Genomic DNA, 72,089 nt, shown 5'->3' with positions numbered 1-72,089 from the left:
TGCTCAGTTGTGCGAAGCTTTGCTAAAGACGATCGATATTCGACGCGTACGCCGGCAGAGGAGTATGCGCAGTTGTGCAAAGCTCGCTAAAGACGATCGATATTCGACGCGTACGCCGGCAATGGAGCATGCGCAGTTGAGCGAAGCTCGCTAAAGGTGATCGATATTCGACGCGTTCACGCCGGCAGAGGAGCATGCTCAGTTGTGCGAAGCTCGCTAAAGACGATCGATATTCAGCGCGTACGCCGGCAGAGGAGAATGCTCAGTTGTGCGAAGCTCGCTAAAGACGATCGATATTCGACGCGTACGCCGGCAGAGGAGCATGCTCAGTTGTGCGAAGCTCGCTAAAGACGATCGATATTCGACGCGTTCACGCCGGCAGAGGAGCATGCGCAATTGTGCGAAGCTCGCTAAAGACGATCGATATTCGACGCGTACGCCGGCAGAGGAGTATGCTCAGTTGTGAGAAGCTCGCTAAAGGCGATCGATACTCGACGCGTTCACGCCGGCTGAGGAGCATGCGCAATTGTGCGAAGCTCGCTAAAGACGATCGATATTCGACACGTACGCCGGCAGAGGAGTATGCTCAGTTGTGCGAAGCTCGCTAAAGACGATCGATATTCGACGCGTTCATTGCCCAGGATGTCGTTCTCGGTAAAGGTCACGCCGGCAGAGGAGCATGCGCAGTTGTGATTAGACAATGTTCCAGCACTGTAACATCCATGCCTTTTATCTGTAACCCTCTTTGGACAACTATCCCATACATATACTGTTCATTCATACTATTAAACAGGACGGTAGATTCTTCTGAGATCGCATGATAACCAAAGAAGTACGTAGGAATATAAGCGTTCACTGATACTACCAGCGTCGAACCGCCTATCCTACCAAGAAACTGGCACGTGATTGGTAGAAAAAGTAGAACATTGAGGAAACTGGCACGTGATTGGTAGAAAAAGTAGAACATTGAGGAAACTGACACGTGATTGGTAGAAAAAGTAGAACATTGAGGAAACTGACACGTGATTGGTAGGAAAAGTAGAACATTGAGGAAACTGGCACGTGATTGGTAGAAAAAGTAGAACATTGAGGAAACTGACACGTGATGGGTAGAAAAATTAGAACATTGAGGAAACTGGCACGTGATTGGTAGAAAAAGTAGAACATTGAGAAAAAAATTTTTTTAAACATACACAGTGGAACCTTTTTTTTGTAAACAGTGGGACCGCAAGCTCATATTTATAAAACAGGACGAGTTTACTTTAAAAATTGAATATATAGATAAAGACCGTCGGAGTAGCCTAAAGCGTATCCTTTGAAGCGTGTTTTAATGTGTGTGTTTGAAGTGGGGGAGGTGACCCAAGCGTACACAGATCCTGCTTTCCTGGCCTGGCGAAGTTTTGGGGAAGTCTCCCTTTCTCGCATCGTTCTGCTCACGCATGTGGTCCTAAAGTCAATGTTGATACTTTTGCAGTATTTATGATTGTCGCAGGCGGAAAAAACAACCTGGTATACCTATCCCTGGCCGCCTTTCCATCACGTGATCATTTAGGTATCCTCCATCTTTAGTCTTCATTCGTGACACTCTTTTTTGCGCATGCGCCATATATAAGACGCCAGGTGCTTAAGCAACAGTTCACGAGTAACCTTTAGGATAAAGAAATATTATGAAGTAATTATATGGAATTATTTCTGAATACCGTTCGACATACAAAGAAGGTCAAGGTCTAATCACTATCGAAGAATGTCGTTAAGCACTCACTGAAATAAACAAAACTCCAGGATGTGACGGTATTCATTCTAGTTAAATCCTATCTTTTATTCTGGGGTGATGTGAAACAGGACGCAGTTGATTGCATTTGTGAGAAATTGGGCAAATGGGCAATTGTCGGGACACTTTATAGATTGTGTATCAAAGGTAAACTATCAGATATTAGAGCTTTTTTAATATTTTGACATTGATTGTGGTTGTTTCTCCGACAAACCAACTTGCTGACGGCAGTGGCTGTTTTGCCGTGTCCGTTATATAGCTATTGGAGGTGGCTTATCTAGAATTAAGTTTATAAACCCAAACGCATAATCTATTTTTGACGTCTTTTTATTGAGTATAGATGGATATATAGATGGATAGATAGATAAATAGATAGATAGATAGATATATGGTGTATCTCAGCCCTTAGCAATCTTAAAGCTTGAATTGTAGGCTAGACACGTACAATGACACTAAGAAATACAAGACAAACTACAATTGTAATATATATTCGTAATAAACTACCGATAACGCTTAAACTTGACCGTTACAAAGTCAGAGAACCTATTCGTGCTAGTTGGCAACTTAGAAGTAGATGTACCGGGTCTTAATGACATCAACAATTCTTCACAACACGATTAAATCAAGGAAAAGATTGGGTGCCAAAAATCTTTTTATTCAATAAATTTGCTGCACTTGTTTTTGCGCCTTACTCCCAGTTAGGATAACCCTAAGTATTCTAATGCATCTTTGAAAGAAATATGCGACCACACTATCCCAAGTGCCCTTTTTGGACATTTAGTTGATGTACTTAGGCAGGCTAGCAAATGCTACAGATGCGTATTCTAGTCTGGATCTGATTAACGCCTAATTAACAGTGAATAATGCTATACGAAATCTTACAGCAATAAATGATATATGCATGTGATTCAAGTGCGTTAAGTCTTCCGCTGATACCAATTCGCATCAGGTATTTGTATCTAGGCCAATTTCTTTTTTCCGTTTGATTAATAGTTACCAATACAATATGTGTACTATACTACAAGTGTGTTTTAAAAGCGCTTTGCGCATGCTCTATCTGTGACGTATCTTGGAGGCTGACTTGCTGTGCTGGCTCACTCTACACACGGGTATCCCAATCGTTGGTTGAGATCCACGCCTGCTCTAGCTGTTGTCGTATTTCCGAGACTCTGAGCTTCCAATTGGTCGCATCCCAGTAGCACATGTCAATCACCTCTCGTATCTATGGAGATGACGCATTAGCACATCAAATGCCAATCGATGCATTGGCATATCAAACGTCAATCAATTATCAATTGTATATATAAAGACAATGTCAATCGCTTTTCGTATCTATGGCGCTAAATTATTAGCACATGTCAATCAATTTACAGGCATAAAATCAATCGTCCCTATTGGCAGATTTTACATTTTAACGAAATTTTACGCTTATTTGTCCGATCTCTTAGAATGATTTGGGAGGAGGATGCGGGGAGCGGATTAAGGAAGCGTCCGGTAACTGTCAAAAGAGGGAAACAACGAAGCGCAAAAACTATAGAAAACGCTATACCAGCGATACCGCAAAATATAAATCAAACGAATAAGCCTTAATGGTAGAAATGTACTGAAATTAAAATTTACTGCACCTGGTTTTCGTATGATGTAAAAATCGCAATTCTCACTTTACAAATCCTTGTACATGAATAATATGCTAGAACATGACCCCCCCCCCCCCCCCCTATCCCCGGAGTCCTTTTGTTCAGCTAACCTGTGCACTTATGACCTTGTCGTATTCACAGCTTCGCAAAGTTAGTTGTTGAAGCTTTCCAAGTTGACGGACGTCTTTCCGATAAGCTTCTGTACCTCTTCTGCAAATTATCCAAGCGGTTTCGTAACCTCCGATACATACTTTGATGGGAGAAGTCTGCAGGTCACAATAGGGACAATAGCTAGAAATGGCACAAATTGGTCACACCACCGTCACGTCACACCATGTCACACCGCCGTTACCTAATGTCACACTATTTCACGGTTATAAGTACCGCCACGCTATACCATTTCACGGTGAAAACTTTGTCATGTTACAACTTGAAACAATCACACCACCGCTGCCCTTACTCGTTCATAGAAGCCTCACACTCAAACCACTAACATGCAAAACAATATTTAACAAAACTGTCACGCAGGGCCGTCAATGGTGGGTGGGTATGCGGGGCGGTACCCCGCCCATTTAACTCGTAATTTGAATATGGACATACGGAGGAAAATCTTCTTTCTCCTTCAAACGTCAACCGACCAAAGTTCAAAGCTTCTAGCATGTTCACACTAACGGAAACGTTTATCCATGCTTTGCCGCAGTCACTTTACTGTCACTCTGTTATGGCAAGAGAAGCGCTAACCACATAATGTCACACCTAAAGGATCGTTTCAAATGCAGCTCCACTTCACGATCATAGACATTACCCTTCTCACCTGGCAGACAAGCACAGTGTCTTGATTTATGTTTCCATGGGCGACGCCATGCTTGTGAAGGTGTTCGACCCCCTGCATTACATCTATAAATATTGCTACAAGAGTCTCTAGGCTAACTGTGAAATCAGCCTTACGGAGAAAGGCCCTCAAGGTTGACATGGATGGGGAGTAATCGAAGCAGATTACCCTAACGAGAAAGAAATACGAGATGCAGTCAAAGTCCTTTGCAAAACACAAATTAGTATCGCGATACATGATCAAATAGCGCACGTATCACTCGGTTTCACATAAAACTGACTTTACTCCACGCAGCTTTACACTATATTTCACTTCTCCGATTCAGGTTAATGAAGTACTAGGATTCATAGCTCCCTTTTTAACACCTCTTAAAGTTTCCTTGATTTGAGTCTGGATTGAGCCCGGAAACTCCTTGAAAGAGAACTCGCGAAAGCACATACTTTTTGAATGGCCTGCTAACCATCACATACGAGAAAAGTTCCTTTTTATTTTACAAGCATACCTGTAGTTAGAGTTCAAGGTAATCCCTTCTGCATTGCCCATGTCAAAATCAAGAGATTCGCCTAAAAATGGATGATAATCATGTATACGGTGAAACGTCAGATTTTTTTTGCAAACCAACAGACAGACAAATTGACAGCATGCGTGACACACCTTCTTGGTGCCAGCGATAGTTGAGTAGATTATCGTGGTCTCGACCCGAGTTTATTTCCTTCAATACTGCTACCTCTCGTTTAAATTCTTTCGAATTTTGTCCTGGAAAAACCTTTAGCAGTTGCTCTGTCGTCGCGCCAGCCACCAAGCATTTGAGATAGCCCTTGAGAAAGATAAAGAATCGGAATATGAAGATAATAGAAAATCTATAGCAGGAAGGATTCAAATTTATCGTAAATTGAAAAACAGGGGGATAGTATTGCGTTAGGAGCATCAATCGAATTTTTTTCTATTTGTCTATATAGAAAGGCATCGAACAATCATGAAAAACTTTCCTGTTAGATTTCAAATGCTTCGTTTGACCTACGTCACGTAACCTTATATGGTTCATTGCCGCTCCTATACTTACCACCCCGTTGCCGGTTTCCGGTAAAATCTCTGCTCTTCCGGTGATCTTTAGCCTCGTTAAGGAGCCTATGGAGGACACCTTTTGTGCAATTACATGTTTTTTGTCGGCCATGCGACGACTGTGACCGGGGCTGGCTTGACCGGAGTCTGAGAGGGAAGATCACGATTGATGTAAGAAACAAAATACTACAATGCACCTTTTAAAGCCTCTATTTAGCTTTATTTTTTGTGTGTGTGGGACCCATTATGGAAAGGGTTTCGTCAGACCTCCCTGTAAATCTCTACCATAACTGACCCGTATTTGGGTTGGAAAGAGGATAATCTTAAAAAAATATTTTATATCTGACCTCCTCACTCTGGCCTGTAGATGATATTGTGCTCTGTACAAATTACCCTTATCTGACGCTCCCTTCCCATCTCACCTGTTGCTGACACCTTGTTCTGTAAAAATCCCCACATGCTTCGGCTGTACTGCATCACCAGTTTATTCATATGGCCAGAAAAAGTGTACAATATGGGGTTGATGCTCGAGTTGAATACACCGTCTTGAATCTGCTCAATTTTGTTATATTGAAGGTAGCTGCGAACACATTCACCGTCTTTTATCAACCTTTTCACGATGTTAGTAGTTACAAAATACACACAGGTTATGTGAATCACATAACTAAAATCTCAGCGTCTTACTCACAGATGCGTTAGATTAGTGCAGTTCTGAAACAAGCCCTCTAACGACGTAATGTTGTTCTCTCTCAGACTCCTGGTCAAGAAATGTAAAAAAAAAAAAAAATGGAAATTTACCGAAAAAAAAATCCAAGGACATTTGTCTAAGGCTACGTGCCTGAAATGCGATTTATAGGTATGCAGTATATGTTCCGTTTTTATATGTACGTATAAAAAACAGTATTTGACATGATAATGTTCAGTAATAATCATACGTATTTCCCTTGTTGCGTCCAGCAGCATACATTATTTTTCAAAACGCACGCTCGACTGGGGCCTTCGCATGGGAAGTGCATATTCCCGTGTTCTTTTGTTCTGGGACAACAATGAAATCTCATAACAGTGCACTGGTAATGAATTCTTACGTTCAAGCTCCACAAACGTATGCATTTAATTAATTCAAAAGTTGCTTCCTGAAAAATGGGTCCCCCCCCAAAAAAAAAAAAAAAAAACTCGAATATATATGACAGTGCACAGGTAACTGAGTATACTTACAAAACTCTCAGGTTGCTCATTAAACTGAAAGTTTCTGGTCCAATATCGTCAAGAATGTTACTAGATACATCCCTAACAATTATTAAAAAGAAACATCAATTTATCTAAGATGACGACAATGTTGACGACGATGGTTAAATGGAGGGCGACAACAATGGCTGTGCCGATGGCTATGGCGATAATTGCGGCAACAGTGATTGCAATGATGAGCTTATACTCACAATGTTTCTATGGATGAAAGGCCTTTGAATACTTGGTACCTCAGCTTTTGTATAAAGTTGGAGGACAGCTTACTAAATAGGAAATAAGCATTCGGGTTATTATGATACTCCTATTGGTCCCCAAAGGTCTGTTTTCAGTGAACTTTCAATAGTTGTTACCACTAACCAGCGGTTAGCATTCGGAAACAAAATGAATTAATCTGACTACTAATCCTTCAATTGTATCTTACATATCCTTGATGGAGGGAAGATTAGAAAATGCTCCATCCTGAAGGCGAAGGATAATGTTTCCGCTAAGATCACTAGAGAAAAAAAAGACATTGATAATTTGAAATCTGTGGCAAAGCAAATATTTAGATTGAGCGTGAATGGCGAGCTTTTCAAGGATGGGACGAGAAAAAGTCAAGTGTAACTTACATGTATTCTAATAATGGGAGCGAAGCAATGTCAGACTTCTTGACTTCGTTGATGCGATTGCCTTTCAGTAATCTGTAGAAAAAGAATTGATTATAAGGTCTTCGCATTGCTGTTTTTTTGTTGATGATGTTAGTGGTAGTGGTAATATTAGTGTTATTGTTGATGGTGATAGTTGTGATGTCAGTGTTGTTATTGATGATGCTACTGGTAATGTTAGTGTTGATGTTGTTATGGTCGTAGTAATATGTTGTTAGTATTGTTGTTGATGGTGGTAGTGATATGATGCTAGTATTGTTGTTGATGGTGGTAGTGATATGATGTTAGTATTGTTGTTGATGGTGGTAGTGACATGATGTTCGTATTGTTGTTGCTGGTGGTAGTGATATGATGTTAGTATTGTTGTTGCTGGTGGTAGTGATATGATGTTAGTATTGTTGTTGCTGGTGGTAGTGATATGATGTTAGTATTGTTGTTGCTGGTGGTAGTGATATGATGTTAGTATTGTTGTTGATGGTGGTAGTGATATGATGTTAGTATTGTTGTTGCTGGTGGTAGTGATATGATGTTAGTATTGTTGTTGAAGGTGGTAGTGTTGATTCTATTGTAGTTGTTGATGGTGGTAGTGGTGATGTTTGTGTTGTTAATAGTGGTAGTGGTGATGTTTGTGTTCTTAAAAGTGGTAGTGGTGATGTTTGTGTTGCTGTTGATGGTGGTAGTGGTGATGTTTGTGTAGTTAATAGTGGTAGTGGTGATGTTTGTGTTGTTAATAGTCGTAGTGGTGATGTTTGTGTTGTTAATAGTGGTAGTGGTGATGTTTGTGTTGTTAATAGTGGTAGTGGTGATGTTTGTGTTGTTAATAGTGGTAGTGGTGATGTTTGTGTTGTTAATAGTGGTAGTGGTGATGTTTGTGTTGTTAATAGTGGTAGTGGTGATGTTTGTGTTGTTAATAGTGGTAGTGGTGATGTTTGTGTAGTTAATAGTGGTAGTGGTGATGTTTGTGTTGTTAATAGTGGTAGTGGTGATGTTTGTGTTGTTAATAGTGGTAGTGGTGATGTTTGTGTTGTTAATAGTGGTAGTGGTGATGTTTGTGTTGCTCTTGATGGTGGTAGTGGTGGTGTTAGTGTTTTTTTTTGTTTGTGATAGTGGAGATTTAGGTGTTGTTGTTGATGGTGGTAGTGGTGGTGTTAGTGTCTTTTTTAATGGTGTTAGTGGTGATGTTAGTGTTGTTTTTAATGGTGTTAGTGGTGATGGTAGTGTTGTTGTTGATAGTAGTATTGTTGATGTTAGTGTTGTTATTTATGGTGGTACTTGTGATGTTAGTGTTGGTGTTAATGATGATGTTAGTGTTTGTGCTGCTGACATCGATGATTACTTTTTTTTTTTTGCTGTTGGCTTCGTTATTGTAATCAATACCCGAAATTATTTAAAATGATTTTTCGCTTCTCGCGAAAGATTACAAGCACGTGCAAATAAATGTATATTTACTTTATTGACTGGGAATATGCGCCAAGGAATGCGTATTTTGCCGTAATGGACAGCAAAGCAAATAAATGTACATCAACTTTGTCGACCGGATGCGCTAAGGAATGCGTATTTTGCCGTAATGGACAGCAAAGCAAATAAATGTATATCAACTTTATTGACCTGTGATATGCAATAAGGAATTTCCTCCTGCATTCTACATCTCTACTCATGTCTTTGAGACTAGCGCATGTATTTGATTCTTTTCTTTGCTATGGCATGCTGTAGATTATGAATTGGAAGCTATGTATCATCTACCAGACAAAAACCCACAAGAATTTGCAATGCCCCTCACAAACCAGAAGGAAAGACAGTGGTGTAGGCTATACTTCCTTCGCAAACATTATTAGAGAGTACAAAGATCTTGAAGTTCAGGTTATTTGCAGAGAGATACTCTTAGAAGATATTGAAGGGCGTACGTTAGAGCAACTTCTTCTGGAGCAAGAAGCTAGTTGGCATAAGTCATGTAGGGATCGTTATAATTCTACTAAGCTCAACCGTCCAAAGAAACGAAAAAAGGCAGAAATGGTAGATGTTGTAGATGAAGAGGAGGAAACAGCAGTGGATGGCCCGGCGCTCGTTATGTCGTTAGTTCGACCCGCGGAGTCAATGCTTCTTATGAGAGGAGACAGGTACATTAGAACTACATTGTGTTACCACTACAGAACTTAACAAGAAAGTAAAAGATGCCGCCAACTTGCTGAAAGATATTGAACTTCTTGCTAAACTGGCCACTGCCGGTGACTTGATGGCATTAGAGGCAAAGTACCACGCAAAATGCTTGACTGGCCTTTATAACCGAGAGCGGTCTTTTAAGTTGCGTGCTATCCGCCATTCAGATGAGCCATGTGATCCAAGTGACTTAGCATTTGCACAACTCATAGTCTACATAGAGGAGCAGCTAGAGGCAGAAGAGCCTGTTCTTCTAATTCTCTCCGACTTAGTCAAATTTTGTATGTGTAAGCTGAAGGAATTGGAGGGTGAAGAAGTTAAGACTGTAAATTCAACACGCCTCAAAGAGAGAATCCTTGATGTCTTCTCTGGTCTAGCAGCGCATACTAAAAACCGCAATAAAGTACACATTGTGTTAGAGGATGAAATTGGAGGTATGTTGTCCAGCCTCTAGAATAACATTGACTCTGATGCATGTTGTCTGGCGCGAGCTGCGCGCATTTTGAGGCGAGATATTTTGAATGTTAAGAACACCTTAAATGGGGAATTCCAGGCAGACGCGCAGAAGAACTCTGTACCTCCCTCGTTACTGGCGATGCTAGGAATGGTCATGAAAGGCCCTACTAGACAATTCGGCCATTCTGAAAATCAGGCTTGCTTATTCATACCACAACTTATTGTATACAACAGTGTGGGCAGAGCACGTCCAAAGCCTGATGCTACTGGCGCCACACATCATGTGCGGTCAAGAGAGTGTCCGCTCCCGATTTATATGGCATTAAAAGTCAATCGTGCAACACGGGACAAATCTCTAATGGATGCATTCTACAACCTTTGGCTCTCTATATGGTATGACAGGATAATGACCATATCGACACAAGTTAACCAACAGTGTTATCGAGCGTTACAAACGCAAGCAAGTGGTTTGTCCCTCAAAGTTACGTTCGGGGCTATTCACAACAGCAGGATGGATGGATGGATGGATGGATGGATGGATGGATGGATGGATGGATGGATGGATGGATGGATGGATGGATGGATGGATGGATGGATGGATGGATGGATAGATAGATAGGCTTTGTTGCTAACGATCTTGCCGAAGAGCGTATCGGTCAGAGACTGGCGACGGTCGGCTAGACTGACAAGTTCTGCCTCCGCTAAGGCCTCCTCGTACTGGCAGTATGGATATATAATGCGTAGCGCGCGGCGTTGAACTTGTTCTAGTGAATTAGATAGATAGCTTGGAAGACTATCATGATAGACTGCGCAAGCATATTCCGTGATAGGCCTGACACAAGTGCGGAAAAAACTGACTAGTTCGGACTTGCCAAGGCCTGAACGTTTAAGCTGACGCAGACCGAACATGCGCTTTTTGCACTTTGTAATGATATCATCAAGTGATCGTTCCATTTGAGGTCACAAGAAATATGGAGACCTAAAATTTTAGCACATGAAACCTTTTCAATTTCGACGTCGTTTACAACTATTGGATCGAAATAAGTGTCACTAGTGCTAAAACTAATCCTCATTTCCTTGCACTTGGACTCATTGAGTTGGAACTTGTTTGAAGCAGCGCTGCTGGCCAGGGAATCAACAGCCGCTTGAATGGTGCTGACTTTGGACTTCGGGACTGTTCCGGAAATTGTCGTGTCATCAACGTACTTCCACAACTCAGTGTCGGCGATATCGAGGTCATTGATCATCGCTATGAATAGCCAGGGGCCCAGTTTTGTCCCTTGTGGAACTCCGGCTGGGACCACGCCCCATTAAGAAAGGCAATCCTGTCCCAGTTTGAAGCGCTGTTTTCTGCATGATAGGAAATCAGTGATCCAGGCGATTATTGCGTCAGGGATGTTGAAGGTGCGCAGCTTTGTTAGTAGAATGTTATGATCGATAAGATCAAATGCTTTCCTGAAGTCAAACAGGACAACCCTTACAATAGCCCCGTTGCCATCAGTTGCCTGGTTCCATGAATGGACCATACTAATCAGGGCTTCAGTGGTGCTAGAACTGGGAACAGTACCGAACTGCCTTGGATCGACTTTAGCGAGAACTGCTGGCTTCACGTGATTCTCAACAACGAAGTCATCGGCCACCTTTAAGAGAATCGGCGTCAGGGAGATGGGACGAAGGTGTTTGTTAATATCATGCACTGGCTTTTGCTTCGGAACAGGAGCAACATCCGCGTGTTTCCAGGACTGAGGGAGCCTGCCCTCAGCAAAAGAAGTGTTGATAATGCTTGTGACAGCCGGCGCCAGAAGGTCAGCGTTTTCTTTGAGTAACCACCCGGGGACACCATCTGGACCAATAGCTTTAGTTGTATTAAGCGATGACAATTTTTTTAGTACACCAAGCTCCGTAACGGAAGGCGAATCGGTGGGTGGAATAGTTGGAGAGGCGTAAGCGCACCGCGGAGTGAAAGAAGCCATTGGCGCAAGGAACGCCTCGCTGATTATATTAGCGAGAGAAGCAGGATCATCATCCGATCCAGTGTCGATATGCTTCAGAACCGATCGTGTATCTGAGCGCACAGCAGATTTCATGCCGCTCAATGATTTCACTTCACTCCACAATTTGCGCGGTTCGCAGTTCATGAGGTGTTCGACCTTCGAGGTGTAGTATTTGTCCCGAAACGACTTGCGCAGGCGATCAACATGGTTGCGCAGACGTTTGAATTCAGCGTGGTCGCCCCGGGCAAAGGCTGACTGACGCTCACTAATTAGATATTTCAAGTGATCATTGATCCACGCTGGTTCGCTGCTAACTAACTTTTTCGACATAACAGGCATAATAAAGTCCATGCCAATCTTCATGATAGTTTCGAAGATTTGGCACTTCTCCTCGCATGAGACTTTGGATCCTACTAAGAGGTCAGTGTTTACTTCTTCCAGGTACTTCAGTTGATCTTAAATCACGTGACTTGAGCAAGACTTTTTTATCTGGAAAATTCTGTCTAGCCACGGGTTGGACTTCAACAGAGTCATGATCGGAGAGACCAAAAGGAGGACGCTTTATCGGAACTTCGTAAAATGCACTGAGGTAGGTAAACACTAGGTCTAATTTGTTGTTGCCACGGGTCGGGAATGGGACGATTTGTTTGACACCGTAGGCGTTCTTTATACGGGTCATGTCCAGCTTGTTATAATCGCCAAGTAAAATAACCCCACAATCAGTGTACTGAGCTTCCACTATTGACATCGATTCATACAAGTAAGCAAGAATCAATGGATCACTTGAACTCGGAGGATGGTAAACAGTTCCAATAATAATAGACTGTATGCCCCTTGGGAGTCGCGGCAGCCAGATCTGGACCCACAAAACGTCGAAATTATCGTCGATAATATCAGGATCTTTAAACGAATATGATCCCGAACGTACATACAAACTCCCCCATGTTCGATAGACTCTCTATCCAGTCGGATGATATTGTAGCCAGAGATTGAAACAAAGCCGTCTGGAATGTGAGGTTTTAGCCACGATTCTGTAATACAGACGAAGTCCAAATTTGCATTGCAAATGGAAGCCCGAACTTCGTCAATCTTTGGCGAGAGAGACATAACATTTGATAAAAGGAATGAAGGAACAAACATATGACTTGAGCCTGATTTCGGTGGAACAGCTGGGCGAATAAACGTGCAGTTTGAAGCGTTGTGTTTCCGTTCTGGAGCCAGGGCAACCGAATACTTGGTAGGACTTGGTCGGTGAACACAGTCAATCAAATGGCGCTTGTAAATTTCTCGATCTTTAACTTGCCGGCCTGCTCTTGTTCCGCGGTAAGAATACCATTTTTTCCCCTCTGAAAAGTTGTTGCGAGGAAACAATAAGGCTTGAGTCATTATAAGACGACACAAGCATGTAAATAGGATAACAAATTTAAAATTTGAGAGACCTTCGCAAAACTCTTGCGGCCATGAAAGGCGCAATAATCTCCCTCATGCCGATGTTTGCAGAAAACGCACACTCCTTTGCCATGATCCTGCATAGGATTAAGGTCATCACCTTAGCTGTGAAAATCATCGACCCAACCCAGACTCCTGTTGTGGCACTAGACCAGCCGTTGTTTGCAATAGCAAAGCAGATCAAGTGGGCTATTCCAGAGCTGAAAGAGAAGAGCTTCATCCCGATGTTTTGTGGAATCCACATCGAACTGGCATGTTACAAAATAGAAAGTGGTTGGCTGGCAGCGGATAGGTAGAAGTCTTGGTGAATGGTGGAATGGCAACGCAAGGTGTGGCTGAGTCATTTATTGTGGCAAGCTACATAACACGTACAAGACGTGCGCACCAAGTTACTTCTGCCAGTTTATCCATCCTGATGGAAAAGGCATACACGGCCTACAAAGAGAGAGATGACGATGCACCGATGATGTCCTTTGATGAATAGAAGAATGTAATGGATGTGAAGTTTCCCCAGTTTGCATATTGCTCTTCCGTACTTGATTTGGAAATCATGTGCCTAAGTCTTGTCAGAGCATTTAGATAAGCCAATTTCGATTTGTACGTAAAGACCCTGGATGAGATTCTACCGTGGATGTTCGCGATGGATCACATTAACTATGCTAGATGGCTGTCTGTCCACCACCGAGACATGTGCATCCTCTGAAGTCTTCAAACGCTTTATTTTACTGCTTTCCAGTCAATAAAAGCAACAGTTGCTTTTCTAGTATTGCACTTGATCAAGCAAACGAGCAATGTAATGCGCAAGTGAAAGGGGAAGGCGGAGCTGTCGGCCTGACAGGGAATCCTGGTGCTGTCAGGCGTTGGATGGTGGCGGGCCCAGAGGTATGCCGGATTGTGGACGAGTTTGAGAGCTGTAGATGTTCGCTAGAAGAAACTAGCCACCATGAGCAGAAGACAAGTGTACACACCGCGTTTCACAAGGAAGTCAGGAACACAGTGAAGTCGTTCGAAGAGTTTGAAAACCCATTCATAGAGAAAGGAGAGGAGCTAATGGCTATACACACGAAGGACGTAATAGATCCTGCATTGTTCTTGTTGTGTCTATAGTGAACGCCCTTCAACCAGTTGAGCTTTGGGTCACCTACGGCACTGGTAAAAACGTGAGTGACATTGCTGCCCACCACGTCACATCATCCCTGTGTCGCAGTAAGTCATCGGCTCTACCAGTATTCCAAACCATGACAGGGTGTGATACTGTTTCATTATTCGGAGAAAGAATAAAGAAAACAGCATGGGATGTATGGAATGTTTATCCTGAATGAACGTTTACCCTGACGCCAGGTCTGTAAAGTGATTGTTCTCTTTGACTCTTGTGACCTTCCGTTTAAACTAAATATGGTATGACCTTGGAGCAGCTCCATCTAGTATTAGCGAGGAAAAAACGGCAGTTTTCGAGAGGTTCGTTGTTCTGATGTATGACAGAACAAGCAGTGTTCTTGGTGTGAACCAAGCACGGCAAGAGCTTTTTCCGAAGAGGTCCAGCCTTGAGGGTACACAACCGACTAGGGCGGCACTTCTTCAGCATGTGAAGAGAGCATCCTTCCAGGGAGGGCACGTGTTAGGACAGACCCTACTCTCTCGGCCAGCTCTCCCAACCCCTTCCGATTGGGAATGGACCCTAACGAACAAGCAGAGGTCACCTTTGTGGACAACCCTTCCTCAAGCAAAGGACACGTGCTATGAATTAATCCGCTGTGGCTGCAAAAAGAGCTGCAGTGGGAGGTGCAAATGCAGCAAAGCAAACCTGTCTTGCACTGTATTATGTAAATGTGGCGGAGACTGCGAGGACGAATAGTCTTAAAACAGAGTACCTAATTCACCACAGGTATCCCAAGATATTGAAATGTTATTATGGGATAGCTAATAAAGATAGCACAGGAAATGTTGTTCTTGCCAAAAACAAAAACAAAATGTTATGTATTTTGTGTTAAAACGCAGTTTTGAAGGCTCTGTCTGTATAATAGTATTTCACCACAGTGTACCCACAAATCATAACAAAAATTCAGAATTCTAATTATGTGGAGAATATAATTGCATGAAAGCTGGCAAAAACATCCAAATAGCTTTTCTTTGATATATTCTGAAGTCTTTCATGAAAATAAACGCATTTTTTCTAGTTTGAGAGTGTTTTTAATTTTCAGCCTCGTTTCCATGCTGACCGATTTTGGACACGTCCGATTCTCAGCCCCAGGACATAATTTGGCTTGGCCCTATATCAGAAATTATTACCCATCCGACCAATAGTATTTCTGCTGATGTTCATGCTTTTATCACAAATAAACTAGTAGCTAAATTCCAACGAAAGCTATTGCGATTGGTAATGGTAAGATGCTGTTTTAAGATTTTTTTTTTCAAATAATTTGTCTTACAATTTTTATCGAAAACAATGACTGACAAGGAATTTCTTTCATCCGTTTCCATTCATTTTGTGAGATAAACATTTCAAATAAATGTATCTATTTCATAGTTGTTGAATAATTATTTTAATAACTGGTATAGTTATTGTTAGGCAATTCCGCAAAATTTCAGGTTGTTACAAACTCTCCAAAATAACTATAAAAGCAAACCTGAAACCTCAAGCCGTGCAAGTGGCCTTTTTAAAATAAAATAAATTAAAAAGCTTACCGAAAACCTCGTAATAGAGCAAGAATCCAGATGCGGGAACAGCGCTGCTGCTGCTTTTAAAAACAACAGCCATCCGATTAGCCGACGACTCAACAACAGGTGGGTAGTAATTGCCGCAAAATCGTCCAATCACCGACGATTTGTGAGAAGCACTAGGTATCCCGTCATGCAACTCAAGATAGTCTCCTGTGCAGCGTGGTAGCTCAGCCAATTGGAAAGACCGTAATGTAATCCTGATCACGTGGTCGACAGGGGCGGTTATCCGCCACTCGCATTTGGTGTCACGTGGGTAATATCCGGGGTAGTTTGGAGAAGTGATGTTCCCGTATGGCGCTGTGAAGTGTTCATTACATGCTGCAACAAGCAACAACTAATTCACAATGTTGATATTTTATTTTCTTCCTTTCTTTCTTTCCTAGTATATTTGATGGAATAAACTGAAAAGCAAGTTGATAGATAACAACAAAAATGTTATACCTGAAGCTGCTGTTAGAGGCGCGGTTGCACAATACCCAGAGCTAAACCAGACACCCCCCAATGCAAACATGGACGAATGATCAACGGATGCCGCTTGAAAGGAGACCTGTAAATCATAATTTTAAAGTATTGATGTAGACAATTAGATTAGCGAGTTAAATAATGCCGTAAACAAATTCTTCCTATTATTTTTTTTTAGATTTGAGCGTACAATTCAGTGGCGGACCCAGAAAAGTGGCTACAAAAATAAGAAAATCAAGACATAAGCAATTTGAGAGTAAAGTTCTATGAGAATCCTTTTAGAAATTATATATTTGTTTTTAATATTATATATCTAAATAACTTTTAGATTAACTGTAGAAATTCCAATATATAACTTTTTAACTCCCCATGATGTCAGTGTGGTGGGAGGAGGGGGGGGGGGGGTGTGGGGTGTGGGGGAGAGAGTTATTAATGTTTTTTTTACTCTCACATACTGTACTTAAGGGGAAGATTAGGGAAACCTGTACTCCTTGCTTCCCTTACTAGCTACGACTCTGTTGACATACCTGATATCTAGTGACGGTACCGATCACTACCTGTCCGTACCGCCACGCCCCTCCGTCATCACCTCCTACCCCCCACACCGGCCTCTCGCCCATAGGATCCCCCTCAACTCTCAACGAGACGACGAGTCTGGCGGTTCTTCCTGTTGCTAGGTAGCGAAATCTCATGCAAGACTCGTACTCTGAGCCAGAACGGTTAAACCACGGACTGGACAGAACAGAAGCATTTGAAGAAATGTTTAGAAGCATCCCTCCTGAAATTGAACCAAACTTGTGAGAACGACCGTGTGTTGGTTCTGTCGTGAGCTAGCCGTGGCTTAGTGGCTTTGGTTAGACTATATCGTTATCATGAGACTGTTTCGTAGTTATGACAAACTCATGACTGTACATTATCATGTCATGTTTGTTTTACGAGATGAACGTGCCGTGGTCACGTATCGTCATATCGCAATCGTATCCTCGTCGTGTCTTGGTCGTGTTGTGACGGTATTGATACCGTGTCTTGATTCTGCTGTGACCATGTTGTGACCGTGAGATACCCGTGTCATATCATGACCGTATCGTGGCCGTATCATGATCGTGTTGTGGCCGTGTCGTAGTCGTGTTGTGAACGTGTCGTGGCCATGTCGTGACCGTACGGCGGCCATATCGTGTCCGTGTTGTGGCCGTGTCGTAGTCGTATTGTAACCCTGTCGTGACCATGTCGTGGACGTGCCGTTGCTGTATCGTTATCGTGCGGTTGCCTTATCGCGATCGTGTTGTGGCCGTATCGTGATCGTGCGGTGGCCATACTGTGATCGTGTTGTGGCCTTGTCGTAGTCTTGTTTTGGCCGTGTCGTAATCGTGAGATGGTTGTATCGTTATCGTGTTGTTGATGTGTTGTGATCGTGTCGTAGCCTTATCATAACCGTGTCCAATTGACTGTATCGTTACTATTACTGAAGCGTAAAAATAGCCACAGGTGCAACGAATGGCCTGCCTCACTATGTTGTTAGCGACTTCTCAGATTACTTGCCAAACCGGTTTCACAATCATGACGGCAATCGCGCAAGAATGACCTGTCAAAATGTTTGTATTTGTGCTTCACGTTAGTCCTACATGCCCGTTCAAGTTTCGCACCGAAATGGCAATAACTTGTGAACGAAGTCAGGTCAGTTCAAATTGTTTTCTGAAACAGAGGCTAAAAATGAGAAGTTGTAGAGCGTTTATCGTGCTGTTTGCTCGTATACAATATAATCCTGTCTGTAATTTACATAAACTACGTTTGATAACTAGAAAGGATAGCGAAGGGAAGCTCACTCGTCTACTCGGCATTACTGACACGTCCTTGGAATGTAATTTGCATACACAGCGTAACCCTACGCTAAGTAAATTTCATGAATTAGAGCATCGAGATATAACTCATAGATGTTTATTTGCAAGAATTTGTATGCCTTTATAAATCCTTCATTGACGCGGGTGGGAAGCATGTGTTTATAGCGGAGCCAGCGCTAGAAGTAAAGTACTTGGTGGTTTCAGCGCAGCACGAAAACCAGCCAAGCCTATACTACTCACCAGCGTATGGTATCATATTCTGGTAAGATTATATGATAAAGGATTTTGGTGAAGCCACGTGATAAGAGATTTTGGTGAGACTATATGGTATCACATTTTGGTGAAACTATATGGTATCACATTTTGGTGAAACTATATGATAAAAGATTTTGGTGAAACTATGTGGTATCATATTGTGGTGAGACTATATGATACAAGATTTTGGTGTCAGCTTATGAATAAATTACTGGAACTATATGCTTTCTTCATTTCGTGGAATCCGTGCGGTGTGTGCGGGTTTCATTTTGTGATACAATCCTATGGTTTCGGCTGTTGCGTGACATTCTTGGAATTTTAATTCTAAGGAGCGAGTCAGGGGATTCCCTGCGGGCATGTCTGGACATGTCTATTGTATTCGGATATAGGGGATTCCCCGCTGACAAAGTGGAATGTTCTAGATGTGCTGTGTCATGACGTTACATAAAAATATAATCTCTTGTATAAGCGGTATCCAGACACTTCGTCCAAAAAACGGGTCGTCCACAATCAACTTGTCCACAAATTGAGTCAACTCGTCCACAAGTAGAGCCAACTCGTCCACAAAAATAGAGTCAACTCGTCCACACATAGTTTTCACAAAAATGTAGCCTCATCACTGAAACAGCACAAAAATAACTAAACAATCCTTAATCTACTTATTCCAAGGATCAATTCGATGCTAGTTACTTAGGGGTTCGTGATGTATTAAAGGAATAAGAGCGAAGTTTTCGTGTTAAATTTGTGTCGGCAGTGTTTTCTTGTTAAACAACACAACGGTCTCGAAGCGGGCGTGAAAGACATCGATAATCTTAGCCGCTTTGCTGAAATCACACAAAAATAACTAACAATCCTTTGTCTACGTATTCCAGGGATTAATTCGGTGCTAGTTACGTAGGGGTTCGTGATATATTAAAGGAATAAGAGCGAAATTTTTGTGTTTAATTTGTGTCGGCAGTGTTTTCTTGTTAAACAACACAACGATCGTAGCGGCGTGAAAGACATCGCTAATCTTAGCCGCTTCGCTGAAATCGCATAAAAATAACTACACGATTAATTCGGTTCTAGTTTCGTAAGGGTTCGTTTTAATGCAATGTTTTATGTCGAATTGGCGTTCCGAATAACTGTGCATATGAAGTTCTAAAAAGACTCTCTTTTTCACAGTTAGACGTTTTTATATGAAACACTTGTGCTACGAGGCTACATTTTTGTGAAAACTATGTGTGACGAATTAACTCAATTTGTGGACGAGTTGGTTATGGACGAAACGGTTTGTGCACGAATTGACTGTAAACCAGATTAGCATATAGAATGGATTGTAATACAGAGATCCATAAGGCATTAAAGGAAGATGGATATTACTGTCCATTTTGTGATCTAAGGATTGCGGAGTACGTGACTAAGGGAGATTCGGCGAGGTTCGAGGCATGTTGTGGTAGGCAGGATATGGTGAATGACAATGGAGCTAATGTGTGTAGAAATTGTGGTGTTCACCATGGATACGATTATGCCGTCGAGTGGTTTTATTTTTACGAGAAAATGTAAAGGATACGTAGGAAGTCGGTGTACCATCGGAAGTACAATTTAGAGAATGCGTTGTTTGATTTTGACTTAGAAGGGAATAAGCATGACCTACTCGGGAGATTCGAGCGAGTTCAGACGGCTATGAATAAATAAATTACTAGAAGACGATTTATGTATATAAAGTTCATTCTCTACAAATTGTTTCAATCGAAAGATGAGAAGCAGAGTATGAGTCAATGCATAAAATATATAAGTCATAGGACCCTGAGGTATTATGAGGAGTTGTGGAAGCAGGTTTGTGAACTAAACGTGTAGAGACGAAGTGATCACCATCTTTCTCTAGAGATATGTATATGCTTCCCATATGGGGTCTTATCATAATAAAACCTTATGCTAAAGTTTTGTTTAGTTTTTCGGAGGTTTGTTGGAGGTTTGCGTTAGAGTTCTTAATAGAGCAGATTTGTTGTAGTCTGAAACTTTTACCATTGTATTCCTCGGTTGGAATGGTTGGGTAGATTTGGCCACTCTCGTGTGGTTTTGCTTTGTACATGTTGTCCATTATATTATATGGTTAGATAATATCGATGCACGTTTCTTGTTTTGTGCTGTCGTACATGTACTCGACATCGCCGCATGGCTCCTCACACATTACATTGTTAGTGAAAAGCGCTGGGTTAGCGCCCGTCTCGGTATTGATGTGAAGAATGGTAGGGTTTGACCCCCTTCCCATCTATGGCGTCTCTCTTAATGCTATCCCCACGGAAACGCGACCCAGCCGTTTGGATGTTGATGGAACCCATCGTAAGCATCATATTTGGGTCTATGCAGTAGCACTCGATTCGAATGGTGTAGCCTCTAGATGCTGTCAGTCCGGTAGTGTTATCGATAGGTAGAGAGATGGCTATTGTTTCTTGTGCCCCATTTGGGATATCGTCTACTAGGTAGAAGCCTCTGGTTATTTTCAGGTTACTTGATGTTGAGCTCCAAAGGCGTTGTGTGTGATATATGACTTTTGTTCAGGTCTGAGGGCGTTTATTTGTTCTGGGGTAAAGTCTCCATATACGAATGGCTCACCCCTCAGGCCTTGTGGTCCTTGCGGGCCGACTTTACCATCCTTACCGTCTCTACCATGGTCGACTTTCAGACCTTGTTTAAACGTCATTTGATCGACTCTGGACACCTTACATGATCCCTCACTTGGGAGCCGTACGATCTCAATGCCAGCGTCTATCAAGCGGAACTCACCAAAATACCCCACGAAGTTGGTGTTTTTTTCTGGAAGGGGATGGTGTCTGCCCCATCTGGTCTTGACTTTATCCCATTCTCTCTGCACCACACCCATAAGCACTCAGTTGCTGGGTTCCATTGTACGTTACGTCGAGGCATGGGTCGAAGTCGTGTGATCCGAGGAGTTGACTAGTGAGAGGTACATCGGAGCCGCCAAACTTTAGCCCCTGGATACCGACAAGTTTATTGTCACTAGCCAGGTTGTTCATGGTAATTTCGAGGGGGGAGTTCGATAACACTTTGAGGCCGAACCGATAGCTTGGGTCTTGCGTTCTCTCAATGTTGGAGTAGAAGGAGAGTATTTGTCCCACGGTTTTTACCGCGGCCGAGGCGTGTGACTGTGCTTGTCTTCCTATTGGCGATGTACTCAAACGCGAATTTTACCATGTCACAAGCGGTCATATCGAAGGCCGTGTCAACGTGATCGCCTACATTTCAAAGGGAGAATGCGGCTTCCCCTGTGATGATTGGCGTCGCTGTGGCTGACACGCCTTGGTCTCCCTTTAGTACTTGGTCTTCCTTGTCTTCTTTGCCTCCCTTTAGTACCTGTATGCCTTGGTCTCTCTTTTCTCCTTTCTCTCCTTTGTCTCCTTTGCCTCCCTTTAGTACATGTATGCCTTGGTCTACTTTTTCTCCTTTGTCTCCCTTAAGGCCTCTGGCGCCTTGTGCCCCCTGAAGACCTAATATGCTATAAAAGCTTATTTTGGTGAGGTGTAGGTTGAGGTTTTTATTTTTGATAATGTCGATGGTTCTTGTTATACCATCGTGGTCTAGGCATATCACAGTCATTCCTATAGAGTCAGAGAAGTCGACACTGTATATGACACCAAACTTTGGGTGTGTTATGGCTTGCTCATACCTTTTATTTTTGATGGTGAATCTTAGATTGACTAGGGGGGCTTTGCTTATATCGATTATGAGGGTTTGACCTGTGCTGTCGGTTGAAAGGTCTAGATCTTGTGTCTGGTCTAACATCTCGGTTGTGAAGTTCTGACGTCCCTACCGTCCACGGCGGTACCTCTTATTGTACTAAACATTGAATAGCTTGTCTTATTGAATCTACAAGAGAACCAAGAGAATATTGTGGAAGCTGTAGATAGTCTAACTGAAGCAGTATCAACACAAGGATCAACGAGAGGGGTCGAGTCGTGGTTGGATGGGGCGACATCTCGGCTTGGTGATCTAGAACCGATCGACGAAGAGGAGGAAGCTGGTGGAGATGGGGGAGCTGTTGGTGGGACGCCAAAGTCCCAGTTTGGCGCATTGGATACGAAGAGACTCGTAAAGCATGATATTGACCCCACTCTAGAGACCACACCATCGAAGTATTCCGTAGACAAAAAGATCCGTGAGTTAAATCAACAGATAGAAGGCACAAAGTCGAAATCCAAAAAAGAACGGTTGGGAAATGAGAAACAATCGTTGCAGACGTATAGTAAAAGGGTGTTCGGTACGTCTAAAAAAAGCCTAAGGGAGAGGAGGAGGCTGTTGCGGAAACACCAAAAGAAGTCGAGATCAAGTATGTGCCAGATGAGGACTCAGTACAAACGCCAAAAACTCGTAAAGGGCTAAAGCTATCCGCAGATGGTATGTTTGGTAATCTGTACATAGACCCCCAAAAAGTTGCTGGAGATGAGATTGGAAGCGTATAATCAGAGCGGAAAAAAGGTACTCTCTAAAAAGGTCGACCACTCTTTCATAGACTTACTAAGCAAAAGGTATAACCCAAGGCGAAACTACATAGAGGGAGCCCAGCAGTTGTTTAGAAAACTGTTTGAACTATCTGGATTGTCTCCATACACGTCGAAGTCAAACTGTTTGAACTATCTGGATTGTCTCCATACACGTCAAAGTCAAACTGTTTGAACTATCTGGATTGTCTCCATACCCGTCAAAGTCAAACTGCTTGAACTATCTGGATTGTCTCCATACACGTCAAAGTCAAACTGTTTGAACTATCTGGATTGTCTCCATACACGTCAAAGTCAAACTGTTTGAACTATCTGTATTGTCTCCATACACGTCGAAGTCAAACTGCTTGAGCTATCTGGATTGTCTCCATACACGTCAAAGTCAAACTGTTTGAACTATCTGGATTGTCTCCATACACGTCAAAGAGTGGTAAGGTTGGGTTAGGGACTAAGGATAGCTGTAGTAAAAATAGTGTTAAATATTACAAAGACCCAAACGAGCATTGCGAACGGTTGGAGTTGATTATGGCGTCAAAAGAGGCCGGTAACACATCAAAGAGAATGACAAATGAGGCTATTCATATAATCGGCAAGCTACTAAACGACGGTGAGATAACGCGGGAGGAGTACAAAGAATTGTATTATAACGGTATTATATAATGTATACCACAATGTTTTTCGATAGCAAGAAGTGCCTTTGGACTAGCGAGTATTTCACTAGTGAATTCGCGCCCCCGATCGAGCTGGAGGCCACTAAAAATGACCAACTCTGTTTGATCGATGCAACCATGTGTTATAGCTGGTACAATATCCATAAGAATAACAACCAGTTCAAATATCATAACGGCACCAAGTGGAAGACGGTTGTGATAGAGGAGGGCGCTTATAACATCATTGACATCGACACAGCTCTGAAACGCCTTATGAAGAATGGTGACTGGGATACTCAAGACGATGAGTCGTACATCTTGATAACTCCAAATTACAATACGGGGAAGTCAATTTTAGAGCTAAATAACGGATACAAGGTTGATTTTACGATTGATAAGAGTGATGTGAGAGCTATATTAGGTTTCGACTAGAAAATTGTCGAGGGAGATGGTTTCCATTCATCAGATAATGCGGTAGAGATCACGCAAGTTGACACGGTGCAAACTTTTTGTGACTTGATATCAGACTCATTCATTAACGGTAAGACCAGTGATGTTATTTATAGCTACTCACCAGACGTGCCCCCAGGCAATCTGATAAAACTAAACCCAACACAACGGTTTAACATCAACATCAGTAAGAGAGGGCTGATGAATAGCATGACCTTTTCATTGAGGAACCAGAACGGAGATCTGATCGATATGAACGACGAGAGAGTAAAGTATTTTATACATCTAAGCAACTTTTAGTCTAACTATATTATATAATGCTGTTAACAAGAGAGCGATACTGAAAACGTAAAGTGATTGGTGGAAATATTGGCGGCAACGTGGTTGACCGTGTCAAAGGGTTGGTGTCAACTGGTAGTAAGATTGTCAATAAAACGCCATTACAGACAAAATCCTGAAGCCTGTGGTGATAAAAGCCTTGCCATACACTAAACATAAAGCAACAAAAGAGATACTAAAACGGGTTAAAACGGGTGTTCGGGAAGCCTTCGCTAATCCCAAAGTGCGGGAAGTCCTAAATAACCGCTAGAGAGCCATCTTGTCGAATATTATAGCCGGCAGTGGCATGAAACGGTTGTAGTTTTGTGTAATTATATAATATATACGATGACACAAGTTGAGAGTCATACTTCGATTTCAACACGGGTAACCCCATAGACAATTCTATTCAGAAGCTCAAATACATTGAGTAATTCCCGAGAGACCCGAACGATATGAATAAGGACGGTCAGAGGATACTGGAAACACGAGACGAGGACGTGTATCTGCGACCAAATAAGGCGTTCATCGAGATTCGAGTTAAGCTGCAAACCAACGCCGGTGCTGACTACGCTGCTACTGATGTTGTTTCCCTAGTGAACAACGCGTGGAGTTTGTGCAAGAGTGCTGAGTATCAAATTAACAACCAAACAGTAGAGCTAATCATTGACTACCTACTCGAGTGCGCTTTGATCATGGGGTTCGTTATGTTCTCAGATGATTACAGTAGATCAACCGGCTCAAACCTCTGATGGTTCAGAGACACTGGTACCGACACACCATCACTAAAAACAGCGCTGACAGCACCTGCTGACGATGCGAACGCCGCAGCCGGCAGGACGAGCCTCATCAGCGCTATTAATCGGTACAATACAAGCCGATCTGCTAATCTAGGGTTCACTGCCAGACATATGGTGACGACAGGCGATAAGCAGTTGTCTCTGTTCTTACCTCTCTCTCAGATTTTTGGGTTCTGCAAATACATTGAAACGGTCTTTCACATTGATCTTAACCCGAAATTCTCCAAGTAGGTATATCATAATAAAGGCTGCCGCTGTAGGTGTGGTAAGTTCAATATCTCGCACTTATCCTTATGGATACCTAAGATCGTCCCATCTCTAGAGATTCAATCTGCATTAGAGAATAAGATGGTCTCTGGACACATCAATAATCTGTACTTTGAGCAGATTAGGGCGTACAGAACAATGTTTTAAGCCGCTGATACTAGCCCGACATGCAGGATCACTTCTCTGGCAGGCAGTCAATCACAAAAACATTTTTTCATCGGGTTACAGACATTTGAGCGTCACCCTAATGCGAATCCCCAAAATATCCATAACATGTTGTTCGATAGTGGCAATCTAACTAGAATAGCTGTAAGGGTGAACTCAACACAGTACCCAAACCGAAAGGTCGCAACGAATTTCGCTGCTGCTAACAGCAACTATTTAAGAGCGTATATGATGTCTTTGGAGTCTATGAACAAGTACCAAGACACCGATACAGGATCCCAATTGAGCGCCGAGGACTGGTCGTCTCTGTATCCTATCTACCACTTTGACGTGAGTAAATACAGTGAGCATATCCAAAACAGCATGGCAGACATCGAGGTACAGTTCGATTTCGGAGGGAACTTCCGGAATATAGCGGACACAGCAGACGTTCTGTACTATGTCTACGCCATGGTACTGTCAGATAGGTTTATGCAATTAGAGGGGGTTAGTGGTAGAATGAACGTTGTTGTGTAACATAATGGTATAGAAAATGAGTTACTTAAAAACAGGGTTTAATCTTATCGCGTCTCAAAAGGAGACGATCCAGAACGCGTACATAAAGAAGCAGCCAGTGTCAATAAGACTAACAGCCTCTCGGCTTAGTGGAAATTATCACTTAGGTTTAACTAAGACTCAGTATAAGAAAGTCGTGTCAGCAAGGAGTACGGTTACTGGAGTTAGCCTGAAACTATCAAAGACGCAGATGGCGAAGCAGGGTGGGTTTCTCGCTGGATTGGGTAACTTGATGAGAATGGTCGCACCGTTTGTGCTAATAAAAGGTACTACCATCTCTTGGAATTGCTGTAGCCTCAGGAGCTATCTCAGGTGCCAGTAATAAAGCAGTTCGAGGTAAAGACGTCAAGAGAAGAAAACGTAGACCGAAGAAGGGTAGAGGGATCATACTAGGACCCAATTCATCTTTTAAGGACATACCATTGCTTGGGGCAATTCTGTAGACAGGCGCCATATTATCTAACGATATTATATATAAAATGCCAACAAGCTACGTAGTGACATCACTAAAACTCTCTGATATGCAGAAGCGTAAAATAGCCTCAGGTGTAAGAAACGAGACCTCAACCACGATTAGACTATCATCTAGTGACTTTCATGGTTATGACAAGATTCGTCTAACGAGACACAAATTAATAAGATTAGCATGGCTAAATCAAAGGGCGTAGGTGTTGATATCAAGCTATCAAAAACACAACTAACGAAACAAGGAGTGTTTCTCGGAGCCCTTCTCGGCGGCCTCGCTGCGTCCTTACTCCCTAATCTACTGGGGGGTGTCTTTAATGGTAAAGGGATCGCTTTGCATGGGACAGTTGTTAGGAGATCGAGGAAAGGCGCGCTAAAAGACAGCAAAAGGGCTGGTACTCCCAGGGACAATGAGCCGCCCACCCCCCTTCCGAGGAACTTGGAACAGCCGCTAAGCAATATCGAGATCGACACAATTATGAGGAACGTGAAAAGCTACGTCGGGACATTAAGTAAAGACATTCTACCTCCTAACAATAAAAATAATAGTAGTCTAATCGTTAACCTTCAAGACTATTTCGACGGTGATGGCACACATTGGGTCGCCATGTGTAATAAAACGGATAACGAATGCGTAGAGTACTTCGAAAATTTCGGCTTCCAGCCCCCTGTCGAGTGTGCTAAATATATAAGACAAAGCGACAAGCCGACTGAATACAACTCATCTCAGATCCAAGCTGTTAACTCGATTATGTGTGGATACTACTGTATTTACTACATCCAACAGCGTAATATAGGGCGGAGACCTATCGACATTCTACTCGATTTCAAACTGAAGCCTGACGAGATCAATGAGACCTTCATCCGGACTTTTGCATCTATTGTCTAACGATAATATATAGAAAATGAGCAAAATATACTGTTTGCGACAGAGGAAATTCACTGATACCAACAACCAGAAAACAGAAGTATCCAAGAACGGACGCCTCCATATGGTTGGAGAGTGTGGTGAATGTGGGGCGATGAAGTCTAAATTTACTACGGCAACAGGAGATGGAAGTCTTGGTAAGCTCCTGTTCACGACTGGGGCAAAGGCTGTCGGAAAGCTTTGAGAGCTAGCTCTCCGTCAAGGAGCCTCTTAAGCTGTTTAATCAGACTTCGCTAAGAGAGCGATTAGGAAGGCGGCAAACCGATATGTGGAACAAGGTATCGATAGCATCACATCAGATTTGTCAGCCAAGATATCACCGAAGAAAGGTGGAAAACGCGACGTCCATAAAATAATCGGCTACCTACCCAAGCCTAAAGGCGGGGTTCACACCTGGGAGCTACAAATATATAGGGCCGTACAATTTGCTTGAGAAACAACTCGTATACGACAAAGAGACTGGCCAAGTAACTGATTGGAAAGTCAAACCGTTGAATAAATTGGATATATCAGCCCACCATGATATTTGCTATGACATGGGAAAGGATAAGGGTGACTGTGATAGACGAATGGTTAAATCAATTGATCAAATACCGTACGCAATGTAATCAATACGAAACAGAAGCTAGGTCTGGGCGTCAAAAAGTCAAACAATGGAAAAAGCCGTCGAGTGAAGAAAACTGGCAAGAAGAACCACCCAGTAAAAAAGAAATTTACCCGACGGGGTGTTATAGCTAATCATATAGACGAGATATGGTGTTTTGATTTAGTCTAGATGCAACAGTTTAGTAAATGGAATAAAGGGCTTCGATACCTACTCGTGGTTTTAGTAAATATGTTTGGATCATACCGTTAAAAGACAAAAAAGGTGAAACTCTAACTGAAACATTCAGAACAATATTCAAGGAAGGAATAAAACCAAAGTATCTATGGGTTGATAAAGGCAAAGAATTCTACAACAGATACCTGAAAGACCTATTGGAGAAAAATGGTATACAAATGTATTCAACTGAAAACGAAGAAAATAGTAGTGTTTGCGAACGATGGAATAGAACAATTAAAACAAAAATGTGGAAAAAATTCACAGCCAAAGGCAATACGCAATATTTAGAAATAATTCCTAAGATTCTGAAGCAGTACAACACCAAACATTCGAGCATTAAAATGACTCCTTCAGTAGCTAGCAAAAAGAAGAATGAAGGTCTAGTATCATTTCAGTTTATACGGTGATATGGAAGCATCAGAACAAAAACCGAAATTTAAAATAGGTGATGAGGTTAGGATAAGTAAATATAAACGAAATGTGTTCGACAAGGGTTAAGGATCTAAATTAAGGATCTAAATAATGAAGACATACAAGGTAGTTTCTACGAACTTGAACTACTAAAAGCCAAGCAGTATGTTTTCCGCATCGATAAAGTCATTCGGAGAAATTATAAAAAGAAGCAAGCTTTGGTGAAGTGGAAGGGGTATAATGACGAATTTAACAGTTGGATACCATTCGGGGATTTAAACGCACTTTAAACACTTGTAAAAAAGTATAGTAGTAATATATAGATGGCCATGGATTACATTCCAGTGAAGCTAACTTTATCTGACGAGAACATCCATTGGATGATGCGTTGTCTGCTTGGAGTTGGAGATCGCACATGGTGCTATGTTCCAATAGAAGTGTCGTACAGCGAGCTGAAAGGCGGCGACACGTTGATGTTGACGGTGGAGCAGCGACGGAGATGCTCCCGAGCGAGGAGTAGAGGTAAGGGGCTCACGATAATCATGAAAGAGTATCAGATACGAGTTCAGGTGAGTGAGCTCCTTCTACCATGTGTATAGTGGCGTAGAAGGATCAATTGTTGATAGGAACCCTCGACGCTGTGAATAATATCTTTCCTATAGTATAGTATGTGTACTAGTCTAGACACCTTCATATATGATAACACGAGGATCGACGTCATCAAGAAGTGCGACGAGATCTGGCTACGGGCTAAGGTGGTCGCCAACGTGCTAGGGTGCAAAAATACTAGAAAGGCTATAAGAGACTATGTTGACCCAGAGGATAGGATCACTCTGGGAGAAATCAGACCTAGGGGGAACGAATGGTTTCCCCAAGCGATATACCTGGGATAAGCCTGGGATGTATAGCATGATACTGAGATTCAACATGAGCAGAGCAGGAGACTTCAAGAGGTGGGTCACTAACGAAGTATTGCCGTCTGTGAGAAGGATTGGGAGGTACGAGCGTAAGACTCGCCAGATACTCTCTTTCAGGATTGAAACTGAGAAAAATCTGCATAAGAAGGTCGTCAACTTCATCGCGAACCGCCATCCGAGAGCCATCTTAAGTGCATCACTGGTTGAGAACCAAGTGAGCAGCGATATGAGAATAAGATCATATAGTCATGGCTATCAGAAAGGCTTACCAGACTTGATAATCCAGAATCTGCATAAGGACTACTCAGGATTTGCGATTGAGTTTAAGAGCCCCAAGGGGAGCGGTAAGCTATCGGACGACCAACAGGCGATACTACAAAGATATAAGGACAACAACTACAAGGTGCTGGCAAGTAATGACTACGATGAGATTATAGAAGAGCTCGTCAAGTACTTCAATGGGGTGATCTCATAGCGCAAGGAGACTTCACAGAAGGGCTAAAACCATTTGCAGAGCACCGTAAAGCACATGAAAAGATCGCAAATAATCCACGTTGCCGTAAAGCGTCTCAGCTAATAGAGCTTGGGAATGAAAAACCACGCGAAGCGGTGAGACCCGTCTCTATCGAAAGAGTGTCACGCTAAATGACGATATGATATCAACCCTCAAAGAAAAAAATCTAGACCTCTCTGTTCCGTTACACTCACATTCAGATACACAGACCTTAGAGGTAAGTAAGCGATCGAACTAACAAAAACACAAATCAAAGATATACAACTAATGAGAATTGATGATAAAGAAGAAATAACGATTCACATGTCTAGGTCACAATTTAAAAGGCAGGAGAAATACATAAAATGGTTAAAGCCATGGGCAAAACTGATATTTCGGTGAAATAGAGAGATACTTTAAACACCTACATATACGACGACACCAAAATAGATGTCTCTAGAAAGTTCGGACAGTCTGGGCAACCACCTTAAACCCATCCACAAACATGTATAGATAAAATATATAGTAGTTGTTAAATGGAATCGCAAAGAGGTAGGGGACGCCCCCCTGTGTACGCAACTGAGGAGGAGAGAAAAGAATCTATAAGAAGGTCAAAGACCAAGTCCATGCTAAACAAGGAGTGGTACTGTCCAGCATTTGGGAACGGCAAGAACCACACGTTGGCTGGTAAGATTAACCACGTCAATTCGAAGAAGCACCAGCGCACTCTAAGCGACAAAGACTGAAAAGTATTTTCATATAGTGAAACATGTCGGATAACACACACCAAATCAAAACCTGCAACTTCGAATCCTGCGAACGTAAAGGAACCACCGCTCTGATGACCACTCCGCTGGTCACACTCGAACGCCGCCCGTACAGGGTGAGGCCGATATGTGAGAGGACTAAAAGACAGATAGAGAGTATGACCCCCCATGAGCAGGACATGATTGGAGTGGTCGACATGTACGAACTCGACAAAGCATATAGTAGCCCAATATTTAAAAGCATATAGTTTGAGGAGTCCTCCACGGACAGTTCGAATTAAACGCTCTTTACCCAACACTTAAGAATAAAGTATATAATATAGTATATATAAGCGACCCACAGAAAATATCTGACCCATTATATAGATATGAATGAGAGACCTTACTAAACTGAGTAAGTCTGAACTTATCGGTTTACTGCTAAAGCTACAGAAGACGAAGCCTGTGCCAGCACCTAGGACCCGCAAGACAAGACCACCAGTCCCCAAACCACGAAAGAACGTCGGGCGGATGGCTCAGAAGTATGAAGAGAGTATAATACCGCCCTCTACCCAGTTCAGGAACGAATACAGGCCAGTCCCCACACTACGCAAGAGCGTCAAGCGGATGGCGCAGGAGTACGAGGACAACAAAATACCACCACCACCTGTGTTCCAAGACAGGCCAGTTCCTACACCTAAGGCTTGTAGGCCAGTGCCGTCACCTATAACTATGATAGTGCAGACGAGAAGGATGCCTTGAGAGGTAAGACCAAAAAGACCCTCTAGCGCAACTGCAAAGCACGGCTAAGGCCACAAACACGATATCGCAAAGACGCTAGAACCTATGAAAGGCCTTAAATTCGGTTCAGCATTAAAGGTCACGTTCAAGAAAAACGTCGGCGACGATCGAGCTTTTAAGACCGCTTACTTTAACAGTACACCCCAAACAAGCATCAATAGTACCGAGATCGGCAAGGCATTGCGGAACACCCATCAGCAAGTTCTGAATAGGATAGCCCAATGGGTATCTGACGGGCCTGGCTGGGTTATAGAATCAGTTGATGGCCAGTATCTCAATATCGTAAAATACCAGCCGATGAGAGGGTCATCATACATCCATTTACCGGGAGGACTACGTGGTAGAGGGCTGGTCAACATGAAGAATGGGGACAACGAATGCTTCAGATGGTGTCACATCAGACACCTAAACCCACAGGATAAAAACCCCCAGCGAGTTAAGAAATCTGATAAGGCATTTGTCAACGAATTGGACTACTTAGGTGTTGAGTTTCCAGTGACTGTCAAACACTATAGTAAAATCGAGAAGTAGAACAGGATCAACATAAATGTATTCAGCTACGATAGCGAACAACCGTATCCAATATACGTATCAAAGGAGACGTTCGAAGACCATATGAAGTTTTTACTAATTACTGAGGGTAGTAACAGCATTACGTACTCATCAAAGACTTAAACAAATTCATGTTCAACCAGACGAAACACGAACATAAGAAGCACATTTGTATGAGCTGCCTCCAGTGTTTAAGCTCTGAAAGAGTACTAACCAACCACGTCGAGAACTGCCTCGAGATTAATGGGGCACAGGCGGTCAAGATGCCTGATAAGGAACATAGCAAACTCAAGTTCACAAACCACCACAAGCAACAGCCGGCACCATTCGTCATCTGCGCCGACTGAAGCTATAACTGAAAAGATCCATGGATGCCAACCTGATGATGGTCTGTCATACACTGGAGCCTACCAAAAACATACCGACTGTGGATTTGCCTATAAAGTAGTCTGCTCCTACGACGACAAGTATACAAAGCAAACGCAGATTTACAGAGGTGAGAAAGCTGTGTACAAGTTCATGGAGAAGATGCTGGAGGAGGTCAAATGCTGTAAGAACATTATGAGGAAGCAGTTCAATAAAGCACTAATGATGTCGAGGCATGATGAGGATCGGTTCCAAAAAGCCCAAGAGTGCCACATATGCAACAAGGAATATACTAAGAAGGACACTCGAGTCCGAGACCACTGCCACATGACTGGTAAGTACAGAGGCTCGGCGCACCGAGAGTGTAACCTGAAACTTACAATCAATCCTGAAGAGATAAAGATACCCGTCATATTTCACAACCTAAGAGGCTACGACAGCCATTTCACAATGCAAGAGATTGGAGCCATAGCCAAGAAGCACACATACGTGAACAGTAAGGATGAGGAGAAGCAAATGAACATCAACGCTATACCGAACAACATGGAGAAGTACATGGCTTTCATGCTCGTCAACCAGCTTACCTTTCTAGACAGCTTACAGTTTATGAGCTCCAGCTTGGAGAAAATTGTAGGCAACCTAACTAGGGAGTCATTGAAATACACCTCTCAGAGGTTTAAAGGTAAGAGAATCGACCTTATGGCTAGAAAGGGATTATATCCATACGACTACATGGACAGCTTCGAGAGGTTCAACGACAAGCTACCAGTGAAGGAGGACTTCTATAGCAACATGTACGACTATTAACATGCGATTACAAACATGCTAGAACTGTGTGGAAGAAGTTCAAGCTTAAAACCATGGACAACTACCACACCTATACCTTGAGTCTGACATACTACTGCTGGCTGACGAGAGAACTTTAGGAAGACGTGCCTAGAATACTATAAGCTAGATCCATGCAACTACTTCACATCCCCCGGTCTATCATGGGACGCCATGATAAAAATGACCGACATTAACTTGGAACTCATGAGAGACATCGAAATGTTCCAATTCATCGAGAAGGGCATGCGCGGTGGCATATCATACATAGCCAACAGATACAGCGAGGCCAACAATATGTACATAGAATCATACGACGAGACGGCGCCCTCGAAGTATGTTATGTACTTTGATGCAAACAACTTGTACGGATGGGCTACGAGTCAGTACCTACCAACTGGTGGATTCAGATGGATGACAGAGAAGAGAATCAACAAGCTAAATCTAGTTAAGTACGACGATGGGAGTAAAAAGGGGTTGATACTAGAAGTCGACCTAGAGTACCCCGAAAGCCTTCACGACCTCCACAACGACTACCCACTAGCCGCGGAGAGAGTGAACGTATCAAAGGACATAGTACATAGACATAGATAACGTTCAGATACGAAGACCGGAGTAGAAAAGTAGTCGAGTCAAAGTCACCCACAAAGATGGGCTCGAACGGGACGAGAACATGGAAAAGACGACACTCTACCCAGCGCGTAAGAGGACGTAGCGGCGAAACCCCTATATCCGAATACAATAGACATGCCCAGACTTGCCCGCGGGGAATCCCCTGACTCGCTCTTAAAAATTAAAATTCCAAGAATGTCACGCAACATCAGTGACCATAAAATGAAACCCGCACACACCGCACGGATTCAACGAAATGAAGTAAGCATATAGCTCCAGTAATTTTTTTCATAAGCTGACACCAAAATCTTGTATCATATAGTCTCACCACAATATGATACCATATAGTTTCACTAAAATCCTTTATCATATAGTTTCACCAAAATGTGATACCATATAGTCTTACCAAAATCTCTTATCACGTGGCTTCACCAAAATCCTTTATCATATAATCATACCAGAATATGATACCATACGCTGGTGAGTAGTATAGGCTTGGCTGGTTTTTGCGCTGCGCTGAAACCGCCAAGTACTATACTACTAGCGCGGAGCCCCATAGTTATAGAAAAATGGCATATAACTATGCGACTGGGTTTTTTTAGTCATGGCGCGGGAGCCCTGTGGCTCTCCCTAGCCTGCCCGCCTGCCTGCCCGCGCAATCTATGTAACCACGCTGTCGCCTCTTCCAACGCTGCACATCTGTACCCGACCCGTCGAGTGCTCAGGTAATGATTTCCGAAACGCCGCCATTTTCACTAATGCATGAAAAGTGCGAGGCGAGGGGCTACATACGGGCTTTCAGGCTACATACAGGTTCTCAGGGGAGTTATTGTAAATTGGGCGCATGCGCGAAGAGCATGGGAGAGTCAATAATACTCTTCACGGGTAGCTCCTTTTTTATTTTATTTTGTTCAATCAAAACAATTTGCATTAATTATAAAGAAATCTGCATAATGTAATTTTAGTTATTATTAAACCACCCCTGTAAGGCAGCCACATTTCTAACAGATTACTGGAGTGTGTGATATTTTTTGGGCCATAAAAATAAATGGTTATCATAAAATAAGTCTATGATAGATATTAAAGGGGACAATAACAAATTCAGAGGTAGTCTATAGTACTTTCGTCGCTTTTCTTGTGAACCACAATAAAGTGGCCAACCCCTATCAAAAAGCTACTCGGCACAGTCCCAGAAGTGATTGCAGAGGCATCACTATATTTCCCTTGTATCTGAACGGTTTTATTCATGTTATTGTTCCTGGCCATTGAATTAGATAAGTCCTGACACCATTGTGCGAAGGCTATACATTATATTATTATTATTATTATTATTATTATTATTATTATTATTATTATTATTATTATTATTATTATTATTATTGTTATTATTATTATTATTATTATTATTATTATTATTATTATTATTATTATTATTATTATTATTATTATTATTATTACTATTATTATTATTATTATTATTATTATTATTATTATTATTATTATTATTATTATTATTATTATTATTATTATTATTATTATTATTATTATTATTATTATTATTATTATTATTATTATAACAAATATTTGGAATGTGCTGGCTCCGCCTTTTGGCAGTGCCTTAATCTATATATTACCTTTTGCAATCCTACAATCTGCTTGTCTCTCTGTCCGATACGATCCTCTCATCAGATTAAAGAGATACCACCAGTCCATAATGTCTCCCTTGACGTCACCACACCCATAGGACATACGCATTATTTCTTCAGGTACAATCACGTGACCCCATGCGGACAGGCCGGTCAGTTTCGTGGGCGAGGACGAGTTGAATGCATCATGGAATATGGAGAATTGCGTTGTGTCTGGAGAAAGGTTAAGATAAGTTGAGCCTCATTGGTAATGAATAGTTCATAAAGGGAGACCTCCCTCTATTTAATATGGCGTTATCGATTTAACGGAGACAAGAGTTGATAAGAGTTCTTGACTACGCTGAAATGACCATGTTGATTCTTGGGTAAAAACGTGACCACTCTCATCAACTACCAAATACTGTTTAGATGGCAACCCAGTAAGAGATAGAGTGTAGCTCTCATCGACTCTAATCATCTCTCATCTCATCGTTTGCTTGATGTGATCGAGGCTTTATACTGTATGCCTCTTTATATTATAGGAACTTTTAAATTCGAGAACAATTTCTATACCTCTTCAAGTTTTTGCTTTGGTTGTACGCGCCACCTGAATACGGGTTTCATTGTCACACAACCTTCTCAAAACTGGCTGGTTTCCGCCCAGATCTACGCGCGCTTCTATTCCATTCAAAAGCGCCCATGTTACTTTTCTTTTGCTGAGGCCTGATACTCAGGTTTAGTTTGAACTTATTACCTGATCTAAAGGATTCAAATGTTATCTATTTTGTCACAAAAGTGTGTCCCGTCGCGTATTTTGATTTTGATAGATATTGCCATACCTGGTAATGTTAAGTGTACACTGAGCCAGCGACCAAAACCGATGACCTGTCCATCAAGGTAAATCTCCCAGACTCCGGCATGTGACTTCCACGTGACGCACACGTGACGCCATATTTTATTGCAAACACAGTTATCGTAGGAGCTGCGATGAAAATCAAACGACTGACTAAAAAAAACTGTTCTAACGCATCTATCATTTCACCTTATTGCATAGTTGGTATAAAAGGGATCGCTCAAGTATGAGCTTTTTATAAGTTTTATAAGTATGGTCTAACTACAAAGACTACAGACAGGCTGTAGAATGACTCGGTGGTATGAATAGAAAGACTAGAGACATTAAGAATGAATAGGCGGTATGAATAGAAAGACTACAGACATTAAGCTGTAGAATGACTAGGTGGTATGAATAGATAGACTACATACATTAAGATGTAGAATTACTAGTTGGTATGAATAGAAATACTACAGACAAGCTGTGGAATTACTAGGTGGTATGAATAGAAAGACTACAGACAAGATGCAAAAGTAAAACCAGCAATCAGATTTATTCATCTATTCATTCATCCATTTTAATTTTATTTCTCGACCTTTATCATATCATAATTAAACCTAAAGTAAAGACTATTACTGCATGATGAGGGCTGTTTTACGGACTCGAGGTCCCATATAGCGTAATGTTAACTGTAATATACGAAACTAAACACAAAAAGAAAACACAATCACTAAAAGCACTATATCTGTCAAAAACAACAGTCTATCCTCATTGATCTGAAGTGCCAGAGACTGATAGAAGGAATTAAATCAAACGTAGGATTAGGTTGATCAATAAGGACTAATCTTGTTGGAGAGACGAGATCGAATAATTGTACTTACATCGTATTTCCAAGAACTTCGAGCTGAAGTGCGCAGTGTCTCTGGGTAAAGCGTATCACAGTATTGCCGTCATGTGTTTCCATGGCAACCTCAAGACGCGAAGGGTTACACATGACCCAGTAACACAAAGTGATTGCAGCAGCCATGTTGATTGGCAGGTGGGTATGGAACTGTGTTAGGCTGGAAAAAATAACTGTTTCTACGCCATTATCATCGCCTGAAATAGAACGAGATATTCTCTAAGCGCTTTCATATCCATCTGTCGTATCTCTAGAAAAAAAATGAGGCAAGCGCGCGGGAAACCTGTGTTGCTCTAAACGGGTTTTAGGCCTTCAAGATGGCAGCTCCAAGGTTCGTTTAAATATTTAAATATTAAAGGAATCAAAATTCCTTTAATTTTATGTAGAAATTATCGACTCTTTATGTTACTTACCCCCTTTTGGAGCGTCGCTCATATCCGTCACGTTAGCAAACACCCAGGTGCCGTTACCGCCCTTCGATGTCCACGTGCACAGCTCCTGACCCCAAGCACACTCCCTTTCGATTCTATACACTTCGTTAGCATCATTAGCACCGCGCCCATTATCGGCACACTCAAGCGAGCCACCATTCCCATCATAGTCAGACATGCCTCCAGCCACACACTTGCCGCCATCTTGGATTCCGAAGACTTCGTAACCGCGACGGAACGCAGCATCAGCGCAGCGCAATATGGCGCCAGCTCGCTGTTGGTATCCCCCCTCTAGGGCAGGATCAATGTTCTCAAGGGAGAAGAGGGTGGTGTTAGGTCCTTTGCTTTTGAAGCAGCCAAGATTTTCTACTGCTTTGATTCCCTTGGAAACTAAAACAAAGAGCTATTTCAAGATGATATCAATTAATGTTAAATTTGACTCACATGACCTGATCTGCAGGACCAGATGTGGCATCACAGCATGTAATTTTTCACCTGCTGCGCAGACATGCATCTCTATATACCGGAAGTGACTTATACCTTACGTTTCCTGCTCAGCAGCCAAACATCCCGACGGTTATTCGTGACCGGACGTGAAGTTAAATACGTGTATATACCTGATAGGCAGCCATACATCTCCACGCGCATGGCGGGATGTCTGTGCCACTTGACCGGGTGGAGTCTGACGTACCGCCCTATGATTGGTGGATTCACGCCATTATGCACAACAGTATAGTAGTCACTGTTACTAGGGAATTCCTGTTAAACGACAACAGTATTTTATGTTATTATTTTATTTATGATATTTATGGCGATGGTGGCCGATTGGCTACAAAACAAAGACGTAAAAATAGAAAGAAATTGATAAATGGTAAAAAGCTAACATGAACATGTTGATTAACATGTTGATTCTGCATATGGGACAGATAATGCGCCGGATACGGTACGGATATTGTCTGTGTCAAAGAGTTGCTAAAGAAGATGCGGAAGAAAAGCTTTCAGTCGCTGTTCGAAGGCAGAAGTTTTCTCAGAAGATCTCATTTCGAGAGGGAGAGCATTCTAGGTGGGACAAATGCGTACGAAGTAAGATTCGCAGAAGGTGGAAGTACGCGAGCTAATAAGACGAAGATCAAGGCCTGTCACTCAGCGACGAGTGCGAGAATGTGAAAACTGGAGAATATTAGCGATGTCGAGATGAATTTCTCCCTTGATTCATCGGAAAAGAAAGATAAGGTCAAGGTATTCAAGGAAGAATGACAAGGGAATAAAAAGTAGAGTAAAAGGAGACGTTGTTTATAGCTGAGCTCGAGCCCGTAAAGCGTGTAAGGTGTTGCTCTGTCCCTATGCGCTCCAAAATGCGCATTAAACACAGCGAGCCCAGCTGACAGGGTGCCCAGACTTGACCCGCATAAGGCAGGTGAGAGAGTACAAGAGAGATGTATAGTGTCTTTTGGATGTCCAAAGGGATTCCGTTAGAACAGTGCCTACGGAGAAAGTGTAAGGACAGTACAGGAAGTCTAGCATGCTGCTAACCATACGAAAAAGCTATAGGATAGATCAATAGATAAAGCCGCATAGAGGCAGATTCAACGTTATCAAAAGGCATCTAATGCAATTTTAGCCTAGCCTTTTTGCCTTATTTATAATAGGGTATTCAGCCTAGAATTTGAAAAACAAAAATCTTTATTTAAGAAGTGCAAAAACTGACCAGAAAAAGAAGAAACACATATATCTAGTTTCTTTAGTGATTGGACGGTTCGGGGTCCCTTTAAAAATATTGTTAAAAGGACCATTACGAATAATAATATGTGAGCATGTGTGCAAGCAGGGATAGCAAGGGTCGCGAGTGTAACATGTTGACTATAGGATGGGCTGGATACACAATAAGATGCAATGAGTGTGAAGAGGAGCAAAGGGTTGGGGTGTACAGAAAAAGGTTTCAGGACAAAAAGGAAAACAATGCGCCGTTCAAGCACATAATGATGTACTAATGAGGTAAGGGGTTGAAAACAGAACTAAGAAGTCTGAACTCAGTGGCTTTTTTCACAACCCATTAACGAGACAAATAGATGAAGGTATATCCATTGTTAGAGTCCGGAAAAGTTCGGAAAAGGAATCGTGAGCAAAATGGAATTCGTGTGAAGTAATTTTGACGCATCCCCGTCAATCAGACATCTCCCACAAGGAAGAGATGATGTTCGATGGTCTTTTCTAGAGCATAAATCGCCTAACATTTTTGTAATCGCTTGTAGTAAAAGATCCTTGCTCAGGATACTAGATATATTAAGGCAATGCCTAAAGCGGAGCCCCAAACTTATTTTTCTTATTTATGAAGTACAACAATTGTGGATTAGATGTCCAAGAGCTGTTTACAATTTCTGAAACTACCACAAGTGTGATAGATAGATAGCTTAATTTAAAACTTTTCATTGCGCAATTTTTATCAAGTAAAATTAAAAAAAAATAGTGGATGGATTTACAAAATACCAAAATGTTGGGTTTGAGCAATCCTTGTGATTTCAGAACTATTAAATTGTATTTGTATAATTCAATTATACTGTAAAGAACCAAAATGAAAAGGCTTTTTAACGTTTATCATTAATTCATGAGTTATAAACATTTGAAAAGAGATCATAAAAACACAAGCTTCTGATAACTGTTTTGGGGGTTCTTCTTAGAAGTTTTTTTCCTTTTTGATCACCGAGCATGTTTGCTGAATGATGTTTTGCTTTTAAGAAGGGAAGTTAGGTAAAGTTCATTTATTATCCCGAGGGGGGGAGGGGATGAGGATTCCGATAAACGAAAGGGATAAAATTAGTTGCCCACCCCCCCTCGCAGGAGGAGCAAAATTTTCCATGCCTCCCTCATGCTTCCCCTTAATTTTCGGTGCCCCCCTCCCCTCCCTAAAGAAAACGAAAAAACGAAGGAAAGCAAACGACTATGTCAAGGTAACGCAAGCAAGAGATTAGGTGCAAGCTGGTCGGAAAGTGGAAGGAAAAAATTACGCTGAAAACATTGTCATTGATTCTGGAAAAGTGAATTTCTTAAAGGTGCCACTAGATCCATGTTGATGTTATATATGACGCATAAGAAGCAAAAAGGCTTTTCCTTCTTCTCCTTGCCAGAAAAGCGAAGCATGAGAAAAAAAGACATAGAGGAAGGCACCAAATCAGATATGTGTGAGCAAGGATGTTGATGACGAAAAATGAGCAGTTCTGGCATTAGAACGTTTTGATAATAATTTTGAATAGGGAACATAGGCACTTTATAAATATCACATAGCGGAAACCATGAAAAAAATTTATATAAGGTCTATACAGGTTTGCATTGCATAGATAACACGGGGGCTTAATACGTATCCTGGACTCCTGGATTATACATGCCAACTTTTGACGCCCCCCTTAGACCTCGGAAATTTCTCTAGCCCCACTCCCCCCCACAGAATCCCCCCCCTCCCCCCCTTCGCTTGGGATAATAAATGATGATAATATAATGTATTCGGGAGGAGTTCGTTAAAATAAAGTTTTGTTGAAAAAAATAATTTTGTTTAGCTGTCAAATACTACTATGTAAGCCTTGAACACAAAAAATATTTTTTTGGGTGTCATAGGATAAGCTTTAAATTAAAAGGTGCCTGAGTCTTTGTCAAAAAGGATTTAAACCAGGAAAAGTATGTTATTATTGAATCAAAATCACACTAGCAACCGGGCGCGTTGGTTTCGTTTGTCATTACCTTTTTAATATTCACATTATACAGAATTTGCCTCTGTTATTTAGTGTGCCAAGTTTAAATCTGATTTGATCTAACACAGGAAATACAGGGAACAGAACAGGCATATTCAGTTGTACGAATTCTTTTGACAATCTCTACGGCGTACAAAACGACCGAAAGCTTTTTGAAGATAAAAACATTTGTATTCACCGCAATCACATTTCACCATGCTAGATTCAAGAGAGTCCATATTCATTAACCTATAATACTTCATCTCGTCCTTCTAAATTTGAGTCGGCGTCTTTCGGTTTCCCATTCAGATAGAGTTGAAAACTACACTCCCAATTCGTATTTCTGTACCAATGCTAGGGTTTCTTGAATGCTGCGCTTTCGCCTTTTACAAGTTCACCTTCCTTGGGTCTTGGAGTTCACCTTAGAAGACTAAACAAATATTCGTCTATATAAACTGTAAAAGCTTTGGCTTTGTTGTAGCATATTCGACGAATGAAGGAAATTAAAAAAATTTTCTGTACGCGCGCGGTCTTACTTTGGCGCCATTCAAATTTCGACCAATCTGAGAGCGAAGCACGGACAAACACGAGAAAAATCCAAAGGTATCCCATCGTGACCACAGAAACTTTATTGTATAGCTACACCACTGTCCTATGAATATGGGGCTCCGCAGGTGCTCCGCTATTATGGAAATTAAAAGGTGTTTAAAAATACAGGTGTAAGCTGTGGGCATCAGTCATAATCAATTCCCCCACTTACTTACCACGATCGAACCGTTAACTTTATACCACTGGTAAGCTCTTCCCAGCTGACTGAAGGACACTTTAAAATTTGTCACCCATTGCTGTGCATTCGACCACAATTCCGGCACCGGATCGAATCTGCCCTGTGTTGCTATGCGCGTTACCATAGCGACACCACCAAAGTCAATCTGCAGCCACTGGCTTAAATCGGCAACTCCTGAAATTGACCAAAATCACGAAAATTGCTGCAACTTTATAATCCATATTACCTTTCTGACAATTCAATTGATTTTGATTCCGTTGTTACCCTTTTTGGAAAATCTGCCGTTCGCGTCTGTATCGATAAGATGGACCGAGGTCGACAAGGGTATTTCACATTTTTCAACTTTGACCTCATTTTTCTACGATCACCTTCAGAACAGGTCACTTGAACTGCATCGCTTAAAAATGTTAATGTGCTTATTTTCACCTAAAAACAGCAACAATCATCTGACAGAAAACAATGAAATGAATACCCTTAGGGTGCCCGCAACGGTGGCCATGATTTTTTTCACACACTAGCCCATTACTTCTTAAAGATATGTCTTGATTTAATGGTTATGGAACTTAAGTATCCACCATGTTTCGAAACACACAATCAGAGCATCTCAAGAAACCTACCTGCAACCCAACCGCCAGGTTTGCCTCGTTCTCCGACCGTATGTAGCCGCGCTCGATGAGCGGTGTTCTGGGACGAGGAGGCTGTGATTGCCGCGTCGGTAATTCTGCTGTTTTGAATACCCAGAAGCAAACCACATTCGGTCTTGTTACTTATTGCAGGGTCTAAAAATGATATTAAGCGAAAAACGTAGCTTATAAAGGTAAATGATCGATCAACCGGAGATGACAGTCTGTGAGAGAGTTCTACAAAAGAATCCCGCCATAAGTTATTTGAGAGTTGTTGAAAGTGGTTACGATTTTATCTAAGAATCTGTGAAGTAATTTGTTGGATTCATCACTGAATCTGTAATTACATGTAAAATTTTACTTTTTGATAGAATTGTTTACGTAAATACCCTCATCACTAACTCCCATTCACGCGGCTCTCGTGTCGAATGTGAAAACTGTTTAAAGTAAATGAGAGTCGTAAGAATCAATGAGAGCGGGTGAGACTCGTTTATCCAGGGCCGCGGCAGAAGGTTGGGTACTGGGACCCTGTGCCCCCACAATATTTTCAAACATTATAAGGAAACGACCAGCAGGGGCGTGGCTGTGCCCCCTGCCCATTACTTAATGATTCTGTATTGTGCACCTTCCCAAAATATTTCGAGGCCTTCTAAGGCCCTGTTATCCTTTGATCGGGACTCCAGCCTTGTACTAAGCGTTTGCCATCGTTTAGTGCTGCCGTGCTTGCTGCTTTGTTTTATTTTGCTGTTTTTATTTTTTTAAACTTTAATTATTTGTTTTGTGCACCCTGTTATTGCTTTGCAATAATTTATCGCAGGGTACTCGCTCTCATGCCTTGTGTAGTATTGAGAATATGAGAGGTATTAGTCTTTTAATGCTTTCCGTTTATAATAGTCCCTTTTTTTTATAGTTGTCCCTTTTAATCATTTGTTAGATATTTCTTTAAAAGCCAATCGCTCAAAGTAAAACACCGTCCTGTACAAGCTCTAAGGAGCATATCAAACGGACGTCATCGATGACGTCACATAAAGCAAAAAAAACTTGATTAAAAGCAAAACATATTCATATCTCAGGAAAGAAGCATTATTTCACAACCAAACTTAGTAGGAGTAATGCTATGTTAAAGGGGGTCAAAAACTATATTCACGTAATTTGTGACGTCATCAATGACGTCAATAAGAGCAATACTATTCCGATGTCACATCTACATCTACATCTACATCTACATTTATTTAGTCGGTAAAAAATCTTGCGATATCACACCAACCTTAAATAAAAGTATTTACATATAAATAAATAAATAAATAAGGAGATAAGTAAATAAAAATATATACATATATACATGGATAGGTACTAAGTATATATAGAATATATAAAATATTAAGTAATGTAAAGAAAATTCAATAATACAATTCAATAATATATAGAAATAAAATTATAAAATTAAAATTCAATTCTTATTATTATTAAGATAGATTTCGAGGTCACGCTTAAATGTTCGATTGAGCCTAGCTCGACAAGTTCATTAGGTAAAGTGTTCCAATGTCTTATCGTTCGGGGGAAAAAAGAATAAAAATACTTATTCTTTGTAGCTTTTTCTTGATAATATTTAAAATTATGACTATTTCTAGTTCTGAGATCTTGGTGTGGCCGGAGATACATGTTTGTGTCAATGTCAATTTGGCCTCGACTCAATTTGTAAAGGAGGGTAAGTCGTGCCATTGTTCGTCTTAACTCCAAGGTGGACCACTGGAGATCACCTAGCATTTTGGTGACACTTGCAGTAGGGATGTAATTTCTAAGGCAGAATCGTGCTGCTTTCCTCTGAACTTTCTCGAGGGAGGCGATGTCCTTCTGGAGATGAGGGTCCCAGGCGGCGCTTGCATATTCTAACATAGGACGAACTATTGCTGTGTAAGCGGTAACTTTTACTCTTTGGGGGCAGTTCCAGAAGTTCCTTTTTATCATGCCCATGACTTTACTTGCTTTTCCTGAAGTTGATTTAACATGTTTTGACCACTTTAAGTCATCATTTAGGATGACACCTAGATACGTAATAGATTGGACCTGCTCTAAGTGTACCCCGCAGAAAACATATGACCTCTGTGGTGGGATCTTCTTATTGGATATGCAGATGGTCTTACACTTGGAAGGATTAAATACCATTTGCCATTTGCTTTGCCACATTTCTAATCTCTTTAAATCTTCCTGAAGCTGGTCACCATCTTCTTCGTTTACAATCACACCGTATAACAGGGCGTCGTCAGCGAAGAGTCTTATTGAAGACTTCAAATTGTCAGGCAGATCGTTCACATACAATAAGAATAACAAGGGTCCTAACACTGTCCCCTGAGGGACCCCGGATGTTACTAGTGAGGGGCAGGATCGTTTACCATCGCAGACAACAGTCTGGGTACGGTTCCTAAGAAACGACATAAACCAATACAGCAAGGGACCATGGATGCCATAGTATTGTAATTTCTTGATAAGACGCTCGTGGGGAACTTTATCAAATGCTTTGCTAAAATCTAGCACTGCCGCATGGATAGACTTATTTTCTTGAATGGCCTTGGCCATGTCATGGATTGTCAGAATTAGCTGGGTTACTGTTGATCGTTTAGCTCTAAAGCCATGCTGTACATCAGTGAGAATTCCGTAATGCTGTAAATGCTTCATCACATGACTGTGGATAATATGCTCTAGAACTTTTGATGCAATGCAAGTTAAAGAAATGGGTCTATAATTTGCAGGATCTGATTTTTCTCCATTCTTATACACACCACAAACATTAGCATGTTTCCACCTAGAGGGTACAAGTCCAGTGTCGATCGAAGTTTGATAAATAGATGTTAATATAGGACCAATTTCCAGAGCATATTCCTTAAGAAACCATGGGGGTATTTCGTCCGGACCACTCGCCTTGTTTGGTTTCAATGATTGTAACTGTTTTACAACGCCTGGAATTTTAATGGTGAGGGCGCTGATATTTTGTTTTGGATCAGTACCAACAGAAGGAATATCAGTCAGGTCTTCTACAGTAAAAACACTACAAAACTGCTTGCTCAGGAGTTCTGATTTCAATTGGCCATCACTGATAATCCTATCATCCACTTTAAAGTCTGCGACACCAGGATCGTCGTTTTTCAATTGCTTAATGTACGACCAGAAGCGCTTTGGGTTTTCCTCAATTGCATCTCCAAGAAAATCGGAAATGTAAGTTTCTCTGGCAGATTTCAAGTTCTTTTGCAGACGTTTTCTGGCGATACGAAATTCATTGCAGTGAGTAGGATTTCCTGACTTTTTAGCCTTGTTATACAGCCGTTGTTTAGCTCTCACCTGCCTTCTAAGAGCACGGTTAAACCAGGGGAGGTTGTATCTCGAACTAGTCATTTTATGAGGTATGCAAGTGTCCATTATGCGGTGGATATTTCTTTCGAATTCATCCCACATCTTGTCAACAGAATTAGTGTTTGAATTCAATTCTAGGATCGTAGGCAACAAATTATGAAGTTCTTTTTTAATACGATCGGAATCAGCCTTTTTCTTAATATAGACCTTACGCTTCACATTTCGTTTTCGCTGGCATGCTAACTTTACTGTAAACAGCACAATATCATGGTCGCTTATACCATCGATGACTTTGACACCTCTAATAATATCCTTATTATTTGATAACACTAGATCCAAGATGTTTTGTGTGTTTCCATTCCTTCTAGTTGGTTCTTTGACAAACTGGTTAAGATCGTGGTCATCAGTAATGTCCTTAAGAACAAGAATATTATTATCACATGAGAGATCTTAAGGGTACGTGTTCACTGTATCCATATTCAACTCGGTCGATGCTGGAAGGATCGAGTGACACTGCAACTTTCCAGTGGGCCTTCTTTACATTTTCTGTGAAGGCTTCAGTTGATGTAGGAAGTGACTGGATCTTCGGCACCGAGGTTTCACTGTTGCCAAACTCTTAAATCCCATATCTGATCCCTGCATTCTTGTTTCCTTGTGATTTTGCAGGGTAACATGAGCCAATGAACTTAGTGTCGTGCTCAATAAGTGGCGCATCCTGACAACCCAGTGTCAGCGGGTCTGGAGCTGTGACCAGCAAATGCTTTGTCAACATCTTCAATGATATGTAAAGTCTTTTTGGCCGAAGGGATAGACCTTTGTGACATGAAACTTGACATACAACTCGTATGATACCTCGTATAATACCACGCATCAGCAGCGTGTAAATTGCTTACGGTACCTTTTACAAGGACTCTCACTTCGTTGGCGATCTTGTCATTTTGTTCAGTACAGGTGTCAAGAATAGCCTGTTTAAAAGCACTCACTGTGCAAAATAAGACTGCATTTTTTCAATCCTTTGGGATTTGTTCTGTCTGTCTCCACAACACACAACTCGCCACAGAACAGGCAGTTTTCCTTGAAATTGAATAGGCAGTTTAAACACCGGAAACAAGAACGGCAACGGAAAACGAAGGGAAAAACCCCTAAGTCGTACTGCGCATGCTCCCAATTCTTCCAGCCGAAGTTTTTATCCTGGCCTCGACATAAAGGTTCCGAAGTTGCGTTGTCTAAAACGTGAGTTGTGTATTAAATTGTTTTCATTGTTTTTCCTTTTTTTAATATTTCCAACAAACCGGGAGCATGGAGTTCTTCAGCATATTCTTCAGCATATTCTACTTCAAACATTGACGGTGCGATGTGTGTATTTTGTGCTTTGATTTATATAGTCGATACTCTGTTATCGGCCAATAGTTTCTATTAACACAATAAATCACATGTATTAAAAAAGAATGATTTCAAAACTATTCCAAAACATGTCTCTCTTGTTTTATGTCTTTCATTTTCAAAATATCGATGCCATGTTGTTTTCTAGACATTTAATCGTTCATTGTCTATAGCAATTTACTTTTTCCTGCTGTCTACTTATAAGCTTTCAACTCTGAATGCTCTTGTTTCTCCTCTTATGAATTGTTTTCTGAGAGCCGTTTTCTTTTGGCTGCTTTGATTTGATGATGATGATGCTGATGATGATGATGGTGATTTTGATAATGGTGATGTTATTCATTGATGGCTTTGCAAAAAAAATGTAGCCTAGTGTTTGCTTCTTTACAAACACACCATATTTTTTCATACCCCCCCACCCCTGTGAAATTTCCAATTATCTTGTCTTGGGGGTATGGACATTTCTGGAATCTCACATTATTAAACATGAATGAATATGTAATCTTAAAATGTTTCTTTTTTTTTAGGTGAAAGCAAAATATGGCTGCCACCGCATGACATCCTTTTGTGCAGAGGCATTGCTGCCATTGACCCATACCAATACCTCAAAGGGAGCAAACAGAGGTTTGCCCTGTGGGAAAAAAAAAATTGCTGCTAGCCTTCACGGTCCACATTTGTCCCAGAAAATCACTCTTAGTGTCAGTGGCAGGACTGTCCGGGATAGGGTAAACCTTGTAAAAAAAAAAAGGAAAGCAAGAGGCATTGAAGTTCCTCCCCAAAGAGAGCAGAAGAGATGAGGGCAAGGGCTCTGGAAAGAATGGCAGACCGGCAGACCAAGAAAAGTCAAGGAGAGCCGAAGAAAGGAAAAGCTTATTAGAGATGTTCTGCGAAAGACAATTTGCAGTACCTCAAAGAAAGATCAGAACAGCAATAAAAGTTGAAAGAAGAATAGATGAAGCTTAAAATGCAGGCTCAAGAGGCCAAAAACAAAGGCTCAGCAAGCTTTTCAAGCACGAATGCTACAACAGCAATAACAATTGTTTGCTTCCTAACAGAAACAGCAGGAGCAGCAGCAGCAGCAGTGGCAGCAACAACAACAAATGAAGTCCACAATGACGCAGCAACAATCTCAAGCCATGATGGCTACAAGAACTAGTTTCAGAAAATTATTTATTGAACTTTATTATTTATAGTGAAGTAATTTATTACTTTCTTAGCTTACACAGATTTGTGATGTTCTTCCAGTGCAAGGCTTTCTCGCATCTGAATATAAACCTTATTCAAAATATTTGCTTTTTTATGGCTATATTAATGTTATTAAAAATATCATTAAAATGTTAAAAAAACTTTTATCTGATGCTTATTTTGATTATGGTGACATAGAAGTATTTTAATCTAAGTATATTTTTTTGATAAAAAAACTGAGAAGTAGTGTTTCCATAGAGTGAATTTAAGGCATTTCTAAGAAGAGCAAAGACAATATAAGCTTTTCTTACTGAAGACGGAACAATCTTAAAATTTTATTTAATCAATAAACTTAAAATAATTTACAATGTCCCCAAGGAGCTACTCCACGGATGTCCATTTGATTCATTAAACTCTTCCATCTGTGGTGTGAGGGGGTGGACTGTATTGCCGGAGGGGCCTTGTGGATGAATGCGGAGGGGATATGCTGGGTCTCCATAAAGGCATAGTGGATGTGGTGCAGGAGGCTAGAGAATGCATGCAGCTCAAGATCGTGGGGGAGGCCAGACTCCCGCAGCATGAAAGCATCATGTCGTTTTCCCTCTGTGCCAAAGAAAATAAATAAGAAAATACAGATTTGATAATTTAACCTTTTGCGGAAAATCCTTTATAACATCGGCATTTGGGGCTAAATCGGGCTAGATCTGCCACCTACAAATGTAATACTAATTACAAGTGTATTTGCAATCAACCACTTTTTATTTGATAATTACTTTTGTGGTTGTTATATATTTGTGGTTGATATAATATTGCTTTTGCAGGTGAAACGGGATAGACAGCCATCAGGGAAATCAATAAAAATATAATGGGTCAACTTTGGGTTATATAAATTCTTAAAAGTTGGGAATTAAGTAGCACACAAGCTAGGTTAGCATGTCTTACCTATTGGTCCATAAATGTTCCCTATCATGCCACTCGGGAGCCACGGACTGGAACTTTATACTATGAACTCGTTTGAGGCCATTGTACACAATCTCCTGGTGCTGGTTTGGTCGGCAAATAGGTCTCACTACATTTCCATCGATGAATCCGAAACAGTTGTCCAATGGAGATCCTTTTGCAGATATTGCAGGAATATCTCGCTTGTGAAACCTGAATTCAGATAAGCACTCATCTTCCTCCAAAAGATCCTTGTGAAACATTTTTTTAGTTTTCGTACGGGGGAACAAGATTGTCTGGTTTGTTTAAATCGTAAAGCAAAACAAACTCCTCGTCGGCTATGATTCCATCAGCTTGGCTCTGCGGAAGTTTCTCTCTTGCTCGTTTAAGTGAAGAAATATAATTTAAATGAATAAAACGAAAAATTGCGATAGCAGTCGGGAATAAAGGAGCAAGAAAGCTCGCGTTTTGCCGTTTTGTGCTTGCTTACTTTGTTTACAACTGCACTCGTCATTACTTCCTCATCCCAGTCCTCGCGCGGTTTTCCCGTTGCCGTTGCCGTTCTCCTTTCCGTTGCTTAAACTGCGTAATGACGACACATTAGACCGTCGTTGTCTTTTAAGTGGTTGGTATACTGCGGAATCATCAGTGGGGGATTTGCTTTTCTTGTGACGGCTCAGGTGCAGTCGTGATGTGTAAGTCGACACAAAGCCTTTGAGGCAGTCTTCCGTCAAGTCATGATTAAAGTTTTTTCCCCGCTTGGGAGACATAAATGTCATCATCATATTCTCTACTGAATTTTATAATTGTAGCATAGCCTTCTGCTCCTGCTTTTACAATGATATCGCCTTTGTTGTTGCAGTAAAATTTGCCTTTAAAAAGCAAGGATTCTCCATTGAGCCACATGCTACTAGAAATTTTATGGTCATTTTTTTTAAAATTTTGATTATTTCAGTTTTAGACTCTCAATTAAACATAATGTAGAGGTTAATACATGGCAAGTGCTTGAAATCATCTTTATTTCACAGCAATTTATTGTCGATTAGATTCTTAAAGTGAAACAGATCGAAATCGCCGATGTTATCGAATGATTCTGTTTGTTCGAACTCGATTTTCGCCAAAAATAATTTTGCACAATAATAATTTGTTAATGATAATTATGCATACATTCATTGAAGCAAATTATCCTTTATAAATGAAAAGAAACCTTACCATTGAGTTATCTACTATTTGTAAAATTTACCACAGGGAGCGCAAATTATGTTCTCAATTGATTGTGTTGAAAAAATAAATCCATCATGTCATAAAATGCTAAACCTGTGTGAAGGGTCATCAAACGGATTATCAAAATAGGTGTCTTTTTTATCATAATATGCACAAAAAAAACATTGTATATACGCATTTGCAAGGTTGTGCAAAAAATTTGGAAATTATTCAGCGAAAATAAGCAAATATTCTGTTTTGAGCTTCGCGTTTAATCAATGCCTAGATCTATATCATTTTCATATTGATAAAACGCAAAGAAAGAAATAAGAAACAGTAAGACACTCAGCGGTCGGTCGCTAGTCGTTCGGCTAGTTATGGCTGTTATGAGTATACACCTATTTCAATAAAGGTTGTCAGTGCGAACAGCGAATGGCAATCGCGAAATGGCAGTTCTGCGACGGAAAGATGTTTAGGGTAGTAATTATTTGTAAACTCAAAAAAAAAAACTCAAGCGATGTCAGAACCATATAATAATTACATTAAATGGACAGTCGTAAAAAAACTCAAGCGATGTCAGAACAATATAATAATTACATTAAATGGACAGTCGTAAGTTTTATTTATATTTTTCTGAATCTACAACAAATATTGTGGGATCCATGGGTCCTTTCGGTCGTAGAACTGCCATTTGACAATCGCCATTTGCCGTTTGCAATGACAACGTTTTTTTAAAAAAATAGGTGTATAATCCAAGCACAGTTAAATGAGTCTTACCGATTGGGCAGCCGAAGAAGTCGATACGGAGAGCCCCAATCATATCAAGGCTGGCTTTAACAGGGTAGATTCGAATATATCTAGTTTGTACAGACGGGAGCAAACGGTGCGATACCACTGTATTACTGTCATAGTTTCCATCGAAGTACTGTGAAGAAAAATAAAAAGGACCATGTTACACAAACAGACAAGCACATAAAAATACAGAAAACAAACCGGGGAGCAGACAGAGGGAAGCACACACACACACACGCACACACACACATACGCACCGATGGTGGTTTACGAGGACCATGACCTGAGACCGGCTTAGGAGGACCGGTCAGAAATGTACGTAAAATAGGTTATTACTACGTAATTCAAAACTATATATACTGAAAGTATATAAATAGACTGATTTATGGTGTTTAAAGGCGTTTTAATTTCAGTGATGATACACACTTCGGTTTACGAGGACCGGATAGAACAAACCGTACGTGGTTTACGAGGTCCGGGTAAAAACAAGCCTTACGTGGTTTACGAGGACCGGGTAAAACTAAGCACACATGGTTTACATGGTCCACGTTGAGCTAGCGCATATCTTTTAAGATATGTCATATGTGATATATTTATTTAGCGTTAGAGAGATCACCATGTTGAGGTCGAGAGTTCTCTGATTTCTGACCGTGGTTGCCTGTCAGCACATCATTTGGGTTAATTTAGCAATACGTCTCTTCAGTAAAATAATTAAAAATGAATACACTTTTGCGCTATGCGGGATTGCTATTTTTTTTAATAAAACCCTGGCAGCTACAGTAAAAACCTACAATGATTTGACTTTTTTTATTTTTGTGTTTTCACTCACGGGAACCCTGCGTCTATTTTTCGCGCGTTTTGCTCTTGCAACTCGCGGCCATCAGCCAACACGATGGTTTGGCAAATGTTTTGCCTTTTTTTCGTCGTGAAAACCAAGAAAGATCGACACACTATAATATAAAGATGTACAAACGATGGAAAGAAGGATAAACAATGGAATTTGAAAGAAGGTAAGTAAAGTAAGACTCGTAAGACTTCACTTATTAATATTAGCACAGGCGAACCAGGATAAGAATGAGTCCCTCGTGATCCTTCGGGAAAATAATATAATTTGAAGTTGTGTCTTGACTGTTCTTCTTAAAGCTAGTTTAATTACTATATTAGCTTTTTGTGTTGTTTTTAAGGGGAATTGTGGCGCAGAAAGGGGTTTAGTCCTTCGAGAGAAAACTTCCCCCAACAAAGGAAGAAATAGCTTGTTGTGAGAATTGTCTGTGCAGCCGCTGCCGGTGGAATTTTGCCGAAAGCTTTGTTATTTTCGCGGTGAACTCGCTCGAAGCTGGGCTAGGTGAAATTAAGTTACTTGCCTTTGTCTCTCTTCCTCTCCCTTTGTTAGGGGAAGTTTTCTTTCGAGGGACTAAACCCCGTAATTTATTAATTAAATTAGCTTTATTGACGAAACAGTCAAGACACAACTTCAAATTATTATTTTCCCGAAGTATCACGAGGGACTGATTGTTATTCTGGTTCGCCTTTGATATTAGCTTTTTGTCGGAGCAATGAAAATTCCTTGTGTTGACATTTTTCCAGCACACAAGTATACAGCAAGTAATTACTTAACCCATTGACTCCTGGCTTTTTTGGAGCTGAATTTACAAAAAACAGACTGAAAACAGATACCTCCCCCCCTATTCTGAGTTTTATACAGCCCGTCAAAGTCAAACACAGCTGCACCTAGTCAGCGATATCCAAGCTTTCCAACAGTGCTTTGCGGTCCCCACTTTTAATCCCTCGTCGATGTGCTGAAGCCAGCACAAGTTGATGGTTGCTTGTATTTTTCATCAAAAATACAGCTATGAGCATATTAGGAGAGTGTCTCAGGACATCATGAAGTCTTTTGGGGCATAATTGAGTGCTTTGCTTATGGATATTTGCAAGCAAAGGTGGATTAATGATGATTTTTTTCTTGTTTGGCTTTGCCCGGATGAGAAAATAATTTTCTAATGAATCACCACAGCTCTCCTAAATGCTGTCTTTTCTGAAACCAAATTGATTCCAAAATTGTTTACACTGCGGGTCTCTATTATCTGGAATTGATTTGTTTGGCTTCGAGGTGAAAAGACTTCTAAAAAAACATCTGACTTTGGGGAGAGGAGTGTTGACTGGCCCTCCCCTCGTGAATTTTCCCCTGGATCTCCCAGAATGCTTTGCAATTCGTAAAGATATTTTCGTGGTTGTACAATCCTTCAAGGAATGGACATTGTGTTTTGAGGCCAAAGAAATGTACCTGGAGGATCAGAATAAAGGTATCTATTTGTGTCTTGAGCTGTGTTTGCTGATCTCTCTCCCTTGTGTGGTATTTTGAGCGTTTTATTGAGAGGGGTGATTCTGCTTTTCTCTCCTTGTTCGATTTGAGATTTGTCAAAGAACCTGTGCTATTATTTGGCTTAAGAGTAGATGCCAACGCCTTGGTTGGATGCATATCTGCAAGACCATTTATCCCTTAGACTGATGCCTGAGTATCTTCATCTTGTTGTGTTTATTTTGAATTTATGAATTTTTTGGGTTGTGGGTACTTCCCAAAGCCGGTACAGGCCGGTTGAGGGGTCAATGTGTTAAGTACAGTTGAAGTTCTCGTAAGCAACCACCTTGGGAACTGAGAATTGTGGTCGTTAACGGAGCTGGTCTTTTACGAGAGCTTGAACAATAGGTGTTGGTCGCTTAAGAGAGCTTAATTAAAATGGAATCTAAAAATTATCCAGATGATAACAACGCTGTAATATTTTGGTTTATTGCTTGATTTTCCTTGCATTTATACATATTCTAGAGACAAAGAAATGTCAATCCCATGGTTAAAATCAAAGTTAGAAAATTGTAATTATGAAATTCTTTAATGGTTGCCTACTGGAAAGGCAGCTTTTGTGAAACATCACAACATTTCCGCTTTATATGTGATTTCAGCATGCATTGGATATGATGTTTATCAGGTGTTGACTGATGTTGTAAAGAAAAAATTAATGTGGTCGCTTACGAGAGCTTAAAAATAAAAAAAATCTCAGTTGGTGGTTTTAAATTTTGGTCGTTAACGGAGCTGGTCGCACCGATAAGTTGGTCGCTTACGAGAGCTAAGAATTACAGAGTTTTTGTGACAATTCAATCGGTGATTTGTGATCATGGTCGTTATCGGAGCTGGTCGCTTACGAGAGCGGTCGCTCAGAGAGCTTCGACTGTACTTATAATTAGAAGTAAGCTTTCTTAAATATTAACAACTGATAAAGGATACCTTCCCACTAATTCAGCTATAAAAAGGATAGGAAATTTCTGGGGTATTTGTCCGCAAACCAATGTCTCTCTTGTTATAATAAATTAAGCCACACTATTATGGACTGTCATGACTTTTCATTGCATGACTACCATGACTTGCCATTGACTACCATGACTTGCCATTTGTCTACACTATGGACTGCCATAGTTCTCAATGGCAAGTCAGGGTAGTCCACTACCATGGACTGCCTTACTTTCCATTGCATACAATAGACATCCGGAAATAAATAGCAATTTGAGTTCTGTTTATAATCTTTTAGTATTTTTTTTTTAAATTCACCAACTAGATGGACAAACTTAGGGTTATGACTTCATGATTACCCTCACATATAGCGGTTCCGTATCACTAATGTAAGTTGTAGCACCATGATATATAGTCACAAAGAAAAGGGCGATTGCTACACCAAGCATGCATGGATAGTCAATGACAAGTCATGCCAGTCCATGGTAGTCATGGTTGTCAATGGCAAGTTATGGTAGTTTTAATCATGGCAATCCATGGTAGCCAATGGTAAGTCATGGCAGCCCATGGCACTAAGACTGTTCTGGACTGCCACAACTTGCCATACACTACCATGACTTGCCATTGACTACCATGGACTGCCATAGTACTCAATGGCAGGTCATGGTTGTCCACTACTACAATCTTTTGTTTTCTTTTTAAACTTTCTTTGATTTGAATTCGCCAACTTAGCACCTTGGTAATAAGCTGAATCTGTTCATTTGTTGGGTACTACACATAATTATAAGTTTTACTTACTCATTCACCATCTATCATGAGAAAATAATTAGCCTCCATGATAAATTGAACATAAAAGCAGAAGCGGTGATTCATCCAATAAAACATTGACCAAAACTCTCGTGAATTTAAAATGTATAAACTATACACTTTTGAAGTCTTGAGGCCTAATTTTTTTAGAATTCACCAACAAGATGGACAAACTTATGGTTATGATTTCATGATTAGCATCACATATAGCGGTTCCTTATAACTAATGTAAGTTGTAGCACCATGATATATGGTCACAAAGTAAAGTGCAATTGCTACACCAAGCATGCATGGATAGTCAATGACAAGTCATGCCAGTCCATGGTAGTCATGGTTGTCAATGTCAAGTTATGGTAGTTAGTGGCAAGTTATTAGTGTCCATGTTAATCGTGGCAATCCATGGTAGCCAATGGTAAGTCATGGCAGCCCATGGCACAAAGACTGTTCTGGACTGCCACAACTTGCCATACAACCATGACTTTCCATTGCATGACTAACATGATTTGCCATTGTCTGCCATGAGCTGTCATAGTATTCATAACTTGCCATTAACTACCATGGACTGTCATGATTTAAAGAACAATTTCACATCTGGAGATAAGTAGCCATTTGAGTTCTGTTTATAATCTTTTAGTATTTGCAGAGACAATATTTGTTTTCTTTTTAATCTCTATTTGATTTGAATTTGCCAACTTAGCACCTTGGTAATAAGCTGAATCTGTTCATTTTTGGGGTACTACACATAATTATAAGTTTTATTTACTCATTCACCATCTATCATGAGAAAATAATTAGCTTCCATGATAAATTGAACATAAAAGCAGAAGTGGTGATTCATCCAATGAAACATTGACCAAAACTCTCATGACTTTTTGAGGAATAAATGATACTTTCATCGGCTTTGAGGCCTAATTTTTTTTTAGAATTCACTAACTAGATTGACAAACTTAGGGTTATGACTTCATGATTACCGTCACATAAGCGGTTCCGTATTACTAATGTAAGTTGTAGCACCATGATACTGTATATGGTCCAAAGTAAAGGGCAATTGCTACACCAAGCATGCATGGATAGTCAATGACAAGTCATGACAGTTCATGGTTGTCAATGGCAAGTTATGGTAGTTAGTTGCAAGTTATTAGAGTCCATGGTAATCATGGCAATCCATGGTAGCATGGTAAGTCATGGCAGCCCATGGCACTTAGACTGTTCCGGATTGCCACAACTTGCCATACACTACCATGACTTGCCATTGACTACCATGGACTGCCATATTACTCAATGGCAGGTCATGGCTGTCCACTACCAGGGACTGTCATGACTTAAAGAATGATTTCACATCCAGAGATAAGTAGCAATTTGAGTTTTGTTTATAATCTTTTAGTATTTACCAAGACGATATTTTGTTTTCTTTTCAAACTTTCTTTGATTTGAATTCGCCAACTTAGCACATTGGTAATAAGCTGATTCTGTTCATTTCTTGGGTACCACACATATTTATAAGTTTTACCTACTCATTAACCATCTGTCATGAGAAAATAATTAGCCTCCATGATGAATTGAAGATAAAAGCAGAAGTGGTGATTCATCCAATAAAACATTGACCAAAACTCTCATGAATTTTGAATGTATAAACTATACACTTTCGAAGTCTTGAGGCCTAATTTTTTTAGAATTCACCAACAAGATGGACAAACTTAGGGTTATGACTTGATGATTACCATCACATATAGCCGATCTGTATCACTAATGTAAGTTGTAGCACCATGATATATAGTCACAAAGAAAAGGGCGATTGCTACACCAAGCATGCATGGATAGTAAATGACAAATCATGACAGTCCATGGTAGTCATAGGTTGTCAATGGCAAGTTATCGTAGTTAGTGGCAAGTTATTAGAGCCCATGGTAGCCAATGGTAAGTCATGACAGCCCATGGCACTTAGACTGTTCCGGATTGCCACAACTTGCCATACACTACCATGACTTGCCATTGACTACCATGGACTGCCATATTACTCAATGGCAGGTCATGGAAGTCCACTACCATTGACTGTCATGACTTAAAGTCAGAATGATATCACATCCAGAGATAAGTAGCAATTTGAGTTCTGTTTATAATCTTTATTTACCAAGACAATCTTTTTTTTTAAACTTTCTTTGATTTAAATTCGCCAACTTAGCACCTTGGTAATAAGCTGAATCTGTTCATTTTTTGGGTACTACACATAATTATAAGTTTTATTCACTCATTCACCATCTATCATGAGAAAATAATTAGCCTCCATGATAAATTGAACATAAAAGCAGAAGTGGTGATTCATCCAATGAAACATTGGCCAAAACTCTCATGACTTTTTGAGGCATAAATGATACTTTCATCAGCTTTGAGGGCTAATTTTTTTTAAAAATTCACCAACTAGATTGACAAACTTAGGGTTATGACTTCATGATTACCGTCACATAAGCGGTTCTGTATTACTAATGTAAGTTGTAGCACCATGATGATACTGTATATGGTCCAAAGTAAAGGGCGATTGCTACACCAAGCATGCATGGATAGTCAATGACGACAGTCCATGGTAGTCATGGTTGTCAATGGCAAGTTATGGTAGTTGGTGGCAAGTTATTAGAGTCCATGGTAATCATGGCAATCCATGGTAGCATGGTAAGTCATGGCAGCCTATGGCACAACGACTGTTCTGGACTGCCACAACTTGCCATACACTACCATGACTTGCCATTATGGACTGCCATATTACTCAATGGCAGGTCATGGCTGTCCACTACCAGGGACTGTCATGACTTAAAGAATGATTTCACATCCAGAGATAAGTAGCAATTTGAGTTCTGTTTAAAATATTTTAGTATTTACCAAGACAATCTTTTTTTTTTTTAAACTTTCTTTGATTTGAATTCGCCAACTTAGCACCTTGGTAATAAGCTGAATCTGTTCATTTGTTGGGTACTACACATAATTATAAGTTTTATTTACTCATTCACCATCTATCATGAGAAAATAATTAGCCTCCATGATAAATTGAACATAAAAGCAGAAGTGGTGATTCATCCAATGAAACATTGACCAAAACTCTCATCACTTTTTGAGGTATAAATGAAACTTTCATTGGCTTTAAGGCCTTTTTTTTTTAGAATTCACCAACTAGATTTACAAACTTAGGGTTATGACTTCATGATTCCCATCACATATAGCTGTTCTTTATTACTAATGTAAGTTGTAGCACCATGATGATACTGTATATGGTCCAAAGTAAAGGGAGATTGCTACACCAAGCATGCATGGATAGTCAATGACAAGTCATGACAGTCCATGGCACTAAGACTGCCACAACTTGCCATAGAAAACCATGTCATGCCATTGACTACCATGGACTGCCATAGTACTCAATGACAAGTCATGGTAGTCCACCAACATGGATTGCCATAACTTGCCATTGAATACCATGGACTGCCATGTCTTGCCATTGAGTACAATGACTTGCTATTGTCTACCATGGACTGCCATAGTACTCAATGTACTCAGTACCCATTTTTCTAAGCATTTCGCTACTCCATCTATCACTAATAGACCAATAGTAACTCAGCCAATCAGAATGCAGGATTTGTGATAGACCTTTGTTGGTGAATTAAAAAATACAAATATCAAGGGGCACCTTGATGTTTTCTTACAACACTGAAACTCGGAAAAATGATAGTGTCACATATCCGTTTTTTCATGATTTTTTAATGTGAAATCAAAGTAAAATACAGATTTTGAACTTTTTTGTAGAAGAACATTTAGCTTGATAGTGATAGTTTTTCGTTACAGAATTTCCTAATAATAGTTCTTCCAACCTCCATCAGCTCCTAAATCTGATAAAACAGCAGAGAGTTCATATAATCATTTTCTATTATAGGTTCCATTTTAAAAAATATCAATGGATATCAATGGATAGCACTTATGGGTGTGGTCAACAGCAATTCTTACCCCTAAGGGATAGTAAATCAGGTGTGGTTGAATCAATTTTTTAAACATTGCTCTAAAATCACACATATTTTCAGTATTCCTTTTTATTGCGTTCTTCTTTACTGACTTTTAAGATTGCTGTCATCTAGTCTTAAAATCCTTTTGTGATTGGATAGGATGATCCATTGGCATGAGAGTGAGACCCCCTAAGGAATAGCAGAATCGAAAGAGTCTTTGAACACCCTTTATAGGATGGCAATTGGAAGAATTTTATCATAACCTAAAAGACAGGACAATCATCCTCTTCTACTTTTATAGAGTGCCCCCCTCTCCCTTCGGGGTTTTGTCTTAAATGCTGTTCTCCAAACTTTTTCAGGTGAATCTCACTTACAAGATAGACTCCGAGAAAGCTACCAGCTTAGAAGCATGATGCTAGGGCAGGATTTATGTAAGGCAATTGTATTAATGCAGCTCAGCAAAAATTAACACAACCTGAGTAACAAACAGATAGATAATAATTTTACAAATGAAAATTTTCTAAAAAACTGAACCAGAATAATATAATAAACTAAAGTAGTAAACAATTTTGAAAACAAGTTCTAGAGCTTATTTTATTCATTCATTCACAAAGTGGGCTGATACAAATGTGCCAATCCGGTCCCCTAGTCCATGGAATGTTGGTAAAAATAGGTTTTCTTTTTTTTTTGCACACAAATATCATGCTTAATGTACCGTGAACCCCCTAATAATTTCATATGGGGATATAGTGTGTCTATGGTTCTCTACAAGGAGGGTCAGTGTTTCGGACCTTTCAGAAAAGGGTACATTTCATAGACTATTAGCCGAAAAAGCAAAGAAGAGGAAGTTTCTAAAACTTTTTAGCTAATATTTGCAATATTTCTTCTAGAAAAATTATTTATTCACCTTGGCAAATACAATATATACTAAACTAGCGTAATCTTCTGATATGCTTTTATATAGAATGTATAGTGTTTTAATGTAGACTTAAATTCTGAAGAGAATAAAAAACACCCATTTTGCTGTATTTGCTTCAATTTTCTTGAACACATGATAGTACCTCCTTTAAAACCTAATGGAAGCCATTCCTGATAAAAAACAAAAAAATATGTATATACAACCTTTTTCAAAATTAGTCCATGAAGAGAATAAAAAACGCCCATTTTGCTGTATTTGCTTCAATTTTCTTGAACACATGATAGTACCTCCTTTAACCTAATGGAAGCCATTCCTGATAAAAAACAAAAAAATATGTATATACAACCTTTTTCAAAATTATGTTTTACTATTAAAAAATACCATGAAACTCGTCAAATTTCTACTGAATGTAGGAAAATGCGAATAACGGAGAGTACCACACACGGATAATCTTGTACAACAGTAAAATGAGGACCACACCAGACACGTTATCTAAGTTACGGAGAGTACCACACACACGGATAATCTTGTACAACCGTAGTTACGAGGACCACACCAGACACGTTATCTAAGCTACGGAGAGTACCACACACGGATAATCTTGTACAACCGTAGTTACGAGGACCACACTAGACACGTTACCTAAGCTACGGAGAGTACCACACACACGGATAATCTTGTACAACCGTATTTATGAGGACCGCAGACACGTTATCTAAGCTACGGAGAGTACCACACACGGATAATCTTGTACAACCGTAGTTACGAGGACCACACCAGACACGTTATCTAAGCTACGGAGAGTACCACACACACGGATAATCTTGTACAACCGTAGTTACGAGGACCACACCAGACACGTTATCTAAGCTACGGAGAGTACCACACACGGATAATCTTGTACAACCGTAGTTACGAGGACCACACCAGACACGTTATCTAAGCTACGGAGAGTACCACACACACGGATAATCTTGTACAACCGTAGTTACTAGGACCACACCAGACACGTTATCTAAGCTACGGAGAGTACCACACACACGGATAATCTTGTACAACCGTAGTTACGAGGACCACACCAGACACGTTATCTAAGCTACGGAGAGTACCACACACACGGATAATCTTGTACAACCGTAGTTATGAGGACAACACCAGACACGTTACCTAAGCTACGGAGAGTACGACACACAGATAATCTACAAGATCTAATACAACCGTAGTTATGAGGACCGCACCAGACGCAATCTAAAACTATGGAAAGAGTCACGAGGACCGCACCAGACACGTTATCTAAGCTATGGAGAGTACCACACACGGATAATCTTGTACAACCGTAGTTACGAGGACCGCATATCAGACGTTATCTAAGCTACGGAGAGTACCACACACACGGATAATCTTGTACAACCGTAGCTATGAGGACCGCACCACACGTTATCTAAGCTACGGAGAGTACCACACACACGGATAATCTTGTACAACCGTATTTATGAGGACCGCACCAGACACGTTATCTAAGCTACTGTGAGTACCACACACGGATAATCTTGTACAACCGTAGTTACGAGGACCGCACCAGACACATCTAAGATATGGAGGGTACCACACACGGATAATCTTGTACAACTGTAGTTATGAGGACCGCAACTGACAGGTTATCCTAAGCTATGGAGAGTACCACACACACAGATACACTTTTACAACCGTAGTTATGAGGACCGCACCAGACGCAATCTAAAACTATGGAAAGAGTCACGAGGACCGCACCAGACACGTTATCTAAGCTATGGAGAGTACCACACACGGATAATCTTGTACAACCGTAGTTATGAGGACAACACCAGACACGTTACCTAAGCTACGGAGAGTACGACACACAGATAATCTACAAGATCTAATACAACCGTAGTTATGAGGACCGCACCAGACGCAATCTAAAACTATGGAAAGAGTCACGAGGACCGCACCAGACACGTTATCTAAGCTATGGAGAGTACCACACACGGATAATCTTGTACAACCGTAGTTACGAGGACCGCATATCAGACGTTATCTAAGCTACGGAGAGTACCACACACACGGATAATCTTGTACAACCGTAGCTATGAGGACCGCACCACACGTTATCTAAGCTACGGAGAGTACCACACACACGGATAATCTTGTACAACCGTATTTATGAGGACCGCACCAGACACGTTATCTAAGCTACTGTGAGTACCACACACGGATAATCTTGTACAACCGTAGTTACGAGGACCGCACCAGACACATCTAAGATATGGAGGGTACCACACACGGATAATCTTGTACAACTGTAGTTATGAGGACCGCAACTGACAGGTTATCCTAAGCTATGGAGAGTACCACACACACAGATACACTTTTACAACCGTAGTTATGAGGACCGCACCACACGTTATCTAAGCTACGGAGAGTACCACACACACGGATAATCTTGTACAACCGTAGTTACGAGGACCACACCAGACACGTTATCTAAGCTACGGAGAGTACCACACACACGGATAATCTTGTACAACCGTAGTTACGAGGACCACACCAGGCACGTTATCTAAGCTACGGAGAGTACCACACACACGGATAATCTTGTACAACCGTAGTTACGAGGACCACACCAGACACGTTATCTAAGCTACGGAGAGTACCACACACACGGATAATCTTGTACAACCGTAGTTACGAGGACCACACCAGACACGTTATCTAAGCTACGGAGAGTACCACACACACGGATAATCTTGTACAACCGTAGTTACGAGGACCACACCAGACACGTTATCTAAGCTACGGAGAGTACCACACACACGGATAATCTTGTACAACCGTACTTACGAGGACCGCAGACACGTAATCTAAGCTACGGAGAGTACGACACACGGATAATCTTGTACAACCGTAGTTATGAGGACCACACTAGACACGTTACCTAAGCTACGGAGAGTACGACACACAGATAATCTACAAGATCTAATACAACCGTAGTTATGAGGACCGCACCAGACGCAATCTAAAACTATGGAAAGAGTCACGAGGACCGCACCAGACACGTTATCTAAGCTATGGAGAGTACCACACACGGATAATCTTGTACAACCGTAGTTACGAGGACCGCATATCAGACGTTATCTAAGCTACGGAGAGTACCACACACACGGATAATCTTGTACAACCGTAGCTATGAGGACCGCACCACACGTTATCTAAGCTACGGAGAGTACCACACACACGGATAATCTTGTACAACCGTATTTATGAGGACCGCACCAGACACGTTATCTAAGCTACTGTGAGTACCACACACGGATAATCTTGTACAACCGTAGTTACGAGGACCGCACCAGACACATTATCTAAGATATGGAGGGTACCACACACGGATAATCTTGTACAACTGTAGTTATGAGGACCGCAACTGACAGGTTATCCTAAGCTATGGAGAGTACCACACACACGGATAATCTTGTACAACCGTAGTTACGAGGACCACACCAGACACGTTATCTAAGCTACGGAGAGTACCACACACACGGATAATCTTGTACAACCGTAGCTATGAGGACTGCACCACACGTTTTCTAAGCTACGGAGAGTACCACACACACGGATAATCTTGCACAGTCGTAGTTACGAGGAACGCACCAGACACGTTATCCAAGCTACGGAGAGTACCACAACATGGATAATCCTGTACAACCGTAGTTATGGGGACCACATAAGGATGTCGTTTCTGAAAAGGACCGGTAATTACCGGACCCGTTAGGTTACCGGGGGAGTTTTCGGGATACTTTTTCGGGTGCGGAAATGCGTTTCTTAACGCTGGTTGTTTACCGGCTCCCGATAAGGTTATTATTTATAATTTTCAAAGTTTATGAATAGATTGGCTGAATAATGAATGAGTTTTAATGAGAAATCCTAGATTTCTCGATGTTTTTAGACAGCTGAGACACCAAACATCGCGTTAAGCGTAGGCACTTTTTTTAAAAAGAAGACTAAAAAACAAGTAATAAAGCCTCATGTTGTAGCAAAACTTCCAATAACTTCGCAAAGTTGTTTACAATCTTTTAGGCGCACGGTGACAGCTACATGTCAAATCGAGGTGAAACCTGATTGGCCGATAAGTGATCGCATAAAATGATGTTAGCCGTGATTGGTCCTCTTCTTAACGTGTTCTGTAAAAGCATTGGAAGGGTTTCTATTCCTCTATGATGAAAATTTACTACAACTCGACACGACTTGAAAATGGCGAGATTTGATAGCAAAAAAAGCAACATATTGATTATCTAAACTTAGCAAACTGAAGATGAGTAATTGATCTATGAATTCAGCTATAAATATTAGGAAAAAACATCGATTTTTTGGTACCATTTTTCGCATAAGATGCGATTCCCGTACATTTACGGGAGCTCTTGTGCTCCTGTCAGTTAGCAGGATTTTGTTTTCGGTCCGAAGATAACAGGAATTGGAGAGCTTTTCGGGGCGGGCTTACTAGGTGATTTTCTGAGTTTACCACACACGGATTATCTTGTACAACCGTAGTTACGAGGAACGCACCACACACGTTATCTAAGCTACGGAGAGTACCACACACACGGATAATCTTGTACAACCGTAGTTACGAGGACCGCACCACACACGTTATCTAAGCTACGGAGAATAAAACACACACACATAATCTTGTACAACCGTAGTTATGGGGACCGCACCAAATGCATTATCTAAGCTACGGAGAGTACCACACACACGGATAATCTTGTACAACCGTACTTATGAGGACCGCACCACACACGTTATCTAAGCTACGGAGAGTACCACACACACGGATAATCTTGTACAAACGTAGTTATGGGGACCACATAAGGGGGGTCGTTTCTGAAAAGGACCGGTAATTACCGGACCCGTTAGGTTACCGGGAGAGTTTTCGGGATACTTTTTCGGGTGCGGAAATGCGTTTCTTAACGCTGGTTGTTTACCGGCTCCCGATAAGGTTATTATTTATAATTTTCAAAGTTTATGAATAGATTGGCTGAATAATGAATGAGTTTTAATGAGAAACCCTAGATTTCTCGATGTTTTTAGACAGCTGAGACACCAAACATCGCGTTAAGCGTAGGCACTTTTTTTAAAAAGAAGACTAAAAAACAAGTAATAAAGCCTCATGTTGTAGCAAAACTTCCAATAACTTCGCAAAGTTGTTTACAATCTTTTAGGCGCACGGTGACAGCTACATGTCAAATCGAGGTGAAACCTGATTGGCCGATAAGTGATCGCATAAAATGATGTTAGCCGTGATTGGTCCTCTTCTTAACGTGTTCTGTAAAAGCATTGGAAGGGTTTCTATTCCTCTATGATGAAAATTTACTACAACTCGACACGACTTGAAAATGGCGAGATTTGATAGCAAAAAAAGCAACATATTGATTATCTAAACTTAGCAAACTGAAGATGAGTAATTGATCTATGAATTCAGCTATAAATATTAGGAAAAAACATCGATTTTTTGGTACCATTTTTCGCATAAGATGCGATTCCCGTACATTTACGGGAGCTCTTGTGCTCCTGTCAGTTAGCAGGATTTTGTTTTCGGTCCGAAGATAACAGGAATTGGAGAGCTTTTCGGGGCGGGCTTACTAGGTGATTTTCTGAGTTTACCACACACGGATTATCTTGTACAACCGTAGTTACGAGGAACGCACCACACACGTTATCTAAGCTACGGAGAGTACCACACACACGGATAATCTTGTACAACCGTAGTTACGAGGACCGCACCACACACGTTATCTAAGCTACGGAGAATAAAACACACACACATAATCTTGTACAACCGTAGTTATGGGGACCGCACCAAATGCATTATCTAAGCTACGGAGAGTACCACACACACGGATAATCTTGTACAACCGTACTTATGAGGACCGCACCACACACGTTATCTAAGCTACGGAGAGTACCACACACACGGATAATCTTGTACAAACGTAGTTATGGGGACCACATAAGGGGGGTCGTTTCTGAAAAGGACCGGTAATTACCGGACCCGTTAGGTTACCGGGAGAGTTTTCGGGATACTTTTTCGGGTGCGGAAATGCGTTTCTTAACGCTGGTTGTTTACCGGCTCCCGATAAGGTAATTATTTATAATTTTCAAAGTTTATGAATAGATTGGCTGAATAATGAATGAGTTTTAATGAGAAATCCTAGATTTCTCGATGTTTTTAGACAGCTGAGATACCAAACATCACGTTAAGCGTAGGCACTTTAAAAAAAAAAAAAAGACTAAAAAACAAGTAATAAAGTCTCATGTTGTAGCAAAACTTCCAATAACTTCGCAAAGTTGTTTACAATCTTTTAGGCGCACGGTGACAGCTACATGTCAAATCGGGGTGAAATCTGATTGGCCAAAAAGTGATCGCATAAAATGATGTTAGCCGTGATTGGTCCCCTTCTTACCGGGTTCTGTAAAAGCATTGGAAGGGTTTCTATTCCTCTCTGATGAAAATTTCCTACAACCCAACACGACTTGAAAATGGCGAGATTTGATAACAAAAAAGCAACAAACTGATTATCTAAACTTAGCAAACTGAAGATGAGTAATTGATTAATTGATCTATGAATTCAGCTATGAATATTAGGAAAAAACATCGATTTTTTGGTACTATTTTTCGCATAAGATGCGGTTCCCGTACATTTGTGTACATTTGTGTGCTCCTGTCAGTTAGAAGGATTTTGTTTTCGGTCCGAAGATAACAGGAATTGGAGAGCTTATCGGGGCGGGCTTACTAGGTGATTTTCTGAGTTTACCACACACGGATAATTTTGTACAACTGTAGTTATGAGGACCGCAACTGACACGTTATCCTAAGCTACGGAGAGTACCACACACGGATAATCTTGTACAACCGTAGTTACGAAGACCGCACCAGACACGTTATCTATAAGCTACGGAGAGTACCACACACACGGATAATCTTGTACAACCGTAGTTACGAGGACCGCACCAGACACGTTATCTAAGCTACGGAGAGTACCATACACACGGATAATCTTGTACAACCGTATTTATGAGGACAGCAGACACGTTATCTAAGCTATCGAGAGTACCACACACGAATAATCTTGTACAACTGTAGTTATGAGGACCGCACCAGACACATTATCTAAGATATGGAGAGTACGACACACGGATAATCTTGTACAACCGTAGTTGTGAGGACCGCACCAGACACATTATCTAAGATATGGAGAGTACGACACACGGATAATCTTGTACAACCGTAGTTACGAGGACCGCACCAGACACATTATCTAAGATATGGAGAGTACGACACACGGATAATCTTGTACAACCGTAGTTACGAGGAACGCACCACACACGTTATCTAAGCTACGGAGAGTACCACACACACGGATAATCTTGTACAACCGTAGTTACGAGGACCGCACCAGACACGTTACCTAAGCTACGGAGAGTACCACACACACGGATAATCTTGTACAACCGTAGTTACGAGGACCGCAGACACGTAATCTAAGCTACGGAGAGTACCATACACACGGATAATCTTGTACAACCGTATTTATGAGGACCGCACTCTGAGACACGTTATCTAAGCTATCAAGAGTACCACACACGGATAATCTTGTACAACCGTAGTTACGAGGACCACACCAGACACGTTATCTAAGATATGGAGAGTACGACACACGGATAATCTTGTACAACCGTAGTTGTGAGGACCGCAACAGACACGTTATCTATGCTACGGAGAGTACCACACACACGGATAATCTTGTACAACCGTAGTTATGAGGACCACACCAGACACGTTATCTAAGCTACGGAGAGTACCACACACACGGATAATCTTGTACAACCGTAGTTACGAGGACCGCACCAGACACATTATCTAAGATATGGAGAGTACGACACACGGATAATCTTGTACAACCGTAGTTATGAGGACCGCACCAGACACGTTATCTAAGCTACGGAGAGTACCACACACACGGATAATCTTGTACAACCGTAGTTACGAGGACCGCACCAGACACATTATCTAAGATATGGAGAGTACGACACACGGATAATCTTGTACAACCGTAGTTACGAGGACCACACCAGACACGTTATCTAAGCTACGGAGAGTACCACACACACGGATAATCTTGTACAACCGTAGTTATGAGGACCGCACCAGACACGTTATCTAAGCTACGTAGAGTACCACACACACGGATAATCTTGTACAACCGTAGTTACGAGGACCGCACCAGACACGTTATCTAAGCTACGGAGAGTACCACACACACGGATAATCTTGTGCAACCGTATTTATGAGGACCGCACCCAGACACATTATCTAAGATATGGAGAGTACGACACACGGATAATCTTGTACAACCGTAGTTACGAGGACCACACTAGACACGTTATCTATAAGCTACGGAGAGTACCACTCGGATAATCTTGTACAACCGTAGTTACGAGGACCACATAAGGGGGTCGTTTCTGAAAAGGACCGGTAATTACCGGACCCGTTAGGTTACCGGGGGAGTTTTCGGGATACTTTTTCGGGTGCGGAAATGCGTTTCTTAACGCTGGTTGTTTACCGGCTCCCGATAAGGTAATTATTTATAATTTTCAAAGTTTATGAATAGATTGGCTGAATAATGAATGAGTTTTAATGAGAAATCCTAGATTTCTCGATGTTTTTAGACAGCTGAGATACCAAACATCACGTTAAGCGTAGGCACTTTTTTAAAAAAAAAAGACTAAAAAACAAGTAATAAAGTCTCATGTTGTAGCAAAACTTCCAATAACTTCGCAAAGTTGTTTACAATCTTTTAGGCGCACGGTGACAGCTACATGTCAAATCGAGGTGAAATCTGATTGGCCGATAAGTGATCGCATAAAATGATGTTAGCCGTGATTGGTCCTCTTCTTACCGGGTTCTGTAAAAGCATTGGAAGGGTTTCTATTCCTCTCTGATGAAAATTTACTACAACTCGACACGACTTAAAAATGGCGAGTTTTGATAGCAAAAAAGCAACAAATTGATTATCTAAACTTAGCAAACTGAAGATGAGTAATTGATCTATGAATTCAGCTATGAATATTAGGAAAAAAACATCGATTTTTTGGTACTATTTTTCGCATAAGATGCGATTCCCGTACATTTACGGGAGCTCTTGTGCTCCTGTCAGTTAGAAGGATTTTGTTTTCGATCCGAAGATAACAGGAATTGGAGAGCTTATCGGGGCGGGCTTACTAGGTGATTTTCTGAGTTTACCACACACGGATAATTTTTTACAACTGTAGTAATGAGGACCGCAACTGACACGTTATCCTAAGCTACGGAGAGTACCACACACACGGATAATCTTGTACAACCGTAGTTACGAGGACCGCACCAGACACGTTATCTAAGCTACGGAGAGTACCATACACACGGATAATCTTGTACAACCGTATTTATGAGGACAGCAGACACGTTATCTAAGCTATCGAGAGTACCACACACGAATAATCTTGTACAACTGTAGTTATGAGGACCGCACCAGACACATTATCTAAGCTACGGAGAGTACCACACACACGGATAATCTTGTGCAACCGTATTTATGAGGACCGCACCAGACACATTATCTAAGATATGGAGAGTACGACACACGGATAATCTTGTACAACCGTAGTTACGAGGACCGCACCAGACACATTATCTAAGATATGGAGAGTACGACACACGGATAATCTTGTACAACCGTAGTTACGAGGACCACACTAGACACGTTATCTATAAGCTACGGAGAGTACCACACACGGATAATCTTGTACAACCGTAGTTACGAGGACCACATAAGGGGGTCGTTTCTGAAAAGGACCGGTAATTACCGGACCCGTTAGGTTACCGGGGGAGTTTTCGGGATACTTTTTCGGGTGCGGAAATGCGTTTCTTAACGCTGGTTGTTTACCGGCTCCCGATAAGGTAATTATTTATAATTTTCAAAGTTTATGAATAGATTGGCTGAATAATGAATGAGTTTTAATGAGAAATCCTAGATTTCTCGATGTTTTTAGACAGCTGAGACACCAAACACCACGTTAAGCGTAGGCACTTTTTTTTTAAAAAAAGACTAAAAAACAAGTAATAAAGTCTCATGTTGTAGCAAAACTTCCAATAACTTCGCAAAGTTGTTTACAATCTTTTAGGCTCACGGTGACAGCTACATGTCAAATCGAGGTGAAATCTGATTGGCCGATAAGTGATCGCATAAAATGATGTTAGCCGTGATTGGTCCTCTTCTTACCGGGTTCTGTAAAAGCATTGGAAGGGTTTCTATTCCTCTCTGATGAAAATTTACTACAACTCGACACGACTTAAAAATGGCGAGTTTTGATAGCAAAAAAGCAACAAATTGATTATCTAAACTTAGCAAACTGAAGATGAGTAATTGATCTATGAATTCAGCTATGAATATTAGGAAAAAACATCGATTTTTTGGTACTATTTTTCGCATAAGATGCGATTCCCGTACATTTACGGGAGCTCTTGTGCTCCTGTCAGTTAGAAGGATTTTGTTTTCGGTCCGAAGATAACAGGAATTGGAGAGCTTATCGGGGCGGGCTTACTAGGTGATTTTCTGAGTTTACCACACACGGATAATTTTGTACAACTGTAGTTATGAGGACCGCAACTGACACGTTATCCTAAGCTACGGAGAGTACCACACACGGATAATCTTGTACAACCGTAGTTACGAAGACCGCACCAGACACGTTATCTATAAGCTACGGAGAGTACCACACACACGGATAATCTTGTACAACCGTAGTTACGAGGACCGCACCAGACACGTTATCTAAGCTACGGAGAGTACCATACACACGGATAATCTTGTACAACCGTATTTATGAGGACAGCAGACACGTTATCTAAGCTATCGAGAGTACCACACACGAATAATCTTGTACAACTGTAGTTATGAGGACCGCACCAGACACATTACCTAAGATATGGAGAGTACGACACACGGATAATCTTGTACAACCGTAGTTGTGAGGACCGCAACAGACACGTTATCTAAGCTACGGAGAGTACCACACACGGATAATCTTGTACAACCGTAGTTACGA

The 72,089-nt window shown here is 41.0% G+C and overlaps 2 protein-coding genes and 4 long non-coding RNA genes across 6 annotated transcripts; 1 reads left to right on the top strand and 5 right to left on the bottom strand.

The window, feature by feature from the left end:
* Nucleotides 1-2,082: 2,082 nt before the first annotated feature.
* Nucleotides 2,083-3,664, bottom strand: LOC125563072. The gene is made up of 2 exons (XR_007308103.1): nt 3,519-3,664; nt 2,083-2,993 (listed from the first exon to the last, which is right to left on the bottom strand). It is a non-coding gene; the product is annotated as an uncharacterized LOC125563072 (long non-coding RNA).
* A 200-nt stretch (nt 3,665-3,864) lies between these two features.
* LOC125563138 lies at nt 3,865-5,827 on the bottom strand. Its single transcript, XM_048728006.1, has 6 exons — nt 5,725-5,827; nt 5,304-5,449; nt 4,895-5,057; nt 4,743-4,803; nt 4,223-4,409; nt 3,865-3,897 (listed from the first exon to the last, which is right to left on the bottom strand). Exons 1-6 carry the CDS (start codon nt 5,792-5,794, stop codon nt 3,865-3,867), a joined length of 660 nt encoding a protein of 219 aa, XP_048583963.1. The 5' UTR covers nt 5,795-5,827.
* Nucleotides 5,828-6,516: 689 nt separating this feature from the next.
* Nucleotides 6,517-7,197, bottom strand: LOC125563178. The gene is made up of 4 exons (XR_007308193.1): nt 7,156-7,197; nt 6,969-7,040; nt 6,739-6,810; nt 6,517-6,589 (listed from the first exon to the last, which is right to left on the bottom strand). It is a non-coding gene; the product is annotated as an uncharacterized LOC125563178 (long non-coding RNA).
* Nucleotides 7,198-14,809: 7,612 nt separating this feature from the next.
* On the bottom strand, nt 14,810-16,596 carry LOC125563137 (CUB domain-containing protein 2-like). The gene is made up of 3 exons (XM_048728005.1): nt 16,410-16,596; nt 15,933-16,286; nt 14,810-14,925 (listed from the first exon to the last, which is right to left on the bottom strand). Exons 1-3 carry the CDS (start codon nt 16,477-16,479, stop codon nt 14,810-14,812), a joined length of 540 nt encoding a protein of 179 aa, XP_048583962.1. The 5' UTR covers nt 16,480-16,596.
* A 32,375-nt stretch (nt 16,597-48,971) lies between these two features.
* Nucleotides 48,972-50,513, bottom strand: LOC125563068. The gene is made up of 2 exons (XR_007308094.1): nt 49,946-50,513; nt 48,972-49,606 (listed from the first exon to the last, which is right to left on the bottom strand). It is a non-coding gene; the product is annotated as an uncharacterized LOC125563068 (long non-coding RNA).
* A 1,674-nt stretch (nt 50,514-52,187) lies between these two features.
* On the top strand, nt 52,188-61,038 carry LOC125563053. The gene is made up of 2 exons (XR_007308082.1): nt 52,188-52,947; nt 60,370-61,038. It is a non-coding gene; the product is annotated as an uncharacterized LOC125563053 (long non-coding RNA).
* The last annotated feature ends 11,051 nt before the right edge of the window (nt 61,039-72,089 follow it).

The sequence above is a fragment of the Nematostella vectensis genome, chromosome 5 (genome assembly GCF_932526225.1).
Source record: "Nematostella vectensis chromosome 5, jaNemVect1.1, whole genome shotgun sequence".
Classification (NCBI taxonomy): domain Eukaryota; kingdom Metazoa; phylum Cnidaria; class Anthozoa; order Actiniaria; family Edwardsiidae; genus Nematostella; species Nematostella vectensis.
Note: the sequence above shows the minus strand (reverse complement) of the source record. Positions and strands in the feature narration are given on the sequence as shown.

Coding starts and splice junctions, on each gene's coding strand:
- LOC125563138 (XM_048728006.1), bottom strand. CDS start 5,794: ATGAATAAACTGGTGATGCAGTACAGCCGAAGCATGTGGGGATTTTTA. Junction 5,058..5,303: donor CGGAAACCGGCAACGGGGTG/GTAAGTATAGGA, acceptor ATCTTTCTCAAG/GGCTATCTCAAATGCTTGGT. Junction 4,410..4,742: donor ACCTTGAACTCTAACTACAG/GTATGCTTGTAA, acceptor CTTTCTCGTTAG/GGTAATCTGCTTCGATTACT.
- LOC125563137 (XM_048728005.1), bottom strand. CDS start 16,479: ATGTTTGCATTGGGGGGTGTCTGGTTTAGCTCTGGGTATTGTGCAACC. Junction 16,287..16,409: donor GCCTCTAACAGCAGCTTCAG/GTATAACATTTT, acceptor TGCTTGTTGCAG/CATGTAATGAACACTTCACA. Junction 14,926..15,932: donor GCTCTATTACGAGGTTTTCG/GTAAGCTTTTTA, acceptor CTTGTTCGTTAG/GGTCCATTCCCAATCGGAAG.